This window comes from Aulonocara sp. 'chitande type north' Nkhata Bay, linkage group LG19 (genome assembly GCF_057382095.1).
Source record: "Aulonocara sp. 'chitande type north' Nkhata Bay isolate Kocher_YH1m ecotype deep benthic linkage group LG19, A_spYH_male_GT1.1, whole genome shotgun sequence".
NCBI lineage: Eukaryota > Metazoa > Chordata > Actinopteri > Cichliformes > Cichlidae > Aulonocara > Aulonocara sp. 'chitande type north' Nkhata Bay.
The window spans coordinates 17,732,815-17,804,903 of NC_141362.1; the positions used below are offsets into that span (position 1 = coordinate 17,732,815).

The following is a 72,089-nucleotide window of genomic DNA, read 5'->3' on the forward strand; positions in this document are numbered from 1 at the left end:
AGCGTTTAAAGCGTGGAAGTACTGACCTTACTTTGAGTTTGATTCCATAAAAAGTGACAAAAACATTAGTGTCCGCTGTGCGTGGGAAGAAAACTTCTTTTTACAGCGAAAAAAACCCCTAAACTTCCAAGGAAGCACCAAGAGCGCAACGACGTAATGGGAAACTCACAGAGACACTGCCGTATCCTTCCACTGACCGCTGCACACCTGCACCAGGGTAAACCTCCGCCTACTGCAGTCCTGCTTTACAGGTGAAAATAGAGCAACAGGACCGCTGAGTCTTTGACTTTATTTATGTTCTGCTGTGTTTTACTTGCATCTATTTGAAAGAGTGAGTGTAAACACAAAAAATTATTTTATTTTATGTGCTGGAATGTGCAGAAAATAGGTTTAAATGTTAAACTCATTTATTCAAGTCAGAGAATGTTGCATATAATTAAATTTTTGCTTGATGCATAAAGTTAAAAGATTAAAAATGATAAAACAAGTTAAAAAAGAGACTTTTCCATTTGATTACATTTTGTATGATGGATTATGTAGAAAAAGTAGAATTGGGCTGAAAGAGCTATCGCTTTATCACCTATTCAGGTTGTAAATCGTGTTTTTAAAAAGTAACTAAGTAACTAAGTAACTAAGTAATTAATTACTTTTGAAAATAAGTAATCAGTAAAGTAACGGGATTACTTTTTTGGGGAAGTAATCAGTAATTAGTTACTGATTACTTTTTTCAAGTAACTTGACCAACACTGCTCTCTACAGATCTACCTTTGCAGAGTGCTGCAGGGATTTTTCTTTTTTGGGGGCTAAAACTTTGCGTCACAAATCAGAAATCCAGATCCATCTGCTGTGGCAGTGCCTCTGGAACAAGGAAACAGCCAAAAGAAGCTATTGGTTACAAAAAGTTTCATAATCAATTATTGCAGAAAATGACTTTAAGGGAAATAAAGAAAACAAGATATTTTAGTCATAAACCAAGGCCATTTTGAATCTAAAATTTAATCTCAATATATAAAACACAAATTTTAGGCTATAAAGCACCACAATCAGCATCAGTTGTCCACTTAAGGATTTACGACACCATAAACTCTCTCGATGGTCCCCAAATACAAATGATAACATGACATTGTTAAACTATGAAGGGGGCTGCTGCTTCAGAGTATTAACTGAGCACGCTCCTGGTCATACTTCTCACCTGATGTGCTGACTTCAGGCATGGAGACAGTGGACCTTCAAATGAAAAGTGCCCTGTAGCTGCCAGAGACCCAGACCTCATCACCAGCAAGGATCCTTCACACAAGGATAAACAGTCCAGAGAATCCCATGAAGGTGAGCTAGAATTTTCGATCCAACCTTAAATACTCATAATATCACATAAAAAAAAATCACCTCCTAAACAAGAGGCCACAGGGCATTTATTGACTAATTTTTGTGCAACAAGGGACGAAAACATGTCACAATGTTACATTCACTTCAGCAAAATCCTAGTTACAGTGGTGACATTTCGCATTTAATAAGTTCATCAGCTCAGTTCTCGGGGCCGAGATCGACCCCAAGTTTCATTCAACACAACAGGAATGTCATTTCAAGGCATTAAGAGATCTGCAGAAACACTGGGACATCTTAATTACACCAGTGGTCCTCTTCTACCTAGACAGTAATGAGGTACAATATTGGAGAAAAGAAATGGCACACTACAAGTAGGCTATGCAGAACACAGCACCGTGTACACTTGCCGAATGTGCAGCAAACTATTCTCATCCACATACCTCTTTCTGCAAAGCAGTGAAATTCATGCAAGGAAAGAGGATACAAGTACTGAACTTTGACCTGGACTACAAGTGACAAATTCATTAAGAAATGTACATCATCAAAAGGTCAAAGGTCGACTATGTTCAACTACAGCCATACATGTTTGTTATAGCTCAGCCTTACATGACCTGCATATTCAATAATACATCCAGAGAAGCTTTTTTTTATTAACTTAATTTCAAACAGACAAATGTGACCACTGATGTCAGAGGACTCACCTCGCTGTTTTTATGAAGCTATCACATCAAAGGAAGAAACCCTGGAAGCATTTGATTGTCTTACATGCATTATTTCCCTTGAATATTGTGCTGAAAACTTAAGTTCAGGTGGGCCGTGTCCGTTTCCGGAGCGTTCTTCCTCCAATCACAGGATTTCTAAAACCTGAAGCATCCTCAGATGGGTTGTGCTGGGCCCGCTGTTGATTTCAGGCAGAGAGCGACGCTCAAAGTGACAGGGTGGGATTACCTGAGTGTGCAAGAATTCGACCTTCAAACAAACGCTTTCATACCAGCTGCTCGTTGGTCTAAGAAGGGCAGACACCACAAAAAAAAGCAGCCGTCTGGGAATGAAGAGAGGAGTGGGGAGGATTATCTGGTGTGAGGATGTTTCCTTATGAGCAGGGAGGATCCTCGGACGGACTCAGAGGGCTGCAGGGGGGGACTGTGCTCAGGGAGCGGAAGGCGAAGATGGAGGGGTCGTAGGTGTACCTGGGCGGGGGACGACTGCCCGTCAGATTCTGAAAGACAGATAGAGAGAGCATGTGTTTGGGTGACTGCAGCCTTTGGTAACGATTACCTGCTGACCTTAAGAATTTTTAACATGTAGTTTTGTTAAACTTTAAATATACAAGGCCATCAGATAGAGTTAGACCCAAACTGAGCTGGTGTTTCTGACCAAAAAAGCCATCCAAGGGCAAACGCCAGCCCCTGCCACTTCACTGCCTCCACTGTGGGGTATGTGTTGTTCCAAATACAAGCAAGAAGAGGCCCAAGCAGCAGGGGATGTGAATACCTCAAGACAGCAGTCATTCTCATGTTACGCAAAAGGAGGTTGGGTAAGAGACCCTTGTTGATCCGTAGACAAAGGCAACCGTTAGTGAACCTTACACAGGTTCACCTACAGAAACATTTCACTACTTTTAATCTTGTTGGCTTTAAGCCCTCTTAGAGTCATATTGGTTTGAGATTAACTAAAGAGCAAATGCACCAGTGGCTCACGATCCATCACAGGTCATTGCACATAAAATGACAAATGTGATGCTGAGGTTGAGCACAGTTTGGGTGAAGACACAATAGGTTGCTAGTTTAGCTCATGGGTTTAGGAGGCGACCACACGCCGCAGTGACCCGAGTTTGATTTTGACCCAAGGCCCCCCACTGTGCATCTTCTCTTTTCATCTTCACTGTACTATCTGGCAAGGGCAAAAAAGCACCAAAAACTCACTGACCAATGCTGAAGGAGGAGTAGTGATCCCTGTGAATTATGGATGTATCACAATGGGATGAGATAATGAGAAGTTCACAACACAAACAAATTCAAATAATAAATAAAAATCAGAATTTTCTTGATTTCATGTTTGTTGAAAACAAAATCTGTGAGCAAAACTAGGACTTGCATCAGTTAATCACACGACTTGAGTGTCAACAGTGGCCTTTTTGGCAACGGTCACAATGCATCTCCTCACTTTCAGCGAGCAATGAACTTCTTGTGTCTGCTCCTAGATTTCAAACAATAACCCAAACAATAATCCATAACCCAATCCTATCTGGACTGAGTTAAGGCACTGAGGTAATGCTTTCCACCCTCAGTGATGCATTTTGTGTTGCCCAAGTGCAAAAAAGCACAACATAACCCTCCCTTGAAGGTTGAATTCCCTTTTCTAGAATGATGGAGGAGAAAAGGGTGACTCTACCAGTAGTTCAAATACAAAGAATGATTCAGCCTGACAGCTCAACAGTTATGTAGTGTAAATTAGTAGTAGTATATACGTAGTTGCAGATGAGGTCACTCAGAGAGACATCGGGTGATCCTATTATAGTCATTACAAGTCCATGTAAATTCTGCACAAAGGATTTGTTTTCACATGTGCAGTCACTAGCATTATAAAAAGCACAGGCGCTACGAACCTACTCAAAATGACAACAAGGAAGAAGAGGAGCTGCTGTGTCTCTTGTGTTGTTTTAATGAAGAATTGCAAAGATGTGGGTAGTGAAAAATGTCTTCACACAAAACAGCTCTTTGAATTCAGTGCACACTGGTCCCCTTATAATGACTACACGGACTCACAAAAAACTGGCAGGCACAAAGACATCCACACTCTCATCACTCATCACTCTCCCTGTTTGATGACAAAAATCACTGACCATAGTGGGCCCGAGGCTTCAATTGTAAGCAGTTATGTATTGTAATCTATTACTTATTTACTTTGGTGTAGTATGACTGGTCATGGGGGAAGTCTGTATCTGTGCCATCTTGTGGGCCAGATTGGAGTCTTGGGCTGGGCTGATTCTGGACCCCAAGCTTTATGTTTGACAGCCCTGGTTTAGAGGCTGGATGTTTCTGGTTTGCATAAAGTAGTCTTGACGACTTGATACCTGGGCGCTCGATACGTGCGACAGAGTGCAGCACACATCAAGTTAAATTGACAGTCTGTGGAGAAGTGTGGAAATGCTGGATCCTCAGGACACATCAGAGCAAAGTGAAAACTCAACTGGCACTGTTGGAAAGTTACTGCACCTAATTAGAACATTTTCACGCTAATTATTTATTTATTTATTTATGCACACTGCAGGTTCAGTGACATAAATGATTTTCCACTTGCAGAGACCCCTCTCTGAGCTTCTCATGGCTCTAGAAGGCCTCCGTCTAAATTTAGCCCTCGTCATTCTCCTCCCTACAGGAAACAACAGGAAATGACTTTGTTGGATTTGGCAGTGAGGCGGCACTTTCTCCCTCAGAGCCAAATCCAAGGAGGGAGCACATTTCTTCAGAGACAGACTTGTTGCAGCGAGCTGATACCATGGAAAGACTGGAGCGTGTGCTTATACAGAGAGCTGTAAATTGGGAGACCGATGCATTAGAGTAACTAAGTGGATCCCCTGAGATGCAGGGAGAACACCCGCCGCTGCTAGAAAAATCACCCAATAACATCAGTGCATGTGAAGCTACAGGTGTTGCTATGACTTCAACCGACATCTTCAGGGGTTCAGCTCTACAACAGTAACTCAGCAACAATTCCCATCACCACTTAGAGCCGCTCTGTGTACTCATGTTTGAATAAAGAGCCGAAAAAAAAGAGAGAGAGAGACATGGAAAATCTCACTCTGAGACTGAGCCACAGTAAACTTGATGGATGTGAACTCTGCTGAGATGTTCTCCATATGGTAGCTGTGAGCTACTCCAACAGCAGAGAAAAGTCATACATCAGGACAACTCCCTGTCCACATTAACAATCCTCCTCACAGAGTTTACATCTGCGGCATTCAGGGTCAGACCGAGTACAGATCTCTGCAGTAGGAACGATGGCATGAAAGATCAGTTAAACCAGCGGTCCCCAACCCCCGGGCCTCGGACCGGTACGTGAGTCGTTTGGTACCGGGTCGCAAGAGTTGAGGCTCAGGTGTGAAATGTATGGTTTTCAGGGTTTTTATCAGTTTTCAGCGTTATTTTGTTATCGTTTTTATCGTTAACTCTGTTTTCCTGGGTCTTTTCACGTGCTTTATGAATAAATCTTCTTTTTTCGGTGCCGGTACTAGTTTTATTTTGTTGTATTTTTCCGCGACACCTTAAAGGCCGGTCCGTGAAAATATTGTCGGGCATAAACCGGTCCATGGCACAAAAAAGGTTGGGGACCGCTGAGTTAAACATCTAAAAGAATCTTAAACTCTAAAGATTTAACAGCCGCTATTGGCATCGAAAAGCCACTGACGGGATTTACTTAAGAGCTTACTGTGCCAATCATGTGACTTCAAAGCACGGAAAAAGTTTGTTGCATATTTATTTTAGGAGTCTCTCTTTCAGAGTTGCAACATTTGCTATATTTAAATAAATGATACAAACGATACTGAGGTCTGCAGTAAGCAACTGCGCCCTATTTAACACAATCGCGCCTAGCGGAATGTGATAGCTTCTCAGAGTGTTAATTTATTTGCAATGCCAGGGGGAGATGTTATCAGGACAAGAGCATAACTGGTGCTGGTCGATGGCTCAAAGCTGTGAGCATGGATTGTAGCTCTTCACTGAGCCCTCACCTCGAGTCCATTTCAGTCTTGCTGTAATACAAAAGTCAGATTTACCTCAACCAGAAACCAAAGGGTCATGCACCACTTTTTCCTTACATTTAGCTCCCTCAATTCTGCCTATATCTGCACCACTTCCCTCAGCTCAATCAATTTTTTCCCTCCTCCATTCTTTACAGTGGCTGAAACCAGACGCCATCACTCTTGCCTGCTACAGCCGGGGAAGCTCTCATCAATAAACTCTCCTATTCACCTCCAGGCCCTGAGGGGGAGGCCTCAGCAGCAGCTACAGGGTCCAAAGCTGTGTTTTCATTCTTTCCTACACAAAACCCCCACCGCCACCACCATCAACCTCCTCAACCCCTGTAACAACTCCCATGCTTGAAAAATTGAGTCCAGTTTCAACCCCCTCCTGCACCCACCCAGCGAGATCCAGTGCCTTGGTGCTGGATCTTGGCCAGGAAACCGTGGGTCGACAGAAGGAGATGGAAGGGGGAAAAAGTGCACAAAGAGTGGACACAAGCTTCCAAATGGCTCATCAATCCACTGTGCACTCACTTTGAGACAAAAATCTCTGAACTGGAACAAACACAGTGCCCACAGACGTCACTGACGGGGACATCAGCAACACTACCAGCTTCACCAGTGAGAACACGGGATAATGAGCAATATCTCCACGTATCAGTGGAACTAAACAGATAGCAGCCGGCCAGGCTATAAATGGAAAATGACTCCATCCCTGGAAATACACCACAAGGGAACCGCACACACTCTACCTCCTCCTCCTCAGCTCCATCTCTCATCGCCACCTCGGTTTTTTACATTTTCACTCATCATCATGCAGGACTGAGGTATACTCGATGCTGTTACAGTCGCTGTGTGTACGTGTGCACGCACATGTGTGCGCTCATAAACAAGTGTGTGATAAGGTTCCACTGACACTATCCCACACGACGTGATAATAACGTCACTTTTCTCACCACACTGTGCCTCCTTCTGGAGCGCCCTCCTCCGTGCCAAGACGACAAAGCTTGTTCCAGCCTCCAGCTCTCCGTCCTTCTAAGCAAAAATCACCATGTACACAGTCGCATCGCTGATGATTAATTGTTGGCCGTTGCGTTTGGACTTCTTTGGGAAATTCCTGTTGTATTTACAGAAGTATTCAGGCTGGTAAATGTGCACTAATGGGACAAGCGGAAAGCACAGCTATTAAAGGCTGTTGAGTGAAATCAAGAGATCAAACAAACGTGAAAAGGAGGGCATTTTTTCATTCTTAGGCTAATGTATCACTGCAGTAAAGTTTGCAAAAGGAATCCAATGGCGCTATCAGATTTTCCACAGTCTCTATAGCTCAGTAGCTAGTGGGGCATGGGAACAAACGCTGCAGCCAGATGCTGTCCCAGTATGCAGTTGGATGGAGATCAAGGTGCTGGCAATAAGGCAGGCCGGTCTGTTCACAGGGGCTGAGCAACCTCGCAACCTTATCGCGACTGTAATGGATACCCTGATCTGGACTGCCCATCAGCCAGCATTAAAGGAAAGGCTCTGCATGCAAAGTCGTGTTTAAATTGATTTCAATTAATTTACGTGTAAGACACACTTGATAATGATAATCTGCTTTGACTGGTTTTCTTCACTTTATTTTTAGACTCTGTTACAGTAGCTTTGTGTGATTCACAGTTCAAAATAATTCTTATTTATCTTATACTGCAGCCTGTTGGTGCATCCTCTGTAAGAGCTGACTATATCAGGAATTAGACCGGTCATGATTTTAGATTTTCATATACCAGGCATTTCTAAAGACTGCCGAGACCCATCTGGAAATCTGAAAATCGTCTGCGGCTCGCCCAAAACTATAATTACAGCTGTGATAATGACATGAGCCTAAGTAGTATTTCCTTCTTGGTGTTTTCACTGCTTCTTTTTTTCCAGATAATTTGCAAGATGGAGTTGATTCATTAACAGCTTTACGTCTGCTACCTGATAGCCATCTGCTACTGATGAGATACAAGTTCACGATCAAAAATAGGTCCAAAAATAAACCATAATGTCTAGTTTATTATAAGAATTTATTCTCATGTCCCAATATCCAGTTCAGATAGAGGGGGAGGAGGTGGAGGTGGAGGTGGTCAACAAGTACAAGTACCTCGGGCTGTGGGTGGACAATAAACTGGACTGGTCATGCAACACAGAGCACCTGTATAAAAAAGCCCAAAGCCGACTGTACTTCCTCAGGAGGCTGAGGTCTTTTAACATCTGCAGGAAGCTCCTGAGGATGTTTTACCAGTCAGTGGTTGCTGGAGTACTTTTCTATGCTGTGGTGTGCTGGGGGAGCAGCACAGCAAAGAGGGACTCATCCAGGCTGGAGAAACTGATCAGGAGGGCTAGCTCTGTGGTCGGCATGAAGCTGGACACTCTGGTGACAGTGGCAGAGAAAAGGACACTAAAGAAACTGATGGACATTATGGACAATGCTGGGCATCCTCTGCACACGGCCATAAACAATCAGAAGAGTCTGTTCAGTGACAGGTTGCTTCTCCCCAAGACAAGAACTAACAGACTTAAAAACTCCTTTGTCCCACACGCCATCAGACTGTTTAACTCCTCTCTGGAGGGGAGAGGGAGGGGAAACAGGAGGACAAAGGAGGGGGGAACAACTAAGCTGCAGTGCCTCTGCACCTCACTGTACAATACCTTGTGCAATACTTTTTGTAAATAGTCAACAGTGCAATAGACTCAATACTTGAAATGTGCAATTCACTTGTATTTTTATTTTTTATTCCTATATATTCTATTTATCCCCTTTGTATATTTTATTTATATTTGTCTCTGTATTTATATATGTGTGTGTGTGTGTGTGTGTGTGTGTGTGTGTGTGTGTGTGTGTGTGTGTGTGTGTGTGTGTGTGTGTGTGTGTATATATATATAACAGTTCTGTAACTGTAACTTCGGTCGTTGCTGTGCTTTTTTTGGAAGTCGAATTTCCCAGAGGAACCCACCCGAGGGATTAATAAAGTTCTATCTTATCTTATCTTATCTTATCTTATCTTATCTTATCTTATATCCACCCTCAGCAGTTGGGTATAGGACCACCAGGGCCTCCGCCCTTGACCACAGCCCAACACATTTCCTCAGTGGCGGAAATGAGCTTTCCTCGAAGGGTGACTGATCTCTCCTTTTGAGTTGGGGTGAGAAGTTCAGTCATAGAGGAGGAAGTAGGAGTAGAGCTACTACTTCTCCCCTTCAAAAGGAGCCAGTTGAGGTAGTTTGAACATCTGTCTGACCATGATGCCTCCTGGGCACCTCCTCTGTGAGGCGTTGCAGGCATGTCCTACCAGATGAAGAACTGGAGGTAGACCAAGGACATGCTGAAGAGATTGGATCTCTCGCGTGGCCTTGTAACGCCTCAGGGTCCCCCTGGATGACGTAGAGGAGGTGGCTGGGTAGATGGAGGTCTGGACTCTGCTTAGACTACTGCTTCCGTGACCCAGCACGGATAAGCAGCAGATGATGGGAGGATGGATGGATGGATGGATCTTAATTTCAAACTAAATTTTCAAGTTAACTAGAACTTTAACCCGTTCATAGTTGGTTAACGTTCTAATCTACCGTGAGTTGGACGACCTTCAGCACCGTTTTGAGTGAAGACCCATTGTTGAGTACAAGTTTCATTATAATCTGACGAATACTCAAGGAAAGAATAAGAAGAATGGTGTGAACTGTGAAGGAACAGACGTCTCATCATTGGATAAGCTCACTGGTTCTTCAGCTAAAGAAGCTAAATATATATAACTATTGTAAATGACGTCATGTAACCATTGAAAATTATCATTGAAAATCATGCTTAGATGTATTTATTTTGTTAACATGACTCTCTTAAGTCACTCTTATCTCAATAAGGCTAAACCAGTATGAGCACTGGTTCAAAGTGATACACGGGGAACTCGGTTTGTTCAAGTCTCGTAAAGTAAAAATAGTGCAACTCACTGCAGTGACTCAAGGCCAGCAACAAATTGAGCAGACACCTCTGAGTCAGTGTGTAGCTAGTGTTAGCTCAAATGAGAGAAGAAAGGAGAAGACAAAAAGGCAATTAAACTAAGAGTGAACTCAGCCTAGTGAGTCTCTCGGTGTGCAAGAGGAAAGTGAACTCTGTTAGCAGTTGTCACATTGCTCTAATTAGGCATTAAGTGTGTAGATGCTGTCTGCAGTGAGAGAGCTGTGATAAACTGCAAAGTGAATCTGTGGCTTTAACTGATAGCACTGGGGTTTTTTTATATCACTTTTATCTTCAAGTTAGCAGCATCTGTATATCATGATGATGCCCCTGTTAAAGATATTACAACCCATAAATGGAACGCTTCAGCCTGAGCAGAAAAAAATTTTTTTTACCCAGCAATAAAAGTTCAAAACGAAGCTTTTATTTTGCCCTCATTTAAATATGGGATCCTGTTTATTATCTTACATGGATGGTTTTTAAACATGGCTACAGGCACTCACTGTTGGACCGCTCTACATACAGATTAACAACACCGCCAACCAAAAAAAATTTGGATTCATTACTCCATAAGACTTGTTGTCACTGATCTTCAGGCCAGTTCTTGAGTAATTTGGCGTACCTTAGTCCTTTCAACCTGGTTCCCTTTCTAAAGAATAGCTTCTTGACAGCCACCTTCCTCTGAGACCATTTCTGATGACGGACATTACCTTCAAATACTTTTCATCTTCTGCAAATACTTATTTAAGCCCGCAACTTCTTCCTGTGTCCTCCACTTGTCCAGTTTCCTCACATTTATTAAGGACAAACTGCACAACCTGCCAAGTTTTCAGCTATTAGTTCTTAGGGAATCACCTTGTTGGCGTCAAAATACTTTTATATGCCCATCAAATTGTGTTATCTTTGGAGTTTTTCATAGATCCTATTAAAACATGGGGGACAGATTTTTGCTTTCTTCTCTTTTGTGTAGACACAACACTCACTGGGTTGTGTGTCTTGGCTCCTTGGAAGCAAAATATATGGAAATGAGGCTTGGCTCAAGACTTTTGCACAATACTGTCCACTTCAAGGGTTTACAGATGGACTGACTGATGTGGGAAAGCTAAAAAAATATATTATCATCTGTTATACCAAAAACCTCTATATGTTGCAGTCAAAACTACTAACTTTGCTAACAAATGCCATTAGAGGAACATTATGAGCGCTTTGTCCCTTCAGAGCTCATAACAGCCTGAAAACATCGCCAGCTGTTGTGTTGACAATTTGTTTTATTTCTTTTTTTTACTGCTATCAGCTGTAGGAATGTTGCGTACAGCTGATAGCAGTAAACTTCATAACCTTCACCGTGACAATATTCTCAAAACATCTCGAGTGTTGCAGTCAAAATGTTATGTCTTAGCTGAGCTTTGAAGCTTACAGGAATACTATTCCAATGTTCGCCAGTGTTGTGGGAGCGTTTCCTGCCAGCAGGGTATTCGTGTGGCAATGAAAGTGAACTCACCCGAATCTTTATGGTCCGTGTTTTCCCTCCGCAGTTCTTTTTCAGCAGCATCTTCTGTGAAGACAAGAAGAAAGCACAGTGACTTTTCTATCGATATTAAAACTTCAGCAGCAGCTCCTCTGTGACAGGAAGAGTAAAAGCTCCACACCTTTTCTTGTAGACTGAACTTTTTATGAGAGAAAATGACTGGTTAAAGCTAGTGTCGGTGCATGTGAGTATTTTTCTATAATCAGCCATATCAAAAACAGCAAAACACCAACACATGAAAACAAAGTAGGCACCGGCTTAATGTTTAATTCGGGATGATCGAGGAAGTCAGCAAATCCAGCTGTCTCACTCAAGTATAAACAGTTGGTCAATGAAGCTTATGCAATATCCTGTCTCCCACTCCCCTCCATGACCACGCAGCTCCACTGTTTTCAGAAAAAAAGAAAAAAGAAAGAAAACACAGTGGGGGTGGAGGGACCACACAATCATCGAATTGTCTGGAGTCGCGCAGGTAGCTTCCAAAGGGGAAGGGAGCGCAGGAGAGAATGGAAGCACCACAAGACTCCTGCTGCTGTGATGTGGGAGACAGTCAACGTGCACTTGCCCTCATGCTCACCTCCTGCCAGCCCTCATCTTTCTTTTTTTTCCCCTCTTCCCATCGGTGACTCTACAGTCTACAGTATTTGAGTGCAAAATGCTTGAAGAAGAATTTAAAAACAAACCAAATCCAATGTTTATTTTAGATGCTACATGTTTGAGCTGGCCTCGTGCAAACTTTCAAAGAACCCATCTTAGAGAAAAATCAAAGTGATAATTTTATCCACCCCTGCACACCACCCTCACCTTAAACAGGTCACAGCTTGCCAACGAGCTGTAGAAACGTGGGTACAGAACTTGTCTTCTATGCAACATGCTACAAAAATAGCCTTGACTTATCTAGGCTAATCCTTGGTGAAAGCTATAACCACTGTTTACATCCATGGGCCGCCTAGTTAAGATGGATGTAGACTCCAGGTTCTGAAAAGTGAATCCAGGGCATAAGTACTACCTTAACACTGCACTCTTATAATGGATGGTAGTGTGAGGCCATCGTTTGCACCTCTCTCCGGGCTAAAAAATTTGGGGGTCTTGTTCATGACCTGAGGACGAGTGAAGTCGACACGAAGGGTTTGGTACCAGCCTGTTGTGCTGAATAGATATCAGACCAGAAAGCAAGCCTGTTGATTTACTGCTCAATCTACATTCCTTCCTCACCTACACCCACCAGCTGTGAGCAGTGATGAAAACAATAAGTGGACAGAAGCAGCTGAAACTAGCTTCCTCCTAAGGGGAGTTACGGATGGAACAGGTAACTCTGAGCGCTCCCTCTGAACGGCAATTGGCTTGGTACTGGGGGCTTCCCAGGATGCAGTGGGTTATCTTCATTGACCTCTTTTCATGATATATGCCTATACACCCCTCTGCATTTAATCATTAGTTATTTTTAATCTCTCACTCTCTTTCACAGTGTGTCTTCCTCCCACCACCCCCAACTGGTCCCAGCAGAAGGCTGCCCCTCCCTAAGCCTGGGTCTGTCCTGTTAGAAGTTATTCCTTCCCACTGTCACCAAGTGCTTGCTCAATCCGAGCTGCTTTATTGTTGGGGTTTTCTCTATTCTATGCTCTTTACCTTACAATAGAAGTGCATTAAGGCAACTATTGTTGTGATTTAGTGCTATGTAAATAATATTGAATTGAAGTGAATTTAATTGAATCTTTGCTTTTTAGTTCTACTTAGCTTTCACAGTGGTGTTATTCATTTCAGTTTAACACTTAGTGTTTGGATGACAGTGCAGAGAGCTAACAGGTCAGACCAGAATCTCTCATAGATAACTGGCTGGGTTGAGACCTGGTGGGTGTGAATGTTATAGTATATGTAGCAATCAAAACCATTTTCACTTACATCGGCATATAGTCGATCACTTAGAACAACATCTGTGCAGTTTGTGGGAATGGACACGGACAAGCAAGCATAAGGAGTTATCAGAGACTAAATGAACGAACCCATAAATAAATAAAGGCATGACTCTAATTATTTACGGTCACACTGGGGAATCATAGACCTGCACGTTAGCCCCTGGTCTTAGAGAGGGAGCACCGGAGCCAAAACTAAGTGCACTGTCAATATCCTTCAGCATTTAAGGACCATTTCAATCTGAAGAATTAATATTTTTTTCCATGCACTCTTATGGTAGTCTGAGGCCATTGTTTTCACCTAGAAGAAAGTGGAGTGCCCACTCAGTGTTTGGGGAGTTGCTCAAACATTTTGGGGTTTGTTCATGAGCTGAGTGAAGACAGAGACCAATAGATCAGTTTGGTACCAGCCCGTTGTGCCGAATAGAGCGTGAAAGCAAGCCAGATGACTTACTGCTCAATCTACATTCCTTCCTCACCTACGCCCACCAGTTATGAGAAGTACTCAAAACAATAAGATTGTAGATGCAAGTGACCGAAATTAGCTTCCTCCTAAAGGAAGTAGGGCTGGAACAGGTAACTCAGAATGCTCCCTTAGCTATGCTGCAATAGTCTTGGGCTGCTGTGGGTGCAGTTATCTTCACTCATGTCTTTTCACTCTATGTGTTTATACACCACTCAGCATTTAATCATTATTATTATCATTAGGGAGGCTGTCCCTCCCTAAGCCTGTTAAAAGAGAGTTCTTCCTTCCCGCTGTCACCAAGTGCTTGCTCATAACAGGTTTATTTTTTTGTTTGTTTTTTTAAATTGTTGGTTGGTTTTCTCACTATTCTCGGCTTTTTACCTTATGATATAAAGTGCTTTGAAGTGAATTTAATTCAATCTTTTGCTATTTTCACTCACATCAGGATACAGTCGATCACTTGGAACAACTTTGACCAAGTCACTGTACAGTTCAGGTGTTTCCTTTAAATTGTCATCCAGTTTTTTGTTTTGCTCAAATGACCAGCATCTGCCACACTAACTAAATTGAATTTATATTGGAGTATGCTACTGAACATAACCCGGGATTTAGTTCTATGCAGTATCTGCAAGCCTCATTTTGAACTAAAGGAACAGTCTTGTTGTTCTTCTTCTTCTTTTATTGTGTTCAGATTTGCTGTACAAATATCTTCCTGTAAGATGAAGCTGTGTAAGCCCACCCACTCTGCATGTACAGAGTTATGGCTCTTGTTTTTTTTATAGCTGTCTCTTCGAAATGAAAAAAAATAGACTATGAGTCAATCTAACTGAAAATAAGCCTGGGAGGCTATATTTTGGGCCAAATATACTTATTTCTTACTCTTCTCGTTTCTGGCCTTGAAAATGCTTTTCCTTTGCTTGCATGTCCATTTGTATGGTTTCAGGATGTAGTTAAGAATATGTTTCAGGTGTTCCCTGCACCTTTGGCACAGAATCCCCATATTTGACACCTTTAAATTACATTTTTAACAAGAACCGCATCTCTTTCCCTTTCTTGCTCCCCTGGGGGCCAGATTCATAAAACTCATGACTGAAGCTGCGTGTACGAGCACAGGCAGAAATGCATCCTTTTCATTAGATTTATAAAGCCGTGCATTGGCATGGTCGTCTTTTATAGAGCTCAGTCTTCTTGGCTTGTGCTCCTTAATTAGTCATTTGCATATAAAACACTGTTTGCACCAAATTGCTTCTGGAACTCCGAACAGAATAAAAACCAGAGGATAAAAAAGGTTGTCAACTTTATGTTCATAGAAAAAGAGAGAAGTGGTTGTACTACAAATGCGTGGGCGAGGTCCTCCACTAAATGTCTGACCGCGGCATTCTTATGGTGTACTCAGACCAAACATAATGTGAAGCTTTGCCATATATATCTTTCTAACACACATTTAAGATCGCTTTTGGGGGTAATAAGAAATTCAAGGGTTATAAGCTAACTTTTTCCTGTACAAACACCAGTGAACATGTGCTATTTGTTGTACATCAGACCCTGGATGAGGTGTAGAAGTCGAGGCTGATTTCATGACTGGGAGATGTCCAGCTAAAGGGTTAATGTGTCTGCTGGCTACCTCTGTAGGCCCCCTTTTGTATTCCCTGCAGCACCTCCCATTCCACTTCACTGAGCGTGCACACACACACACAGTGACACAGACAGGAGGATGTACACATGCAGACACAGACAGACAGGCAGGATGATGGATGCACACACATATACACATCGACACACTACTTCTCTTTTTACACTTCACCCCTCTCGAAGTTGCCCGCTGTCTCTTATCATCTGTTCGTTCCCTCTAAAAACCCCACGGACATATGGACCCCTGAAACCTGCAGTTTCTCTCTTTGCAAAGACACACACACACACACACACCCTTCCCCATCCACAGTGTGGGCCAACAAGTCTATTGGATTTTAATGATTAGCGGACCAGCTTCGCCGTGACTCATTAGTGGCTGTCGTTTTTCTGTTTATTTAATCCGCTCCTTCTGCCTCCACCCCTCCATCGTTTCCCCTCACTCGCCAGCCTTTGTGAAAAACGAGGGCGGACATCTGCCGTCCGTGGCTCCCTCTCCTTCATCCCTCTCCAGCCAGACCACCGTGGAGGCGAGCGTCCGGCTATGGAAAGGGAGGACTTTGTTTGCGTGTGTGCATGTGTATTTGAAGAGTATTCACGATTGAATTTTTGGACCAAATGTGCGACCCAAGATCGCTGTTTGATTTGCTCAGGGGGGTGGAGACGGGGGGGTTAAGGCTCATCTGCCATTTGGCACACATACTGCTATAGTGTCAGAATTAAATATGATATTACATAAATAGGTACAGAGAATCTATTTCAGCATACAGTGAAACGGGTTGTTGGACATGAAAAGACTGCATTCTGTGAATGCATCCAAATATTTGAGGGAAGAAAATCTGGCTCCTAATACAACATCCCCACATAAACTCACTGATTATCCAAAATTATGGCATTCCAAGCTCCAAGTTAAACATCCTACTGAGAGAGAAATGGTCTGTCAGTGATCTGTTTCAATTACAGCAATAACGACTGATAGCAATTAAAAATTGATTATTATTAATCAGTTATACAGTGCCCTGGGGACTAAACCGCAGAGCCATTAAGTAAATGTAGATTAGAGTGCTGTACTGAAGCATAATTTGGAAGTACTTAGTATTTTTACTGTGCTAAAAGCTAGAAGTGCATTCACATTTTAGGAAAATTTCAGTGTTATAAAATATATAATGCACTGTAATTCTTTAAACTAACCAAAAGTATTTAATCAGTTCCACCCGAACCATTTACAACAACAAAATATTGCTTACATGTTAATCCACAAGTAAAAATAGGGATTCATACTGTTATGCAATTTCATGTATGTGTTACTTTTAAGCAAGGTGACCGGATATCCTTCTTTATGTGGGATTGTGAAGCATTTTTTTATCCCGTGTTCCCTTGTCTAACATCTTGAGATATTGTCCCAAATATTAACTGGCTCTGCAGGACATACCCTTTTTCTATAGTGTGTGCATGTGCAGTGAAGGCTATAAATGTTAGCCTATCTAATACTAAACTCCCTATGGAAATTTACAAGTCACCCAAAAAAAAAAAAAAAAAAAAAAAAAAAAAAATCAAAAATAGAAATCACAAGCTTTGCAGAATTTTGGTGAATATGATGGAAACTACCATCAAAAAATGAAGAGGAAGTGAGTGCTGCATACACTGCCGTAATTGCTGGAGTTTCAGTTTTGCACAGAAGAAAACATGGCCTGATGTGATGCAGTATCTGTGTCATAAGTTAGCAAGAGAGTTTGAAACACTGCATTTGACCTTTACATGCTAAAGGACAATACCTCCTAACAACAGAATCTGGTCACTGATTTTTTAAGTCTTTACCTGTCCTTGTAGCCAACTCTGTGTGTGGGTGCTAGGCCGCCAGCACATATTACTTACCTGTAAGTGCCAACAGCCAAACTATGAGCTAGTCAGATGTGAACTCTAAGTTTTCTGTGATGCACTTTTACTAAATGTTTCCATAGACTGCTTGGATTTATGTCCTTATACACTGACGACTTGATACACTTAACGTAATGAGCCTCCACTGAAGTGTAGCCAATGTGGTACACGGTGCTGCAGGATATATGTGAAAGGCAAGTGCCCCGGGCCCTCACAAGTTGCCTCAAAAAGAGAGTTCCCTGTTATGGTCAAGGAAGTATAAAAACGCATGCCATTTTCTCCAATATGGACAACAAAACCATTTCCTTCAGGGCCCATTGATACTACGATCGTTAACAGGGTTTTTACGGACTCAAAATTGGCTGTTGGGGGCTGACTGAACATAACATAATAAGTCTACATGAAAACAACAAGTTTTACCTTAAATTGCAAAATTGTAGGCATTTTCTTGTCATTTAAGGCAACATAACAAACAAGATTGCTCAGAGGGCGCAAGTCCTCCCGAAGGCAAGAGCTATACTACAGTAAAACTTTGTTTTTATTACAATATGATGACTTCGACGTGTTATTGGTAACACAGACGTCGTAGGACATCAGATGGAAAAAATTAAAAGTGTGTTGAAGAGTTCTTTCCACAACCTTTCAGAGGATGTATTACTCAGTACGGTTTCTTGCGATTTTTTCCAAGGTCAAAATTGACCTTGGGCTCAATGAAGGTCAAAGTCAAATGCTTGGCCAACCTAGATACTCGTGTCTCCTGAGGCCTAGTATATTGTTGAGAAGTTTGAAGGCGATAAAAAAAAAACAAATTGTGGGTAATACAAAAGGGTTTTTTTTTTTACATTTAGTGTGACCTTGACCCAGATTTTACCCAAATTTAATCTGTTTGAGCTGTTTTTTTGCATCTACCATCACAAAAAATATGACATCTTGAAAACTGTAAATCTTAGACTGCTAAGAAACAGACAGACAAACAAAATGAACTAATTACATACTGCCTTCTTTCAGGGGAGAATAAAAAGGGTGCATTATACTAGCTGCAGGAAAAACCCTGCTTTAATAATTTAGCGCTAACATATACATGCTCCTCGTATTTAACTCACGGACCTGTTGCATTTTCTCCAAGTCCAGACTGGGTCTCCCTGGTTCCCCCCCGTAGCTGTGCCGATACTTTCTGTAAGGTGCTGATTGGTCAAAGTGGGTCAAGATGATGGGTCGTGCAACCGGCGGAACCACCTGCAGCTGAAATCGCATGGGGGGTGGCTTGAGGCTACGTGGTGGGCTGGAGCTGAAAAGTACAGGGCTGGGGGAGGCAGCCAGGCAAGCACCGGGCTCCCCCAGCGACCTGGCGGAGGCGGCAGGCGACCTGCAGCCACAGAGGTCCCGCACCTCCTCATCACTGGAGGCACTGCTGTGGTGATCGCCATGGCGCTGGGAGAGTGAAGATACCCACTTCCTGTTATCGCCGCAGCTGATTCGCTCGAGTTCTTCCTCTGAAGAGTGGCGATCCAGATTGGCATCTAAAAGGAGGCGCAGGCGTCGCAGCCGTGCAGGAGAGAGGGGACCCTGGTTGTGCTGCTGGCTGGTGGCCAGAGGGGTGAGGGCACAATTTCTCCGCCTCTCTAGGAGAATTAAAAACTCATAAGTCAAATTTTAAAAAATGTAGAAGATTATAATTTAATACCGAACAGACCAGTTACACTGAAACAAGGTACCCCTCTGCTCTCATCTGTTTCCTACTTTTAAGCTAACCACTAGTCAGATTTATCTCTCTCTCCCTCCTCTAAAGGACTAGGAACAAAAGTCACCAGGAATCCTAATAAAGGCTAAGTAATCATTCCAGATTACCCCAACTCTACGCTATCAAAATATATATTTATTTTCTATTGTTCTCCCAGTTCTTGGAAATCAGGGGACAAAGACAATCACTGTAGCTGACACGCATCAAAAACTACTTGGATTTGTTATATAAATCTGTTGCATTTGCTTTTTTTTTGTAAGGTAAAACATGTCCGGTAAAAGTGGGCATTCGGCAACTTATTTTTTTTTAATCATTTGCACCTCCTTCCAGTAGCAGAGCACTTTATTTTCATCTTGTTTAAGTGAGAGAAGATCCTGTAGCTTTGTGCAAACTATAAAGTCAAAATTGTGAAGTTTACCAATTTATTTTACTATGAAAATCTAATTTTACATTGAGGAAAAGTTTAAATTGTTTGTACGCTCTGTCAGTTATAATTCGGTATCGGCAGGTCACATTTAGAATTTAAAAGAAAGACAAAATCTGAATCAGTCAAGAAAAGTGCAATGAATACATCTACTTTTTAAGGTGTCTGAGAGATAATGAGATCCCAGACGACGTAGCTACTTTAAAAACTAGAAGCTTTATAAATGACCTCAGTGCAGCTGCTACACTCAACAAAAATATAAACGCAACACCTTTGTTACTGCTCCCATTCCCCATGGGATGGACGTAGAGACCTAAAATTCATTCCAGATACACAATATAACCATCCCTCCCAAACAGTGGTCACAAATCAGTCCAAATGTGTGGTAGTGGGCACATCTGCTATATTGAGATAATCCATCCCACCTCACAGGTGTGCCACATCAGGATGCTGATCTGACATGAGTAGTGCACAGGTGTACCTCAGACTGCCCACAACAAAAGGCCACCCTGGAATGTGCAGTTTTTTGCGCTATTGGGGGTCTGGGGACCCAGAACCGGTCAGTATCTGGTGTGACCACCATTTGCCTCATGCAGTGCAACACATCGTCGCATGGAGTCTATCAGATTGTCAATTGTGGCCTGTGGAATGTTGGTCCACTCCACTTCAATGGCTGTGCGAGGTTGTTGGATATTCGTGGGAACTGGTACACGCTGTCGTATACGCCGGTCAAGCACATCCCGAACATGCTCAATGGGTGACATGTCCGGTGAGTATGCTGGCCATGCAAGAACTGGGACATTCTCAGCTGCCATCTGCCCTGAACAATGTGAACCATGATTCATCCGTGAAGCGCACACCTCTCCAACGTGCCAGACGCCATCGAATGTGAGCATTTGCCCACACAAGTCTGTTACGGCGACGAGCTGGAGTCAGGTCAAGACCCCGATGAGGACGACGGGCATGCAGTTGAGTGTCCCTGAGACGGTTTCTGACAGTTTGTGCAGAAATTGTTTGGTTGTGCAAACCAATTGTTCCAGCAGCTGTCTGGGTGGCTGGTCTCAGACGATCTTGGAGGTGAACCTGCTGGATGTGGAGGTCCTGGGCTGGTGTGGTTACACGAGGTCTGCGGTTGTGAGGCCGGTTGGATGTGCTGCCATATTCTCTGAAACGCCTGTGGAGACGGCTTATGGTTGAGAAATGAACATTCAATGCACGGGCGACAGATCTGGTTGACATTCCTGCTGTCAGCATGCCAATTGCACGCTCCCTCATTGCTTGTGGCATCTGTGGCATTTTGCTGTGAGACAAAACTGCACATTCCAGGGTGGCCTTTTGTTGTGGGCAGTCTGAGGTACACCTGTGCACTACTCATGATGTCAGATCAGCATCCTGATGTGGCACACCTGTGAGGTGGGATGGATTATCTCAATATAGCAGATGTGCCCACTACCACACATTTGGACTGATTTGTGACCACTGTTTGGGAGGGATGGTTATATTGTGTATCTGGAATGAATTTTAGGTCTCTACGTCCATCCCATGGGGAATGGGAGCAAAAACAAAGGTTTCTTAAGTAGCTGAAGTTGATTGAAGTGAAACGCTTTTCAAGTTTCCTGGAAGCAATCTGTTACGGCCAACAACAAGTATAAGTATCAATGGCTCTTTCAGCATCCTCTTTTCACCTTTACTGCATTTCTTAGGTGATTAAAACTTTTTTCGTTTCCCAGAAAACACTGTAATAATTTGAAGGACATTTCCAGAGTCAAAATTCTCCTCCAGTAATCAGTGTTCCCCTCTAATCTTTATTTTTGACCCAAAACAGAAAATCATCGTCTATTTTCAATTAAAGGTGATTTGCCTGGCAGTGGGAACATACCTCTGTCAATCTGTGCAAGCTCCTGGTTCTCCCCTTCTGAGTCATCGCTCTCCCCTCCCTCTCCGCTGCCATGGTAGGAAATCTGGAAAAAGCATCAGCTTGTACTGTAGGTCAAACATGCAATGCTAAATTAACCCCTCATATCCCCTGCTGATATGAATCTTAATATTACACACACATACACAAAAAAAACAAAGTTTATCATACAAGGATATATAAGGGTCCTTCTCTTTCAAGCCAAAGAAAAGGAAGATTTTGGTCTTAGATCGTGACACTTGGCATGGGTGTAAAACTGATTTGTTTGCCGTTTTAACAGGGCTTAAAAGTGTTTTTTTTAGCCCTGAATATTTCATGTGTATATCTCTTTTAGGTCACAGGCTTTGACAGCAATAATGCAAACTAAAAATCACAAAACTTTAACTCACTTTTATATAATTCCAGAGCCTTTACGTTAGAAAATATTCATACCTTGAGAGTAAATTTTTGCCTGGCTTCAGTAAACATACACAAGTTGCTGTACAGAAAAACATTCAACCTAAACCAGACTGTCTCTTTAAAAATCGTTTCCTCCTCTACAGCAGCAACAACAATACAGATACCCTGCAGACTGCAAAGCTAACAGTTAAGTAATGCGCCTCACACTCAGTAATTACCACTCCGAGGCTTCGCTGAGCAGCTGCCATCTGTGCTTGAGCTTGTGTGTACGATGACACACATACATCCACACAAACATACAGTGTCCTCCCTTCTAGTGTGTAACACACACCACCTCCTCCTCCTCCTCCTCTTTCTGAAGGCCTTCAAAAAAATACAGTGAAAAAGGGGGAAATGAGCCAGGGTTTCAAAGACAAATACAGGGAGGACAGTATTCAATTCATATTAAGTGGAAGTTCCAGAGTATGCTGTTATGCAACAACATCAAGGCCGTTGAAATCACATTATTCACATCTTATATCAGCAGTAATGAATAACAGGAGTTTTGGCCGACTTTCTGTCAGCCAAAACTCCTATTAATCATAAATGTAGTTTCCTTAAATTGCTACAGGCTAAACTGACTGAAAACATGTCATACTTACAGTCCAATGTGTCATATCAGTGCAGACCAAAGAATAGGCCAAACCAAGTCTGATGATGTAACACTGCAAACACTCTTTCCACACTTTATGTTGCTAGCTCAATGATTTTTGTCTTTCACAAAGTAGGACAGTGTCTAAATGACCCTTGAAAACAATGTTAATTTATAGATGATATTTTAGACTAGACCAAAAAACTTTATGACCATCTAATAACAGGTTTTTTACCTCCTTGTGATTGGCCATTTACAAATGTTTAACTGGAGTTCCCCCTTCATTTAATGCTTCCTTTAAAAACTTCAGTTGCTTATACTCTCCAAGAGCAAGTCTGATAACAATCCAAGCTGGGTGCAAAAGATGGACATTTTTTTCCCAAATGCCTATTATCAAAGGCTTAGCTTTCTATTATTTTTTTAATCAATTTGAATCCTTAAACAAAGATTTGCAGAACAAAAGAGAAATTTTGGTCCCAGAAGACAGCTGACTACATCAGTAGTGCATTCAAAATTTGCACCCGGAGGCTAAGTCAGCAGAGAAGCCCAGATAACGTTTCTGGTGGTAGGTTTGTGAAATGAACGTAACCTGTCCCAGTTTACTTCCACCAAGAGCTGAGGTGCTCCACAGACAAGTCCCTAATCTATTCCAGATTCTATATGGTCTAACACAGAGAAACAGATAATCATACATGTCATTTGCCAATTTAGAATCACCGGTTAAATAAACATGTGTGTATCCGGAGTATCTAGAGGGAATGCAAGCAGGTTTTAACAGAATATGCACAACTCCACACAGAAAGGCAAAGTAGATTTGAAGCAGGAACCTTCTTGGTGCGAGGTGACAGTGCTAGCAGTAGGTAGTAAGCACTACATGCCAAAGTGTCCAATTTGACCAAGTGCTATGTGCTAAATTAATATGACTTATTCCCCGAGTATATAGCATACTACCAGCAATGACATGGCTCATCAACTAAAGGCCATTCGGGGTCGCTATAGCTCAGGAGCTACAGGTCTTCTGTTAATCAGGAAGTTGATTGTTTAATCCCTTGCTACTCCAGTCTGGATGCCAATCTATCCTTGAGCAAGATACCAAACCCCAAGGTTGGTCCCAGATATCAGCTGACTACATGAGTAGTGCATTTAAAATTTGCACCCAGAGGCTAAGTCAGTAGAGAAGCCCAGCTAATGTTTCCCCAAGTTTTTCTCTGATGCATCCATTGTAGTATGAATGTTAGACACCAAGCACTCATGTAGGAAAAAGCATGGAAAAGTGTACAAAACAGTCCATTTCCTATGAATGCAATTACTACATTTATTGACAATCTAACAACAAGAGTTTAAGGAGTTTAGGGAACAACATGGCGATGCTTAAAAATGAAAGGCAACAATTAACAGAACTTTTTAACCCTACAGGAACATTAACTGAAGCAATAAATATCCTACAAATACTGAAACGAACTGAAAACGAGCTACAGCTGAAAATGCTAAATCAGAAGCTCCACTTGCTCAAAGTAATTTATTCATTTTAAAAAACATGCCACCTTCAGGAATCTCAAGGCAAGATGTTCTAACAATGTTACCACTAAAGATTTTTAAAAAGTTATCACCAACCATTTTCTAAAACATATACAGAGGATGCTATCCTATCTTAATGAAGACATCTAGAAGTCACCATGCAATAAAAGAGTGTAGCCTTCATGCTTTTCACTGGTGCATGAGCTGTGGGAAGGATACTCAATGAACAGACCCAGAGCCAGTTCACAAGACAAAACCCCTTGGCTGAGGGAGTCTCGAGTTAAACAGCTTCACTTCATGAACTCCATATGAAAAAGACGTTGAGGAATAACTGTGAGGAGGAAATGTGTTTTGGCAAGTGGTTGGCTTGGGCTTCAACTCCACTGTATACTACAGAGAGTTATTGTTGGGCAGCATCCATAAAGCAGTCGAAATCCTGTTAACATTACTGTTGTAGGATACCAAGAGCGAACTGGTACTAGTTGCGGATTATAAACATTTTAATTGTACTCAGAAGAGACAGGAATTTAGTCTGAGTCACTTAAATCTGTTTTCACTCGCAGTGAGATCACCACTGAGATCAAGTTAGCAGCTTTTGCTTCTCTGCTTCTTTGGAATTCTGAAAGCTTCTTCACAGACAAATCTCTGTCAGTCGGAAAAATGAATGATTCTGATAAATTCTGGCATGTTTACATTTGACATTTTCATGCCAATGTCCATGAACATGCTCTGACTGCATCTTGACCCCCCACGCCCCCTCCAAAAAATGTCAGCTTAAAAAAAAAAAAAAAAATCCAACACTTACAATTTTGTCCATCAAAAAAGGAGTCTGCTAATGCATGCTAATTGGTTGGCTAAGGATATATGGTAGGAAGTCCTCCCTCGATGACAACCGTTTCCAAATGATAACAAACATTAGTAAAGTGGTTGAACCACAACAGAAACCCCATGTGTGTGAGAAGCATGTGGTTGTGGTGGCTGAAGGTGACTCGTGTCTGGAAAAAGACAAATCAAAATGGCAGATGGTGGAGTGGCTCATGGTACTTTGACTGTGACAGAAAGATACTTTAATGCAATCAAAATCTGAAAATAGAGCAACAGCTATTCTCTTGACCCCGGCTGCGGTCAAACAGACCAAAAAAATGACTTCCTTTTCCTAATCACTTTACCCTTGATCTCAATGGAAAACATGTCAGGGAAATTTGTAAAGGAGAATTTCTAAGGACTTAGGAAAAGTGAACCACGGTGCTCAGGGAATTCAACTATACTTACATAAGACTACTTAACAATGTGAATGTTGTTGACATGGAACTAGCCGGAGATGACAATGACATCCACATCTTAAATACTTCATCTCATGGAGGTCACAGTGATTGTGATTAGTTGCTTATCAAGTCCACTCATATTTTCTCGTCCTACTGGAGAGACGATCTTATTCTGACTTTCTGGGACTGAAGTCAAGACAGTCCTAAAGACTGCAATACAATAATGGACATAACTAATGCAAACTAAATTATAGTGAACCTTAAAATGACTTTGATCACTTTGATAAAGCTCATAATCTTAATTGTTTAATCATAGAAAATCTATTCTCAGAGTTCATTTTTGGGTTTAACAACACTGTGTTAAAGAATCATACATATTAGCAGGTTAGGTCACAAAATGGAAAATGCACTGTTAATATTTACATGACTTCTATTACTTGTTATTTATGTTTATTTGTTTTCACAAACTGATGGTTGCTATGAATTGTGGGACTTTCCTTTCATAAAGGATGCTCCAAAGTACCCTTTGCTAAAGGATGCAATAAATGTAGCATTGAGCACTGATATAGTGGTATCGTTCATTCACTTGGAAATCTTCCTAAGCAAAAATGACTTTAACTGGAGACCTCTTCAGTTAAAAATGTGATAAAAATTGACAGAAGAATAACTTTTACCACATGAAAGTTTTTTGAGGGAGAGGATATGGCTCTTTAGGGCTAGACTATCTAAGCTATGAGACTTTAGAAGTTCTTTGCTTCTAGTTTCTCACCAGAAGGGGTTAAAAGACCAACAACAGCTCAAGCATGAACAGAACGAGACCCCTTCCCATGAACTCAAAAGCTACTACAGCATCTGATGAATTTCTCTTAATGCAAAACAAGTACATGTCAACAGATGATAAAAAATAAGCTATGCAAAATCTCCTCTGGGAGTGTGAAGCAAAGCCGTGGTGCATGTATGAGTATTTGAATAAGTTTCACTTTGTTTTTCTAGACAGCAAAAACTTGGCGTGTGACAGTTATCTGATATCAGGTATTACTATGAAAGAGAGAAAAACTTTGCATGTGTTCTCAGTGAACCACATCTGATACGGGTACTCCTTTGGCACAGCTAGCTACAACAAACTCTAGCTATTGCTTAACTGACATTCACCATCACACTGTGCTGTAGCACCAGCTGTTCAGCTCCAGGATATGGTGCTAATGGTTGCTCCCTTGCTACTGTAAAGTGAGCAGTATTTCACTTAGTAGTCTGCATAAGATAATGAGTTCAGTTCATGCATAATGCTCTAGTCAAGCCTGGACTGCATAACTCCAACTTAAAAAGGCTGCATCATATTACGATTTTTTTTTCCTGGATAAAAATGAGCGATTGGAAGCATGTAATTAATTTAAAGATTCTGAGTTGGTTAACTTGACAGAAATGTATGTATTTTCTTAGCATTTTTATCCGTCTGATAAGAAAAAGCGTAGAGCTTATGGTTTACCTTATATCCAACCCAGTATTAGCAAAATGTGCCTAACAAAGTATCTGGTATGGACTTCCAATTTAAACTTTTGAGCATACTACAATATCACTCACTAAAAAATGAAGCCCAGACTCTCTTGGATGCTACGAAAACAAAAACAAAAACAAAAAACAAACAAACAATGATAGAGATAACTGCATTAAAATGCTCTCAGTCCAGAGCTCTGGTTCAGTAAATCCAATCAGCTGACAGCAAGCCTAGCAGACAGGTAGCAGCTACAGTTGCCCAAGTCTGACCTGTGACTCAAACAGGTTCTAATAACATGATTAAAATACAAAAGTTTGCTTTACTTAAAAAATGAAACTATATACAGTTAATATAAATATGGAAATGAGAAATATAGACTAAAGCAGTTTTTCCGTAGCAGGCAGTAAACATGTTCATTTCTGCTGTAAAGTTGGGCATTTTAACATGGTAGTCTATGGGAACTGCCTCATTTTTTATCCAGCCTCAAGTGGCTATTAGAGGAATTGCAACTCTTTAGAGAATATGTAATAACCACGTTTGACTTGTCACAGCATCACACCAGAGTAGGTATGGATTACAGAAAAGTGGGTGGTGCCTTGCAAACAGTATTTCTGCAAAAGTATTTGCATGTGCACTAGCAATAATATATACACAATACAATATCGCTACATTTTTGTCCATTTAAATATTGCAAACTTAGACACTTTCTAGTTCTTTCAGGCTGCCAGTTTTTATCCAGTTTCAAACAATCAGTTTCAAGACAATCCCAACTATTTACAGACTTTGTTTATCTTAATACATTTGCTAAAAATAGCATATAAAGCAGTAGTGCCCCACTTGTAAGCACATTCTTCAAAAATTCTTTCAGCTCTCATAAATTAATGTTTTAAGATTAGGTTTAACATTGCAATAAAAAGGATTTACAAGGTTCATCGAAATTAGAAGTGAGCAGAAGCTTACCTAGCTACTCTATATCTAAAGATTATATATTATGTTGTGACTGAAGTACACATTGAGAGCCAAGAATGAAACACAATTAGACAAAAAAAGACAAGAACCTAATCCAATGAAGGTTATGTTTGGATATGTCAATATTTAGAAAATAAGGCAACTTATTCTTGGGCCTCTTAATAAATGTTATCATATGTCTTATGATGAGTTTATGATCTCCTCCATTCACTTTGGAAGTAGGTGAAAGCTGTGCGAGAAACATCTGCTTGGCAAGTTTAACCTCTCACCCAGCCTTCAGTCCACCAAGAAAAGCTGGCCAAGAACTATATTTGTTCTTTAACTGATATAGAGAACTATATGCAAAGAAAAAAAAAAAACACAAACACAACCTAATCAGGAGTTCAGTCGGCACAACCTTCCACATTAGCATTGCACTAATATTTAAGGTCCCAATCGCGTTGAATCTGAAAACAGGTGTGAAAAAAATATTTGAAAAGCTTAATGACCCTCCACAGTCATTCTCACATTGTTAGGAGGTAGCTCTGCAGTGACAGCATTCAAATATCATTTTGATGTTAATCACTGGTGGTGATTTTCATCTTCCGGTCCAACTACTACCCAGGTCTGTGCTGCTACTTTGCATGACAAATATTCAAATTAAGTTTGAGGTGAGGGCTTGGACTGCTGTGAGCTGTGGGTCTGCACTACACCTGAGAATAACTCCACCAAACTAACTACAAAGCTCAGTAAGAGTAAAGTTATATAGTACTTAAAAAACATTTAGAGAGTTGAAGTATGACAGAAGAACTTTAAAATAGAAAAGGTGACCTTTATGAACCAATATATCAGCAAATAAGATAGCATTTACAGATGTCAGTGGCCAATATGTTGTTTGAGTTTAGAAAGCCTACAATGGAGAGCTAAAAGTTATCCATTTCCCTGGAATCAACATAGGAATAACTACCCACAAAATCAACATGATTTCATTTAACTCATTTAACTGTTGGAAGTGACTACAAGTTACATTATACAAAGTTATTATGACACACAATAAATCACAGCTACAGGATGAGCCTGGAATCAATGTAGGCACATGCTGCTTTGACTAGCCACTTATCCCACATAGTATTAAGGCCTTTGGAAGTTTACCCAAATTGCACTTTTCACTTTTTCCTTTCAGTGAATTGTGGAAAAGGAAATTAAACATTTGGGGTACCAATGCCTGCTTCTGCTACTCTGTATCACAGACAATAAACTGCTACTGTGTTGCTATTTAAATATGATACACATTTCACCATACTGATGTTCCTGAAACATGCTGCGGAGAAAAAAAAAAAATCTCACATGAATTAAAATCTACCAAATTTCAGCCCAATCTGATGTACTTCGAGGGCCTGTAACTTGGAAAAATTCTCATATTTTGAAGGTAAAATTTTGCAGGGCTTCATTAAATGTGGTATACTTATTAAACCAAACAAATCAGCTGATTCTGAAGCGGTCAGGTAAGAATTGTGTTCAGATTTGGTTGACCCATACATTTCCTCACCTGGTAATTTGCTGATATTTTGAGAAAAGTTTGAGTCATACTTTTGTTTTATTCACAGTACAGTTTTACATTAGTCCTGAATAAAAAGACAGAAGACAAGAAAAAAGAAAGAAAGAAGAGAGTGCTTGAAGTTCATTTGGACAAATAAGCAAAAATGAAAATGAGCCTGCAGGAATAAAGCATAGAAACTGCTATTGTGTACGCATGCAAACACATACAAAGACTTGTGTGTTTGTGTGTCAAGAACAGTTGAATGAAATCCTTGTCAGTGCCTTGCATCACTGAGCAGCTTGCTAAGCTGGATCAATGGCAATGTCACAGCGTGCGCGCACACAAATACACACCACCCAGTTCACACACATATCAGCTTTGCTCTGCCCTTCCACACTGTCATGGACACTGTCACACTCCATTCCCCCTCTCATAAAGACACACAGCATAGGGACAGACATGCTTGCCTGTCTTCAGCTCACACTCAGCTGGTGGATCTTCCTCACAGTAGTGTAGCTCTAAGTGGTTTTAATCTGTCGAAGCTCCAGGACCTTGAGAGACCGTTTAGCCTCTTTTAAACTATCCCGAAGCCAATACATCGGCTTCTTTGAGTCTGTAAAGGGCCAACACAGCAAGGGGAGGAGTCAAAGTGTACAAGAAAAATCTGCTGCAAAAATTTAAATCTGGACCATAATTTCCAAAATTTTACTAGGTATAAAATATCAGCAGCGTCACACAGAGTTCAATAGTGAGGTTCATGTCCTTCGTATGGGTTTATGGATTATGCGTCATAGTGATGTTACTGACATCTAAAGTAGATGAGCTACAACACTGTGAAACAATGGTGCATGCTCTTGTAGAAACTAGAAATCTTTAAGATATCAACTTTAACAAAAACTGTGTTGTTTCCAATGTTGTGGAAAAGATCTACTCTATCCACAATCCGCAATTGAAACTGTGATGTCTGTGATTGCTGGTGGTCATTGTTACCATGGAAATATGAATGTTTAATATTCACAAATACTACTATAAAACATTACATGGATTAAACTCAAAAGGTTTGAAGGTTGCTGTGGATTTTGCATATGCTGTGCATGCACTGTGTGATAAGTAGTTCCTGTGGCTCCACAGTGTAGTGGTTTACACACTCCCTTAACAAATAAAATATTCCCTTTAGAGCTCGGGAAAAGGCACAAATCCTACTAAGGGTGTATCAGGAAGGGCATCTGACATAAAAATCTGCTAAAACATATAATTAGAGCCTACTGACCCCTTATACATTCAAATTAAATCTTTTTATGGTCATGATTAATTTCAAAGCTGGTTGGCTTGGTTTGAGGATTAAAACTCTTTGTACAAGGATTTTCTGGAACGTCAATGGACAGAATGAATAGGAATTTCAATTCCGGAACTGGGGCCCTTAAAAAGTGGGCAGTTATTGTTAAGCTCTATTTAGACAAGAGGCTAGATAGCAAAGTTATGAGCTAATGGTAGCTAGCTTGGTTAGGTCTCAATTACACAGGGCTAAGGACTTGTCACAAAACCCGGGAATCACCGGTCACTAAGGAAACGTGTTTTCCCCAGATGGTTAGGAGGTGGTTGCCAGACGGTACTTCAACAAATGAAATCAGCGCAAAGATGATGCTGCACCAAAATCATCCTTGTGATTATTTCAGTCGCTAGCAGATTTCAGATAGAAACTTACATGGAAGACACTGACTTGGATGTGGACACTCACCGTTTACCCTTCGAGCTGCAGTGCTACTTGAAAAAATGTGACACGAACTAGAAACATTCATCTATAGAAAAAATGTGGGGCTTTAACACTCCAACCAGCACATTAACAACTGTTGCCTCGAGGCGCTTTATATTGAAAACATGCAACAATAATACAAAGAAAACAGAAAACGCCAAAAATCAGATGACCCCCTTTGTCGCTTTGAACTTTTACTTCAAAGTAAAAGCTGTAAAAGGCACTTTTACTCTGAAGGTGGGAGTTCTTCATTTTCAGTTTGCGTTGTACTTTTCAATTTAATGGCCACTTGGCAATTAGTTTGCAAATTTGTGCAGACAGTTAATGTCTTCCATGCACACTATTAGTGACAGCGACAACATGCAAGCGACCAAAACAATTGCAAGGAAGTATTGCCACTGCATACTTCTTTGCAACCTCCACCAACCACTTTCAAAGTGGTGGGAGTATTCCCAAGAAGCTAGTGATTACAGAAGCTCAATGTCTGGTCTCTAGGGCTGCATCAGTAGGACATTAATAATTGTTTTCCACAGCAACTGCCAGCAACCGCTCACAATAAGATCAAAGAATAAACATTTTTCCCTCATGACTCAAGGTTGCCAGATGGTTGCCAACCAGTCTCTAGGCCTCAGCGAGCTTCATCCCTCCAACTGAGTGATAAAATACTAAATACTATCTTAGTGACAACAAAAAGCAGGACCAGAAGAAAAATAAATAAATAAATAAAATAAAATAAAAAAAATCAGCCATGATGGAAAAAAAAAAAAAAACAATCAAAAAACAATTTTTTTTCCTGTTTGTGGCTTTGTGTCGCAATAATCGACATGAGTACACTTTCTATCACTAACTAAGATTCTAAGATCGTACTAAACCTTGATTATCATTTAAAATTCCTTCAGTGAAAGGTGCTCCATTGGCTGCCTCTTCTTGAATCATTACACTGCATTAGTGCAGGTCCTGGAGCAGGGGTCATACCAGCAGAAATTCCTTATAAATCACCATTGTACTGGTTTAAGAGTGCTGTGTAGCGGCTTTCACAGGCCATCCTGTGTCAGTCCAGCATGAAGGCAACCAGCCTTGTCACAACTCACTTTTCCCATCACTACGACAGGCAGAACGTTTCCACCAGTGAGCAGATCAACAAACACAAACAATAGCAGACAATAGGGATGGCACACTTTCCCCCATATCCACCTCCAGGCCTTTGAATGGGCACACTTTGGCACAAAATGGCTGCCATGCGACTATACAGTTGGTTGACGCACAATAGTGTTGTAGATGGAGCAAGTCAGTGACCCGTGCAAGATACAATTCACCGTTCAACTCCCCAAAAAGAGGCATTATGCAAGCTGAACAGCCAGCAACAACTGAGGAGCACTTACATGGATTCTGTGGTGGATAATTGGAGGGTAAAGATGTAGATGTGGGGGCAGCTTGCAGTAATAAGGTTTTTACTGAAATGTTTGTTTGTGTACATCCTAAATGAGCTTCAATTTGTACCCCCACACTCACCCCAAACACACATATGCACACTCTGAACTACTTCCACCAGCCTTTCTCTTACACACAGAAGGCCAATGTTTCTCAGTGTTTCTCCTTTCTTATATGACAGCGAGGCAAACATGTTTAGCTCAAGAGGGATTTTTAAGACTTTAACTTGTAAACACCAGAGAAAGTCCTGTAGTATCCATGAAGAGTAAATTGCTTGATAATGAATGAGGCTGAGAGTACCTCCAAAAACACGCACAGCAGTGATGAAGCTCTAGCCTGTCCCACAGAAAGAAAACGCTATTTAGGAATTGGTCAAACAGTAATAAACAAGAAGTCAAAGTAGCTCCTAGAAGGACTTTACCTCAAAATTATGAATAGTAGATAACAACTATTCGTTAAGATAAAGGATACATTGTTCAAACAGGTAGCTTGATGTAATAAATAACTTATAATTCAATTTGTAACTAAAAGTAATGGACTAATGGTTAAAATAGCGTCCAAGAGTCATGGGTAAACAGCTGAGACAATTTACTAACCAAAACTGATAAATGGTCAGCAGAATGTAATCACTAAGAGTAAACAGTAAGCTGAAAGTGGTCCAGATTCCATTTAAATAAGTCCAAATGAACTCGTTTGACCACCAGAGGTGGTGCAGATGGAGGAGTCCATCTGATAGGGCTTGTGGCCACTCGGGGTGTATAAGGCTGGGAATGACTGCTGCTCTGTGCGTGTGAAAGAGAAATAGTGTTAATAAAGGTTCATAAGCGAGTCACGAGACAAAAGTAAAGCCACGCTGCGCTCACACACGCATACACACAGACACGAGTCACTTTCTTTCTCAGCTGTTTGTGCTGCGAGTTTCATGACAACCATTTCACGGTGTGTAATGAACTTACCTTCACTTGGAAAGGATGGATCTCATTGAGTGAATGTCTTCTCAGCTTCTTCGTCAGCGTCTTCAGCATTTTGTCTTATTTTCTCGTGAATGGCTTATCCCCGCTTTACTGCCTCCTATAGCGTGACGGTTACAACAACTTCACCAGCGACTTTGAAAGAAGGCACACAACAAAGCAGCTGCACTGACTCTCTCCGGTGTCGATAAAAACACCGACACACCGAGATTCCTCAAACTGCGTAGATGCGGCTTCTTTTCAAAGGCAGTGCGCAGCAAACTTATTTTCGAGTTCATCGGAGTCACTCTGCCTTTGCTGTATGTTTAACTACTTTTATCTCTCCCGGAGTTTAACTCAAATATGTTTATGATGAGGGAGGAGGGGGTAATAAAAATTTAAATGAATATCAACTTGTTCGCATTCACACACGCACACTCACACACATACACACAGCCGAATGCACACCAGCTTCACCAATACATAGGAGATCTCCTCTAGCTAGAGCGTATCGCTCTCGGATTGGCTGCCGGGCCCGGTGACGTCGTGTTACTCTCTCTAGGAGGAGGCGGGCTAAGAGTTAAAGCCGTACGTTCTCCTATGTTTATTTCCTCAACAGGGGCGTATCCAGGATTTTCATTATGCAGCTTGGGGCCCATCTGATGTGAGCCAGCTTAGAAAAGCCAGGACAGGAAACAAGATTATGTTTACATTTATAGATAAATATGATATGTACATTTACATTTACATTACACACACACACACACACACACACACACACACACACACACACACATATATATAGACTGAGAAATGTTTTTTATCCTATACAACTGACCATATACATTTTTACATTTTACGTTTGCTGCTAATTTTAGTTGTTTTTTTTATCTGTAAGTACTTACCTATTTTATATATTCTGTTTATTTGTTAATTGTATATATTTATTGTTATTTTAAGTTCTATCCTAAGAGAAAGGCAAACTGAATTATATTGTACTATTTATGATGACAATAAAGATCATTCCTTCAATCATAATAAGGTCCTTGTCATATTATATTTATTTTTATCTTTCAATTTCAGTGTAGTCAATATAAAAAAAATTGAATACTCCAATTCTCACTTCGTATCCCGAAGCTGTTAAATGAGAGATAACAAGCACATATGAGGCTGATTTAATTTTCCTTCATTTCTGATTGTTGAATCAGGGATAGGTGTTACATAACCTTTAGCTTCAGCCTGCACCTTTCAGTTGGTCATTTACTTCTTTTTTTTCCTTTTAAATGAACCAAAGAAAGGAAATTATACTTACATATTTATTTAGTACACTATTTACATGACAGCTTTATAAATACTTATTTTATCTAAGCAAAATAAATACAATGAAGAAAACAAGTGTAGAAAATATTTTGAAGAATAAGGTTTTGCACATAAGTTATTCATAAGGCTTTTCTCAGTTCGGTACTTTTCCGTGTCCTCCTGCCTGTGACCTGGAAACCAACATTAGTGTTGTATTCTCAGTGTTAAAGGATGTCTCACGGAAATGCATTTGGAAAACTTAGGTAAGAGGAGGCTGGTAAAAGGAACTACAGTAGAGATGTAGTGCATCCTTTTACCTTCAGTGTATAAAACAAGCATAAGACTATATGTTGACCAGACAGTATTTTCGTTCTATGTCTGTCTGTCCCACATCTTGAGATGATGCCCCACATTCTGACAGGTTCTACAGGAAATGCACTTTTCTAGTCTGGCTTTTACCCAATGTATACAGCGGGTTTTTTTGTTTTGTTTGTTTGTTTGTTTGTTTTAATTAGAGTAAGGATGCCATAGTCATCTGAGAAAGTTAGATGGCACTAAAGAGTAACAAGCTTTGAATTTTGTTGACATTGAATGAAACTACTACAAAGAAAAGGAAGCGGCAGTATGTTCTTCGAATTGTAAGAAACTATATTTGTAATTGTAGAAACTATGACAAGAAGAGTATTCTTTAGACACAGAAACACAGCTCATTAGCTGTTTCAGTTACTTAAGATGTGCAACTGCCCTTCACCGTTTGTGTCTGTGTGATCAAAATATGGTCTGAATTCTTAGGGTGGCTGTAGCTCAGGTGGTAGAGCAGGTTACCTACTCACCGGAAGGTTGGTGGTTTGATCCCAGTATCCTTGGGCAAGATATTAACCCCATGTTGCTCTCTGATGCATCCATCGGAGTATGTGTGGATGTTTGTTAGGAGGCACTTAGAAAAAGGTGCTGGGTGAATGTACAAGTTGTGTAAAGCGCTTTGAATGCTATATAAGAACCATTCCATTTACCATATGTCATTCAACCATGTGACTTTAATTAAATCACTGTGACATTGTGATTAAAAGTGTAAGATGAACATGAGCTCTGTGGCACGTCTCACGGTCGTCGGACCAGAGGATGGATGCTATACAAAAAGCAGACCTCTGTTGTGGCTGGTTAAAAATCCAAAACAAAGAGAAAATGGTACAAACAGTAATGCTAAAGGTGAAGGGAAAAAATGAAAAGGAGCACAAGAAGACAGGAAGTATACCCAAAGAACATAACATAAGAGATATTTTGACTAAGGCTAAGGTGAAGACTGAACTGTAGGGTTTAGAAAACAGGTAGTGAAGAAGACATAGATGAATGCAATCAGAAAACAGGAAGCACAGCTCAGAGCAAGACATAAAAGAATTCCAGCTATCAAAGTAAAACGAGAAACAACCGAAAACAGAGAAAGGGAGGCACTGGAGAAACCAGAAACTTAAAATAATCACAAAAACCCACTGACAGTATGCAGTCGAAAGTGAATGAAAACATTTTAAAACATGCATCGTTTTAAAACATAAATCAAAGTGTACCCCACAATAGATAATAGTAATAGCCAGTAGTGCATGTTTTCTAATTGGGGCTGCTTTTTGTTAAGGTTCAACAAAACGCAGAGGACTGTTTTAAAGCCTGGGCAGCATGATACAATCATACAATCCTTCTTTTCAGCGATAATTCAGGTTTGAGGATGAAGGTGAAACAGTTGCAGTTGCTGCAGATATAAAGCAAACAAATACAGTGTATCAGACCATTTCATGACATTTTCCCATAAAGACAGAGAGAGAATTCAGCAGAGTGGGAGAGCATGGCAGGTATAATTGGTGTAAGTGAGGCATCCAGTTTCAATGATGTCATTCTTTGCAAGTGTGTTGCACATGCACAGATAGTCCACACATGTCCTGCTCTGCAGCATACTGCAAGCATTGCTAAATCTTCTAATGCATTGCAATTCAGAAGATTATTGATTTGAATTTTTGGAGAGTTTCTGCAGGTCTAGCTCTCTTTTTTTGTCCATTCAGCCATGACACCAGTTACTTTTCATGCCACATCAGTCCACCTCCTTATGAGGTTATTCCTAAATGGACAATAGATTAGTGCACCATAACTTTTCTTCTGATTGTTCAACACCTTTCCACACACGCTGTATCTGCTGCACCTTTAAAGGCTTCAGGCTTTGCTTATTTGTGTGCATGTGTGTGTGTGAGAGGGAGAAAGAGAGAGATAGAGGCTTTCTTTTTATGGAGTAACACATCCGGTCAATGACCTGTTCAACTTTCTAAACAACCTGTGTGGCTTGGCTCTCGGTCAAGCTCAATGAAAATCCTATTTGCGGCTGAATATAGGTAAGCTGTTAACAACACAGTACTCAAGACCTGAGAAACGTCCGTGACACACTTACTGTGTTTTTAGTCAAGTATAAAAAAATTAGATAATTTTTACCAAAGAAAAAGAACATCACTGTTATTGTAATGCCTTAACAGAAAGTCTAATGCTACTTTTGGTGTTCTTGCTTGACATTTTCCCCCACATGAGGGCAGTATTTGTATGCAAGACAAGACTAAGAGAATCATGTCAAAGAAAATATCCAGAATGTAAAAGAAAAAGCATGTGTGTGAGTGCTGGGAGTGGTTTAAGTTTGAAGTGCTTAAAATGGTCTGTTACATTTTATAGGATGATAATTTGATTGCTGGTTTTAACTGATTTATTGTACCAATTTGAAAAGACACAATAAAAAATTTACAATGTAACAAGAGATCTTTATGTCACCTCTTTGAAACCTTTCAGGCGTGTTTGGGCTTCATCATTGTGCTGCAGGGTGAACTGTTCTCCACACAGATGCAGTTCAGAAGGTCAAGCATGTCTCTGAAACCCCCAGCAAGCCTTTAAGAAACCATGTTTCACTCTGAGTTTGATCCACGTCAGTCTTGTCTTATCATTCACGTGTTCTTACTGACACTAATCTCTTTACCTGTGAATTATGAACTGTGATTCAAAGTATATTTGACTTTTTATCATTCTTTTTTATCAACTATGAAATGCTAGTTTGTCTGAAATCAGTATTTACACCTGTTTCCCCTTCTGAGAATTGGTTCTGAGAATACTACTATACACACTCCCTTCGACAGGACTTTTCACTTTACTTTTACTTTTATTTAATTAACTGGGTTCTGTATCCCACAAATTTGTTGTCATTTATTTCAATCAACTCACCTTCACATTGATTGGTACTAATTTGGGATTGGTTTTGTTTTTGTGGATTGAGTTTCGCATTTGCTCAGAGCCAGCGCTTGTGCTTGGGAGTTAATTGAAGGCAGGTGTGTTTGAGTGTGCCTCCACACTCCACGTCCCTATTTATAACACACACTCCAAACACTGTCTCTCACTTTCTGTCTGCAGGTATGCCATGGAGTTCAGATTTAGGTGGTTAACATTCTTGGGGGTTTTCATTGGGTATTTTAATTAAGATTCAGCTGAATACGTATGTTTTATCCTCTTGTTTCTGTCTGCAGGCCATGGTCTGCTAAGTTCTGCAGCCTAAATAAAAAGGTCAGTTTATTAAGGGTAAAGTGGCTGATGGCCAACTTCATGCAAGGTGATAAGTGTGAAAGGATGAGTGTGTTTACAATTTTATGCAGTCTATTTTCTATCTATATTGGTTTTAATTAGATAATTGATTATACTTTGGGTTTATAAAACTGTATTTTTACATTGATCATTTAAGCTAGTTTTTTTCGAGCTAATTAGCCAGTGGCCTGTATTTCTATTTTTAGCAAATAATTGTGTTAATATATTTTTTTAATTGCTATATTTTTAGCTAATACTACTTATTTGTAATGGTAGGCAGTTTTGCTAATTAAATTTATGAATTAATACTAAATTTTCTAGCTATTAGCATGTATTTAGATTTTAATTTTTATTCAGAATTTTTCCAAATTATTTGAACTTTGCCAGTAGTTGAAATAATTCTTCCAAAAAAAACTTTGCCAGTAGCCTATGGTTCCCTATCATTTATTTAGTCTACTAGCATTTAAGGAAGTTTGTTTGCCATTTCTCAAATTTTCAGCTCTCTAAATATCTCAAAGTTATAAGACATAAATATAGATTATGAATTATGACTCTTATAACTTAAAATTTAAAAAATACTGGCTTGAAGTTTTAAATAGTAACCTAATTTTTTAGCTTACAGGTGGCACAAAAAGTAGTGAAAACTTCCATAATGATTTTTTTAAGCAATTTATTTTCATATTTTTATTTATAAAAACTGTTTACCCAATGTAAATTATTTAGATAATTTCATAAAGCAATTTTTTTTAATTTAGTTTTTTTTTTCTTTTTTAACCTTTTAGATGACTTAATTTATACTTTTTGGGGGCTGTCTATTTTCAGATTTTTTTTTCTGCAGTTTTTTTTGAGGTCCATTCAATTTAATAGAAATTTTCACTGTGTGGTCTCCAGTGCCTGCAGCTGCTAACAGCCACAGTTTCAGCAGCGCTCTCTGCTGGCAGCTCAGTCATACTTCATGCATGAGTTTAGGTTGGCCAGGTTCTTATTTGGAGTGTGGAAGACATTTGTTCATTCTTCTGTGACATCCAAACACAGCACAGGAATCATTTACTGTTAAAGTGAAGAGGTCAAAGTTTCTCTTTCTCCTTTTACCGTATTATGTGTGTGTGTCAGTAATTCCACTGCAGGATGTTAAGATAAAGTTCACCACAGGATTTATCAGTGATTGCAAAAGATTTTGTGCAATTCCTAACTGACAGTGACACAGGGCACCCAAAGGTGATGGTGTGACTCCTTTTGTCAGCCACTTTGGCCTCGTTGTTACCAAATAAGGCATGATATTAAATCCAGGAAACTGGTTTTTCTGCCTTCATGATTACACAATCAGCGGAACGTGGGGGGGAAAGAAGTGATGTGAGCATTCACGGTGATGTCAACGTTTTTCCCTCTCTATTATCACTTGTTTAACATTGCTGAAATAGCTGATGACACATCAGCCAGCTGACCCGTGAGCGTCATTGTGTCTGTTTTTAGCAGCGTACACTGTAAAAACCTCGGCCCACTTGGCCTCAGAAGCCCTTGTCTTTCTCTTTCCTGCTGCCCATGTCGCCCACACTCTCCCCTGGATAGCGGCATACGGCCACAGCCTCTTCTTTCGCCCCCACTCCCCTCCACTCTTCCCTCACCCACTGACCCACTGGCGGAAAGCGTGGGTGCCATCTGTGGTGGAGAGGCTACTTTTAGCCTCCCAGGCTGCTATTTTTCTCTTCACTGATTTTTTCTTCTTCTTAAATATAAACACAAAGCACGGGCTTACTTACGCAATACTTGTCTCCCTCACTGGTTCTCTCTCCTATTGCTTCACAAGTCCTGTTTACATAACATTGCACATGGATCATGGCAGCACACTCTTACAGGAAGAGTAAACTGTAAAATTTAAACATGATTAATTCTTTTATGCAACTGAATAAATTGCTTGTAATTGCAATCAGTCTGGAGGTATGCTGAGCTGAGCTCTAATCCCCTACATATCTCGAATAATGATATGGTGTCAGAGGTACATTAGAAACACTACCAAGTGTCATGTGTTACTTCACGCTGCAACACAATATGACAAAGGGAATTACAAAAGCACATGACGGTAATCATATGACAATGTGAAGTAATCTCACTTACTGGGATTTCTGACGACTATTGGGGGAAAAAAGAGGGCATGATCTCAGTTATAGGTCAAACCACTGATGCTGACACTGCAGCTAAAGATAACTGCTCTTAACCACAACTCAGCCTTGTGGCCTCCACCACTGAGTCCATACCTTTTTCATCAAAACACCCCAAAGCTCTGTTGATCACCCTATTCATTAGCATCATGTCATATTAGACTAAACTGTCATGCTGCTTTAAGTTTTCTGTTTAGTGACCAATTAGGCCTCCGTTGTTAACTTTTTATCCTTAGTTTGAGTCATTAGTTTTGATCTTTTTAATGGTTGCTAATGGCTGCTGACTATATCAAGACTCTATTTATTATGTTTCTTTAACAGTTTCAACATTTTGATTGTTGGGGCTTCTTTCTATTATTGTAGGGTGAAGGCAACTGAACATTTAGCTAACAGTTTAACATTTAAGTTTGGATTTGAACCATTATCCATATTTTAAGTAACAATTTCCAGTTTTATTTAAAGGTTTATGTAAGTGTAGTATATTTTACGTTTTTTTTTAAATATCCAGACATAACTTATCCTTAGCAGATGTAAAAAAAAAAAAAAAATTAAACATAGCCTTAGATGAACAATAATGCATGATATATTACATAGTTTTAATATTTATTTAACAAAAACTAAGGTGAGAAGGTGACTGGAAAACTAAGTACGCCCCATGACTCAATAGTTTGTATTGTAGAACCGCTTTTAGCAGCAGTAACTTGATGTAATCGTTTTCTGTATGACTTTATCAGTCTCTCACTTCATTGTGGGGGAGTTTTGGCCGATTTGTCTTTGCAATGTTGCTTCGTTTCATTAAAGTCTGAGGGCACTTGTTTACGCACTTAAGGTCATACCACAGCATTTCAGTCAGGTTGAGGTCTACATCTAGGTCGCACTTGACTCTAGAATACTTTGATACTGAGAGGAGTTCATAGCTGACTGGCTGCAAAATAAGGTCAAACCCTCACCCCTCCACCACCATGTCGACAGTTGGTGTGAGATGGTTGTGCTGATATATTGTGTTTAGCTCCACTTTGCTGTCATCTTTCCAAATGTTATTAAACCATAAGTCTTGTAGTTTATTCAGATTCAACCAGGAAAACCGAAGCTGTGAGACCAAGTTAATTCAGAGCATGTATAAAGTATTTAAGAGTCAAAAGTTGTTCAGTCTTTTTCTAATTGTGTGTTTTGAATTTTAGCAAGTGCTAACAAAGACCTCTAATCATTTCCATCTTATCGTTGCTAATTTTATGTTTATCCTGCTTCTTTTATCAATAAAATCACCTACATTTTGACTTTAGTCCCAGTTTGAACAAGATATTTCAACAGTATGTTATATTCATATTCTCTATTTAAGTCATGCATGTGTCCACATACCCTTCAATATACCCCAGTTAGAAATCAGTGAGGAAGGAGACATTTCTCCTCTCTTTCTCTAATGTTAAAATGATAGTTCCCTAAATTGTTCAGTTCCAGTTTAATTTGAGCATTAAAACTGAATGTTGGCACAGTGAGATCTCCTTAGGAAGGTCTTTGGAGGGTTGGGGATTTATACACACATGTGCAACCTTTTCCACACTGTGTTGGCTAAGAAAAGGTCACCATGCTGACCTTTAAAAACCATTCCCCTGTGCAGCATGCTTCTATTTAAGTTTTATTCTAGTTATTATTGTCTTTTCTTTTTCTAGTGAGGCTGGAAAATACAGAATAGCTTTCTGGGAACACAGCCTTTATTTATGTTCCAGCAGTCAAATGAATGTGCACTTGTGTGTGTGTTCCACTCAACAGGTCATGGTGGCCTGAAAGGGCACATTTAATTTTCGCTTTTTGGAGTCTCTGTTGCAGGATATTCTATTTATTGGAACAGATTATTTTACCTGTGGTGACAAATTCAACAACAAACCCATTCAGTCATTTATTTGCTGAATGTTCTGTGAAATGCTGCATTTTTCCACAGAATGTCAATGAAATCAGCCTTTTTATTATCTCATTAGCTGCAAGAGGCTGTTTGCTTTGTGACTGGCAGATTTGCAATGTAACTACAGCTCTGTGCAAAAGTTTCTTATTTTTATATATTTTGGTAGGAAAATAGGAACTAGAGACTGAAATATATTGAGACGTCTGCAAATGTACACAGAACAACAACACATAAGGCAAAAAATAGAGTTTGTACTGTTCAAACAAACATGAAAGTCAACATTTGGTGTGACCACCTGTATTAGTTAACACCGCCTGAACTCTCTTTGGCAGATTTCTTGTAATTTATTTAATTAGTCTTCAGAAATAGTTCTCCAGGCTTCTTCATTGGTATTCAAAGCTCTTCTTTGGATGTTGGCTGCCTTTTATTCTCTTGTCTGCTAAGATGATTCCACAATGCCTCAGCAATGTTGAGGTCTGCACTCTATGGAGGCCAACTGCATGTTCTTCTATCCAGGTACGCTTTTACTGCATCTTTTTGGGATCATTGCACTGAAAATGAAGCTTTTCCAGATAAAAATCTGACATTATTTCCTAATTCCTTTAATTTTGACAAGATCTCCAACACCACTGGCTGAAAATTAGCCCAAACCATGACAGAGCCTCCACCTTGTTTTATAGATGCCTGTACACACAGACTATTGTACCGCTCCCCTTGTTTCCTGCTTACACATTTCCAGTTCTTGTGTGATTTGGCATATCTCAGCATTTCCTTAAGAAGACCATTTCTGGTAGAGGAGTGACTGACATTTCAGTGTTCCAGAAACATTTCACTGATGTTTCTGGATAATTTCAGGCCTCATACTTTCCTTCAATTTCCTCCCTTTTGTTCAGGACACAGTGCACACCATACCAAAACCAAGAAGTTTGTAGCTAGTGGGAATCATCTTGTTGGTGCAAAAAAAATACAGTTTTATCCCTGTCAGACAGTTTTTTTGACATTTTTCATAGATTCAGCAAAAGAAATTGCAACAAACTGCATATATGTGTGTGTGTGTGTGTGTGTATGTGTGTGTGTGTGTGTGTGTGTGTGTGTGTGTGTGTGTGTGTGTGTGTGTGTGTGTGTGTGAGAGAGATGTTGCTAATAACAGTGTCCAAAGAGAGAATTTGAAATAGATTCTTTATTTCAAATTCTTTCTTATTTTAAGAAAGAAGATATAAGGTTCATCTCTTGAGTTAATTGGATTTTTTATATTCTTTAAGAATTCAAGTGATTTAATGACTAAAACAAAAGCATTCTTTAAATGGTCAGTTTTACTTTCTTTTTCTTTTTTTATTATTGTAACAACAGTGCTCGTCTGCTATTGTTGCCACCTAACCTTGGCTCAGGTCAGTCTGAAGAAGAACAGGCCTTGAGAGGTTTGCTTGCTTTCTTTTTTCTATATTAAGTGACCCATATGAGCAAACATAAGCATTTCCATTTTGAAAACAGTGACAAAGTCCATGTCAGGTGGTAGTGGGGGTGACAGTTGCACAAACAATCCTGACTAAGGAGGAGACTCTACGAGTTGCCTCATCATAGCTGTGCACCAGGAAACTTCTATTATGCATATGTACAGTTTTACTACATTACAGCTTAATTTACCATCTCAATCTGGAGCGCTGACATGTATGTAAGTGTATGTATCTGGGAGTGTTTACTTATTCTGCTTGGATGTTTCTTAACATTTATTTTTGCTGAATGTAGTTTTATTCGTGAAGAACACTGAAAATATTTCAGTTCAGCATCAAGAGAGGGCAGCAGAGTGTTTTGGTGCAGTCGCTGAGCTCCTCTTTTATGCGTCCTTGTGGTGCAGGAAGCAGAGCTGATTTAATGAGAGCAGTAGGAAGCGCAGCGTGCTGCAGCGGACCTCGTCACTGGCCTGGTATGGAAGCACTGCTCTTAGATGACGGATGACGCCGGGCCGGCCGTGGCCAAGACGAACAAAGGTGGGGGGGCCTCGGGGTGCTACTTCCTCCATCGCTCTCTTGGCAGTGGCATAAATTGCTGAGGTTGCCTAGCGACCGGAAGCATGGAAACAGAAGGTGTCACTTGTTACCTCAGAGCTGGATTTAGCCAAATTGTAAAATAGCCATCCATAGATCATGAGGGGGATGGAGTTACTAAAGATAAGCAGGAGAAGGCAGCAGGATCAGAAAATAGACAGAGGTCACTGCGAGGTCCACTGATGCATCACTGCTGCACTGGAGACATTTAAAGCAGCATTTAATTGAAAAGAAGGCAGTGGACAAATCCATATGTACAAAATGAGACTAATATGCGAATGTATGTTTAAAATAAATTTACCTCCTGTATCTAAAGTAGAATCACTATGGCGATCAATTTTAAGTCTGTTGAAGGCTTTGTGTTCATACCTAAATACTAAGAGAATGATCATACGCGTGCCCTTACTAGGATTTGTGTTGGTGTGTGGGGCTGTAGCCTCATGTTTATAATGTTAAATGGTTATTATGAGACAGTAAGATAACGAGTAGTATAATGAATTAATGTACTACATTAATTTTAAGTAAAGTGTTTTGTGTAATATGTGAAATCATTTTTTTAGTAACAATTCCAACACTAGGACAAAGAGTGGAAATGCCTCCAACATGCACAAACATTTCACCCACAGCATTCAATTAATTTGCATGAATATAATGTCTTTGATATGGTGCTTAGCAATGATATTGACTCTCAAAGTGGAGCCAGTGAGAACCCAATGAGAACCGATAAGGAATTGAATTGATAAGTGACAAGTAAAGTAAGTAAATTCTTATCAGTTCCCATCCCTAGGTCTGGCACAGGCTGTTAGAGCAACTGTAGCTTTCAGGACTTCCACACTGGCTTTATTTTTTAGACTCTGATTTTTCCACTTGTCAGGGCCCCGTTGGTAAATGGACTGGTTTTTATACAGCGCTTGTCTATTCTGCCTGAGGGCTCAAAGCCTTTATACAACAGGCCTCATTCACCCATTCATTTGCTCAACGTAGTGGTCAGCGCAGTGCTACTTCCTATGGGAAAGGGCCCCACTGACAGGCATTTTAGTTGCATTTCGCTAGCTGATGACTGCTTTACCTATTCCAGGCTAATTCATGCAGAAATGTCAAACAACATGAACTAAATTCATCTAAATATATTTTTGCATGACTGTTTTAAGATGGACACATACAATCACATACAGTAGCCACACGGGTATTACACTTATCAACTAACATTAGTGTTACGTAATGTAATGCTACATAATATTATGTTAATTAATAATTTAATTTGAGTGAAATGAGATTAAGTAAAAGTACTTGTCCATTAGCATTTTTTAAGTTTTTTTGTTACAGTGTCAGTCCAAATATATACACATGGATTGATCACTGGGCAGATAAGCCTTCTAATGCATGTTTGTCTATGGAGGCGTCCGTGAATTTCCAATGGATTTTCAGCCAGTTTCAGTTTGTTACAATTGCTAAAACTGGTTTCATAATATGGGATACTTAGTTACTTTCTATAATGTCATACTAAAAATACAGATTTTAAAATATGACAGTTCTGTAGGTGCTTTTTTGCAGTGTTCTGTGTAACAAACCCACAGCAGACCCGGTGACATTCCAATGCTCTTCAGCATGCTTTATTAATACGGTTGCTTGTATACACACAGCGGCCCCTGCTCTCCCACTGCCAACCGCACTCACATCAACAAGAACAACAATACTGCAGAACCCAGTACCATATTTAAGTCGGCGGGGCATGATTGCGGATGCTGTGCAGGTGCACATTCTGCTTTAAAAGTTGACCATGAAATATAAAAACTGAAGGGGCTACTCAGTTATTTTAAAGAGCTGTCTAGTCCTGTGAAGGTCTGACTTGAAATGAGAGCTGCAGACAAGTCAATAAGTCTCTCTGGCTTCGTAAATCACAAGTCTTAACTTTATCTTCAGGCAATCTACACACAACAACGTAAATCTTTGTAAAACTGTGCAGCTCTGCATGTCTCTGTATCTACAACTTGGGTATATACAAAAAATAGCAGTTATTTAACCCTCAGTATTATAAATGTAATGTTTTGTGTTTTTCTTTCTTTTCTCTAAATACACCTGCATTAGTTAAATTAAGTGCCAGAACAGTCACAGTAATCCTTTTAAACTGACTTAATATTGAGACCTATCAAATTTAACATGTTTGTAAGAGTAAAATATTGTAAATACAACCTCCCACCAGGGGAGTGTTATTTGCTTTGCTTGTTTTGGCATTTCTTTCATTACAGCATCTGAAAACAACTCAAGTTTGGTATTTTATTCAGGATTGAGTCAAAGCCCACAGTCAGAACCCCTGAGCAAGATGTTAGCAGCAGAGATGCATCTCCTGGATGCGCCTTATAGCAGCATAAAAAACAGAGTGGACATTAAGTTTAAGTTAAAGGCCCTTAAACTTGGATTATAATAGCCACCAGGGGAAAACCACCAGGCTTGACCTCTGTAAACACTTTCCTGATGAGTTTATGCGCTCAGTTGTGTTTAAGGTTTTTTTTTCTACGTTTTTGAAAAGGATTTTCCAGATTATTCATGGTATGCTCTGTGGTATGCTAGCTACTTACTTGGTTTCACAGTTAGAGTCAGTTAGAGAGGAGTGGCTCTAAAGTAAAGTGTCAAAAACTGCAGTTCTTCTAATGACCACTAGAGGCTGACTACAAAGGTGGGTTAAACCAACAGACTCTCATGTAAACAGACCAAACCTTACAGCAGAAATAAAAATGTTTACAGTATGGAACTGTTTGTTTGTTTTTTTGTTTTTTTAATCATTCATCCATCTGGATGCTGGATTTAGGGAGGCAGATTGCAAGGTGTACCCACAATGTCTTCCAGGGCTCACATAATTGCTATGACAGAAAGGGTACTCTCTGTCATTCTTTGTGTCGTCGATGCCTTCTGGGGTATTTTTAATGGAATTAGTATAACTTGCTACGCACTTAATTGTGCTAAAAAAATTCCAAGAATTCTACAGCTGGAGGATGAGGGAGATCACCACAACGGACAAATACGGACAATAAATACACAAGTGGGAGCCAGAGCACAGAGGAAACACCTGGGGAACATGACTGACCATAGTCTGACTGACGAGAAGAGGGAAGCAGAACCAAACATAACACACACAGGAATAGAGACTATCACATTAAAACAGGAAACAGAGAAACACACACACAGAAACTCAGTACACTGACTAAATACCAAGGATGGGAGCGAGGGACGAGAGAGAGAGACATGCAGACACTTTGGCTTGATACTGAGACCATGGCTAACTCATGCGAGCTTGACACAGTGATAAAAAAAATAAACACACATGACTGACTCCTAATATTTTACTAATGTACTTATCACAAATCATCAGGTATCTTTGTTTTTTTTGTATTGTACCTTTAACAGTTTATGAATCCACCTTGCTAACTGAGCTTGCCATCTTTATCACACAATTTGGGAATCCACCACCTTGTCTTAATATTGTAACTTTTGGCTCTTAAAAAACAACATGACAGTATCCAAAATGCTAAATTGGAAGCTTCAAAATGCAGTGTCCAAAACTAATGGGTGACATCATTCTGTATTTTATATAAAGTCTATGGTATATGCATTTTTTAACCTTCTATTTGCAGACACTCTGAGCTCCACAGGTGTTTTGGCAATTACATTGCATTACAGTGTGAACTGAACAGACACCACAGCTAAAATTTTATGATTTAAACAGTCACTTTATTTAAAAATAACTTGTTCTCACAATGATTTCTCAGCAACGTGTCAGTTTAAGGCCTGTCCTCCTAAATCCTGATTTCTTCTTTCTGACCAGTCCTCTCTCATTGTCATTGCCTTCCGCTTGTTTCCGCTCATCTCTCCTTGTCGCCCTGTTATTAGGCTCACATCTCATCTCTGCATTTTCTCACTAATCCACGTGTCATTCCTCCCTCCAAAAACCACTCGTTCCCTCTCTGCCTTCCTGTTCCTCCCTGTTATTTACTTTTTCTCTATCGATCACCGTCACTTTCTCTCAAGCCTTCACTCACTTTTGTTCAAAAGCTTTCCCTTCTCTCCCCTCCCCTCTCCTCTACCATATACCTCCATCTCTGCCTCCATCTCTGGTGCGTGCACAGCGGATGGTGGCGGCCCACTCAGTCCTCTCAGGGAGCAGAAGGTTTGTCCACTCCCACTCAGGCTTTGCGTCATGGAACACAGAGAAATAGAGACAGAGGAGAGAGAACAGATGGGAGGAGGACACACTGGCTGCCTGTTTTATAACATTACTCCTGACAACACTGTGGTCATCAGTACGACTATGTAAAGTACCAGGCTATTGTAGACTCATCAAGCACGCCTATATATAGCAGAAAGCCGAATATAGAGGGGCAGGAAATGACATGTTTGGTGTGAAAAGGAAATGTTGTACAACACTTTTTCAATTCAATTAATACAGAATCTTATTTGAGTAAATCTAAACAAGCATCAGGATTTTCTTTTTTCTTTTTCAGGCCATTAACTCACCCTGTAAAGACCTGTTGCCTGTGTGGAAATCCAATCTGATGGCTCCATTATCAAGAGATTGGTGTAACCATAGCGACCTGATGCACATCAGTGCATGACATCATAACTGACACAATCGTTCCCATTTACGCAAGTGGAAAGACAATTCAGATCCTTCTGCTGTTTTTGTTTTTGCCTGTTCCTGTTCCTGCTTCTGACTTTAAACCAGCATTGCATAAGATGCCGTCTGCAAAATGACAATTAAAAAAAAAGAGAGAGAGATTTTACAATTCTAAATGACACAGAGAATACTAATAATATAGAAAATGCAAATGTTGTTAGCTGGATTTACACAAGAACAAAACAAAAATGAGATTTGGGTAAACAAGAGATTAGATCTTCTCACTGCAAAGCTGAACACGAACAGTCAAATCTGGGTCACACTGAAAGCAACAATCCACCCTGGGATACATTTCCCACATTTTTTCCCATTGATTTTGGACAGCTGGATTTAGATATATAGACACAGACAAGTTGCTTCAAAAGCTCCAGAAAGAGCCGAGACCAGTGTGTGATGTGATCATGCAGCATTTTCTGGAACAGCCTCACTGGTAATGAATTAGAGGCTGAATGTGAGGACACGCTGACAGTACCCAGGGTGGTTTTGTGGGTAAGTGAGAATGTGAGAATGTCTTTTGGTTTAGAGCTGCAGTGCAAGTAAAAAAAAAAAAAGATGTGGGTGTAAAAGCATAATGAAATATTCTAAAAGTCCACAAAATCAGCCACCTACAAATTGTCAGAGGTGTAGATCTGCTGTTTAGCTTGATTTCAGTATTATGTGAGCTGCTCATTTAATTATGAGCTTCAGCATGAAATGTATAATTGTACTGAGCTGTGTCTAAATTACTTACAGTGAAAAAGGTTTTTAAAAAATAAATCCATCCTAATACCAGCTTGCACAGAAGGTGTTTGATATAGGAAGGAAGATATGGGGTCACTACTCTCACCCAAGAGGAATAAGTAAACCAAACCAGGATCACATAACGAATGGTTATCCCTATAAAGGGATACAGTTATGATAAGAGAGTACACATTCCTTTAATTCAAGGACATAACAAAAATAATATAATCCCTAGCAGGTCTTAAAATGAGGAAATGTGACTAAAGATAAAGAACAACACATGACATATCGCACTGTCATCATTTATCAAACAAAAACTAGGAATCAGTAGTTTGTTAAGCCACCTTCAGTAGTGGCTTGAATCAATCGTTTTCTGTATGACTTTCTCAGTCTCTCACATCATCGTCAAGGAAATTTGGCCCAGTCTTCTTTCCAAAAATGCTTCAGCTCTTTGAAGTTTGTGGGCATTAGTTTATGCACAGCTCTTTTAAGGTCCTCCCACAGTATTTCAGTCTTGTGCTGATATGCTGTGTTTGGTTTCTGCCAAACATGGTGCTGTGCATTGTGGCCAAACATCTCTGCTCTGGTCTTGTCTATCCAGAGGATATTGTTCCAAAAGCAACCTGAGCTGTGCTACCATTTTCCTTTTAGAGAGAACAGGATTTTTCCTGGCAGCCCTTGAAAACTGTTCATACTTGTTCAGTCTGTTTCTAATTATATTGTAATGAACTTTAACATTTAACTGAGGCCTGTAGAGTCTGATGTGAAGCTCTGGGTTTTTGGCAGTTTCTTTCATCATTGCACACTCTGACCCTGGGTTAGAATTGCTGCGACATCCACTCCTGGGAAGATTGGCAACTGTCTTTAATGTTTTCCACTTGCAAATAATCTTTGTCCTTGCAGAATGTTGGACTTCATGTTGTTTGGAAACGACCTAATAGCCTTTCCCAGATTGATAGGCAGCAGCTGTTGCTTCTCTATCATCGTTGCTGATGTCTTTCCTCCTTGGCACTGTGTTAACACATACCTGAATGCTCCACATGAGCAAACTGCCAAAATCTCTGCTTTTATAGAGCGCTCACATTTGCTGATGATCAGTTAAACCTTTGATTATCACCACCTGGCTGCTACTTACCTTGGTATTTCCTATGGAAGGAAGAAGGGTGACTTAGTTTTGGCTTAGTGTTGGCTTAGTGTTTGTTAAATAAATAATAACACCATGTCATCGTGCTTTACTCATCTAAGGCTTCATTTACCTCATTTAAGACCTGCTAACAAACATATTAATTTTTTATCACGTCATGAGACATAAAACCTTAGAAATCAAAGAAGACATACTTTCTTTTTTTCCTTGACTGTATCTGTTCATTAATCTGTAAATTCTACAGAACAGAAACTTATTGACCCATCTTTTTAGATAGTACCATACTTTGTATTTTATAGCACATATGTCTGTCTGGATATGTCTATCCAGCCCTTTGTTATACTTCCATAAGCTGAAGCTGCTGAGGAACTTCCCATGATCCAATGAGCACTTCTTCTCAACTGCTCATAATATTACATTTTTATGCAATAAATGCTTTAACATTTGTCTTTTCTCATCTGCAGTTTGTGTTTTGTCCCGTCTGTTGTTAATGGTCTCTCTGTGCTTCTCTTTTCTCTTAAATGTGTTTGTGCTGCTGTTGTGGACTTTCTAGTTTTGAATTCTTTGTTTGCCATAGGTCCTGGGTCATTGGCTCAGTGTTGGTGTCGCATTGTATTCCTGCCTCCCTGTGCTCTCATGTCAATCCTTGCCTCTCTGTATCTTGTCCTGAGTGATGTCTATGTCAGGTTTGTGTGTTGTACTTTCCGGTTGTTTCCGGTTTTGTTGTGATAGTCTGTCCTGTGTGCATGACATTCGATTTGCCTCCCCTTGTGTCATCATGTGTATTCATTTCAACTGTTTCTCCCTTTGTTTATCTGTATTCCTTGTTGTGTGATCCCTCATATGCCTGCTGTGTAACCCTTAGTTTTATGTTTCCTAGTTCAGCTCTCACCTGACTCTGTTTTTTGTCTTCTTTGTAAGTTACCAGTAATAAAAGTTAAAGCGCTTTCACGTCCTGTCTCCTGCACTTCCTTCCCTCGGCACAGAGGTACATGACAGTTGTTGCAGTTTGGAGTATTTTAAAATCAATTATCCGAATAAATGGGAAGCTAAGAGGGAAAACATGAATAAATCCCCACCTTTGCTCCCATTTTAAATACTACAGCAACTGAGGTCACTGTCACAAATGTTACCATGGGTTTTGGATTTACTAAAAAAAAATAAAATAAAATAAAAAAAATCAAGTGTCTAGTGGTTCCACTCAGCGGTGTTAAATAACTCCTAAGAAATTGTTTGTATCTTACTCTAAAACCCTGAACTGCCTCAAGCAAAAACCAGTGAGTTAACCTGCCAAAATACAGTCTTTCATTGAAATAACACAAATGACTCAAGTAAATTAAAAAACAAAGAATCCATAATTTGTTCAGTAACTCCAACAAAAGAGTTACTGACCAAAGGTTCATTTTCTTTTTAGTGTAGTTGTTTCTTGCAAAAAGATCAGCATTTTTTTGACCCAGCAATTCTGTTCTCCAGCAGGGGATCAACTTAATGTGTCTGGAGGCTTCTGAATCACAACAGAGCTACACTGAGCTCAACAGTTTAATCAATTACAACATTTTGTGTCATAATTGTTGTCCATGGTGCTGATCTTTGGACCACCAGGGATGCTGGGACTCTCCAGTCCAATAATCATCATCAAATATCTGTTGACAGACAAAATGAATTAGAGAAGATGGTATTCACAGATCCTAGTGTAGGTTATTGCCTTGTTTCCTTTTTAGTTCTTCTAGGAAATGTTATAATTTGAGGTATTTTTAGAGATAATAATGTCAAGTGGGCCTTCAGCTTTCAAAGCAAAATGCTCATTTGCTACATCATTATGAGTTTCCAATAAAGTCCTCAGTTCAAGATTAGACAGCTTTCACATTTCAGTTTTTAAAAATACATCTTTTACCACATCCATTTACTACGGAGCCCCGCAGGGGACATGGGAGAAAAAAGAAAAAAAATAAAAAATAAAATTTAAGACGGACTTTTGCGAGATCTCGCAAAACTTTTGCAAAAGTTTTATTCCAACAATGGCGGCAGCTACTTAGTTGCAATATTACTCTTTCTGGGTCACAAAATACACTTAAGATATTTTGAGGCGTGAACGTAGTTGTGTAGACATCAGATACCTGCTCGGTTTACAAGACATCACATATTTGCAAAAGTGCGCCGACGTTTTCGGAGATCTGACACCCACCATCTCGAAGCTAACGGGAGGTCGAGACCTACTACAGCCGGGAGGAACACCGCTTTCCCGGCACATCGTGCCTCGACCTCCCGGTCGGCTTCGGGCCTCCGAAAAATGCGGCTAAAACTTTTGCGAGATCTCGCAAAACTTTTGCGGGATCCCGAGTTTGTTTTGCGAGATCTTGCAAAAGTCAGTCTTAATTTTTTTTTTCCTCCCATGTCCCCTGCGGGGCTCCGTAATTTACAGATACCACAAAACAAAAACAAAAAAAGTTTACCAAAGTTTATAATTATTATTTCTTTCAAAGTGGTTATTTTTCTTCTAATAAATGGTTAGACACAAATCTTGTCAATTAACTGATACTTGTACTCTGTCCTAGTTTAAAAAAAATATTTATAAATCCTCTGAATAATTCTGGGGGACTTAGCCAATGAAGAATATTTAGCTCCTTGAAGTTCCATTATTTCCTGACTCTAGACTTTTTGAGAGGCAAAACAATTAATCCAAAATGATTTTGCAGTTTTTCAAATTTAGTGACATAAATTGAACATTTGACAGAATTTGAGTTAAAAATAAAAATGACCAAATGGTTACGAAGATGACAAAATAAGTCATCTAGATTCTTCCCTCATTCATTACCATCTAAAAATGCTTTCCACACAAGAACATTTATAAAACAGACAAAACAAAAAGACGTTACACATACAAGTACCAGAAACTGCAGTTCCTCAAATGGCCATTGAGGCAGGCTCAAGAAGTAAGTCTTTCCCAACAGACTCATGTTTTCCCAGTTGTCACTGGGTGAGAAGTGAGGCCAGTCTGTCACAGAGCTAATATATAGACAGACAACCATTCACACTCACATTCACACCCCACAGCAAAATGAAAGTCACCAATTAACCTAATGTGCATGTTTATGGACTGCAGAGGAGCACCCAAAGAGAACCCACGCAGACACCTCAAGATAATGCAACCTTGACACAACAAAGGGCCTGGACAGGATTTGAACACAGGACCTTCGTACTGTGAGGAGACCACCGTGTTACCCTGTGTTTACAGCCTGGAACCAAAAGTGGGTTTGGTGTCAATCGCTACGTTCCCCTTTCTGCACAGGGGATAGATTTTAAACTACTTAGCACTGATTAGTAAATATATGTGTTGATGTAGCCGCTAGACTGGTGGACCTAAATCTTCACCACCACGTCTGGTATACATACAAGCGAAAAAGGGGAGTGGGTGGGTCAGCGCTCAGGGCACAGAAACTTAGCTGGCTTCAAACACACCATTTATTTTCAGGATAAAACACAGCCAGAGTCATACAAGATAGAATTCCCCATATACATTATAAAAACCCCGCCGGCAGAAATAACTATACACTATTAAAACAAGGCTAAAACATGTTTTCCATACGCTAAAATTACCCTCCCACAGTCCCATAATCCCACAGTCCAGCCACAAATGGGCGAATGGTCCTTATCTGAAAGAGACAGGAGAGGAACTTCTCTTCCGGGATGGGGAAACTCGCCAGCAACAGACCAGGGAGGAGGCTCCTATCGCAGACCTGTCTCCTCCGGACAGCGCGTCGCCGCACAGTCCCGCCCCACTCCACACCTGAACACGGCCTCCCTCGTCTCACCGTCAGATGCAGGCAGAAGGGCATCCCTGCCCTGTTGTGCATTGCGGCCATCGCCACCCACTGTTGCCGTTCCTGCCGTTAGGACTGGATCGCCGAACGACTCGCGGCGCCCCACAGTCAGGCAGCAGTTCGTTCCACACACGTGCGGCCTTGCACGCGTTCCTTTTTCTCCTGCTCACCCTTCGTGCGTCGCTTCTTTCTTCTTTTGTCTCTTCGCTCACCATCCCCTTTAACAGGTCAACCTGGCGGCTAATAGGCCACCTTGGGGAACGCCCCCACCTCACAGGTGCCTACAATTGTCTGTTTAGTCCACAGTGGGTTAAAGGAACATGGTACAACATTAACACAAATATAAATATGAGGATAAAACCATGCAGTATAAATATCAATAAACAAACATGCAATATAAATATCACAATAAAATCATGCAAATAAAATCAACACTGACATTGATACATTTGTAGTTTATGTATGGAGCTAGCTACCTAATTGTGCAAAACCATATGCATATGACAGCAACTACCTTCATCTTCTGTCTATCATCTATATTTATATATATAGCCTACGACTGACTTCCATGAGTAATCAAGGAATAAACTATCAACAGTGTGAGATTCCACCTTATTAATCTTTAAACGACTCTCTGTTTGTTCAAATATGTTACATGCTTCATTTTATGCCTCACAATCACCAAATAGATGGAGGCAGTGGACACACAAAGACTGCTCTCCCTTCTATGACTGATCAAAGTTCCTCTGACGTTAAACTGTAGGCAGTTTTTCCCCCCTCATTTGTTTTAATGGCTGACCCCCTAAACACAACTCTGAAAAGACACAGACTGTACCACACATGGTGGGGTGAAAAAAAACCCAACCCTTTTGTTATTCATTCCTTCCTTTTATATAATACTTAATAGGACACAGTGCTGACGCAGGCTGGGGAGTTGTGAACCAGTGTGTGGTGTTTGGTGCCTCTGACTCTTCATGTGTGTGAGTCATCGTGTCACCTACTGCGATCAGGTTGGTAGGTCAAAACAACAGCAAACCGTTGTTGTGACAGCTAATAATAAGCGAGCTGAGGCTTGTTTGGTGGAGGTGGTCAGTGCGTTTGTGTGTGTGCATGTGTGTTTGTGGAGCCGGGTACATGCTGCTTCAAGTTATTAATAATCATCAGACAGTAGTGGAGGGAGTCAATATCTTTTACAGCCTGTGCTTTGTGCTTATTAAATTAATAAGCCGTTTTATTCAGTTATCAAGCCCAATATGATGTACCCTAACACTAATCCTGCCACTTTTCAAAATAAAAGGACTTAGTCCTAGAGTGTTTCTTAATCTAAACCTGTGTTAACCAATATTTTAATATTAAAAATAGATCAATTTACTATATAATAACATGTCTGTACATTTCTCCTGTTCTGGCTTGTTGTTTTCAGGCTGACTGAACATTATTTCCACATATGCAGACATCTTATAAATTACAAGTTCACACTACTGCCAACAAGGTTAAGTATTTCCTGCTGTTTTCTTGTCTTCCAGTAGCATTATGCAAAAACAGTATAACAATATTTGGTGGTGAAATGGAACATGTGTTTACACAGGCTGGAATTTGAATATCATTGATACGTATCATAAAGCAATTTAATTTGTTTGAAGTCCAGGCTTTGGCTGGGCCACCCAAGGACATACAGAGTTGTTCTTAAGGCACTCCAAGTTTTCTGTCACTGTCAGGCTGGGAGATGAATCATCCACCTAGTGAGGATCTGACCACCCTGAGCAGGTTTTCATTAATGGTACCACCATAGTTATCTCCATTCACCTTTTTCACAGCCCTATAGTCTCTGCTGCTGAAAAACACCCCAACAGTATAAAGTTAATGCCAACGTGCTTCACTGTAGGAAAGGCAAAGGATAGGTGTGCAGTGAAAATAATGCTTAGATTTGAGCCCAAATGGTTCAATACAAGTTTTATAATTTGAGAGTGTTTTTACGGTCATTTGTTTACAATCTCCAAACAGACTTTTTGTGATTGTCCTTCTGGCAGGTTTCCCTACAGTATCTGCAGGAAAGATCGTGACCAAGAGATCATCAGGTTCTTAGTTGGCTTGGCCAGGAAGCAATTTCTGGGAAGAGACCTGGGGGCCACTGTGCTCTTGGGAACCTTTAATGTTGCATGTGTAGATGTTTCTTTGCCTGGACATAATCACAAGCTCTCTAGGGCTCTGCAGGCAGTTTGTTTAACCTTGTGACTTCTTCTTAATCAGGAATAACACAGACTACTTAGAATTTTTTTTAGTCTGATAATTGGCTTTAACATAGACACAAGCTTAGCCACCAACACCCCCCAATTCTCTCTTTTTTCACCTTCCTTCACTTTTGCTCTCAGTTGAAGATATGACTACACTTGCACTAATATCACACAAACAAACGTTTTTCTTCCTGCACACTTGCACTAATATCAGATAATTTCATATGGTGTGAGGAGGAAAATGATGGAGCAGTCTACTGTGGGGATATGGATATTACTTTTATTTATATTGCACCAAAGGATAGAGCGCAATGGTAGAATGCAAACTGATTCTAGGACAGAAACAACTGCATTATACTGCTAAATAAACTATTGTTAGTCGCGAGGAGCAAGAATCCAGATGATAAAGCTGAGTGCATGCAGACCCCAGCTCAGCAGCCAGAGCCTGAACTTTAGCAGATAACAATGGCAGTCATGTAGTCATACTTGCAGCCTCCATTTCCCCAGTACGCCTCTATAGTGGAATCACTGTTGCAGTCTAAATAATGTGATTTAGGTTATCGTAGACCAGGGGTGGGCAATTCCAGGCCCCGAAGGCCGATGTCCTGCAGGTTTTAGATCTCACCTTGGGTCAACACACCTGAATCACATGATTAGTTCGTTACCAGGCCTCTGGAGAACTTCAGGACATGTTGAGGAGCTAATTTAGCCATTTAAATCAGCTGTGTTGGTTCAAGGACACATCTAAAACCTGCAGGGACCCACCCCTGGTCTACGATAACCTAAATCACATTATTTAGACTGCAACAGTGATTCCACTATAGAGGCATACTGGGGAAATGGAGGCTGCCCTCGGGGCCTGGAATTGCCCACCCCTGTCGTAGACTATAGATACAGTGTATATGGAACATTTAAAGATTATACTTTGCAATTGAAATTACATTATATTTTTATTTCAGTTTCACTCTTTCTACAATATTAAACGTGTGGACAAAGAGTAATGGTCTTCAGATTGTTAAGGAGGAGGGGGTTCAGAGGAAGTTGGAGCTTGTTACCATCATGGGCTCATTTGGGCAGAATGAGAATGAACAGTCATCAATCACTTGCATGTTTCTCATTTTATTTGAATAACCAGTATTAAAAAAAAACAAAAGCAAAAAAAAACCACACTGCTAAGTCTCAGCTGCCGCTCCATGCAGGAGTGGAGAAAAAGTGAGCTGCAGGTGAGTGCAGTCCTTATATAACGGGTGACAAGTGAGCGCAATTAAAGGCAAGCACCACACCCAATCAAAGGTGAGAAAAGGAAACAAAGTGAATCTGGTGAAGTGAGTGAGTGAGTGAGTGTGCTGAAAGGTGAGTCTTTACAACAAGATTCTTAATGAAAGAAAATTATTGAATCTTGCTGCCAGTTCTTCTTCTGGACAGTGTGAAGTGGAAAGACAGTACAAGCCGGGCAGACATGCACTGGGTGGAGGGAGTCTTGAACTGCTGACCTGTAGGCCCTGAGGATGAGGGGAAGATGGTAGTTCCACTCCTGCTTGTGTTCTGAGGTAAGGATAGCTAACTGCTGGGCCAGTGTCCTGTTAAACCTCTCTGGAGTGGCGTGGTGTGGGTCTTCTTAATCCCAAGGCATTTGCACATGGCAGACAGCGTGTCAGCGACAGTCTCTGCCTCCTGGTCTGGGATGGCATATGCCTCATACCACTTGGTAAAATAGTCCATGGGCCGCAAGGACATAATGGTTTCCGCTAGCTATACAGGGAAATGTCCCCTTGACATCCACAGCTACTCCACTGGTGCTCCTGCTGATTGTTGCTAAAACTGAGCATGGGACTGGTGAGATGAATATGCATCACAGCTGTGGCAGAAGTCCTCCACATCCCTCTGCTGCTGACTCCAGTAGTAGTCCTGGTGGTACCACAATCAGCCACCTCTCCTCCCCTGTGTCAGGATCACGCTCCTCCTGCTGCCTAAGAGAACTAAACTTGGCAAACAGTCCCTTGGTGGAGTTAAAAATCCCAGTGACCTCACCCCAGTGGGGTCACTGCAGGACTGTTAGCAGGTCTCTGTCTTGCTCCTGCTGTGCCCTCCACTCTACAGCATCCACCACAACAGAGCACCCTGCAAGAGAGCTGTGTTGCGCCGCCTGAGTTCCTGAACCTTCTCTTCTTCCTTCTCACAATAAAGGCAGCCTGCTGCAGCACATGGGCGGCAAAAATGAGCATCGGTGTTGGAATGGTGTGCCTATGCTCTGTGCTCCACAGTGAAATTAATGGCCTGGAGCTACCTGCCCCTCTGGCTCCCTGAAAGACATCAGCCATGGGAGGGCAGCATGGTCAGTTCACCTTTCCATCACCTTGCCTTTCCCATTTTTCATCTAGTAAGTCATTCTCAGTGTTGACTCTGCAGCTCCATGTCTGTCTTGTATTTCCTGTTTTACTTTGACAATCTTGTGTCTTGTGAGATGTATTCAGTTTTACGTTCCCCCCCATCTTATCAGATTATGTTCAGATGTCTCCTTTTGGTTACTCCTTCGTTACTGTCTGGATATAGAGTGTGTTTTCCTTTGTTGCCTGTTGGATCATCTTTGTATCCTCCATGGTGTATTTCCCCCATGTCTCCAGGTTTTCAGGTTTCTTGTTCCAAGTTTATAGGTTTCATATAGTGTTTAGTCTTCCCAGTTTAGGTTTTATTAGCTCCGTGTAGTCGTTCTTTGCATTTGTTTATTGTTCTGTTCAACATTCATCTTCATTTCTGGTGTCTGCATTTTGGTCCTCGTTTTCATCTCCACACTGTCTGCCAGCTCAGACCGTGACAGTATCTCTTCTACTGAATACTTTAGGTCATTTCATTTCCATTAGGGTTTTCCCTTCCCTGTGTCTTGTCTTCAGTGTCTTCTCTCTGTGTTTACTTACTTATCTGTGTCCCTTGCTCTTGCTCTCCTCACATGTAAAGTTGTGTCTTACTCTGTGTCTTGCTGTATTTCCTGCCTTACTTTGACAGTCCGTCATCTCATGTGCATTTTCCCTCTCTCTTTATGGCTGATTTGGTCCTCCTGTGTTCCCACCTGTTGCCCATCCTCTCGTTATCCTGTGTATGCACTTAAGTCCTCATTATCCCTCTGATCATTGTTACATCGTCCCCTTTTGCGGTTTTTCCATTTACGTCATGTTTCCCTCGTTAATTTCTAGTGTGTAGTATGTATGGCTTATTTTGAAAGTGAATAATACTTTACCATTAGGCCCATAGCTCTGGATCTCAAACCTGCGAGCAACTGGCTCTGCAGATGCTTCTCAGTTTTTGCAAATAAATTTCAGTTAAAATGGAATTTAAACTTCCTCTCATGTCGTCTTGAATATATACTTACAAAAGTGTCATAATGTGTCCATGCATACCCATCTTTTATTAATATTAAACAGTTTTTTATACTTGGTCTCGATCTTTTAATGACACAAAGAAATACATTACAATATCTGCCTCTCCTAATGCCTTATATAAAACGACTGTGAATCCTTAAGTTTTAGTCAACATAGTTTGACCATGAAGCAGACATATTATTATCTTTTAGCTATTATCTTCATTTAAGCTCCTCAAAATGTGCTCTTTGGTTACAAAGCTCCAGATTTTTTATTTTAGTTAAAATGATTTGTGCCCCTTCACGTCTTGAAAACACACTATTGAATGTCCAAACACTGACGACATACTAGTTTACCAAGTAAAAGCTTCTCTAGATACCGACCACAGCTCATTTGTTTAAAATATAAAAGTGAAGAAGCGGTGAAATAATAAGTGAATGAAAAGGAAGATGAGGACTATCAGTGCAATGAAGTAGGAGAAGGAAAGCAAACGTCCGGAGTGGCTGTGGAGAGTGCTGAGTGGGCGGGGTGGTGGAGGAGGAGGAAAGCTGAAGCTGGAGCTTGTGGTCTCAGCCTCCTTCTCAGAATTATCCCTCAGTGACGCAAGCTCCTCCACACACATCCTGACAGCTGCTCCCTGCCTGGTTACAGCTTTCCTCAGCCTGTCCAATAACATTCATGTTCATTTCCGCTTTAATGCATGGCTTTCCCTGCCGGTTTTACCAATACAGCTCCACTAGGCCTCATTACAGCTTCATGTAATGTATTGTACTAGTGGGACTGTGATACTGTAGTGCAAATACGGGATCTTCTGTTTTTAAATGCGAGTAAGCTGTGGAGAAAAAGGTGCTAATAATTTTATGCCACTTATATCACGCAGCCAAACCATGGGTGCTCAAGAGGTAGCTGAAGGCCCTTTTGTGACTGCAGACACATCCTACCCCTTGTTTTTATAGTGGCTCTTTCACCATTAAAGTACTGTAGCAATATGGCATAACTCCTATTTGAGGGATTCCCTTAATTTAATGGCTATAAAGCCCAGCGACAACAAATTTCAGTTGCTTGACTGTTTGAGTTTTTAATCTATAATGATAGAGTATTGGCTGATTTATATTAAACAGTTATGGTTTAAATGATAAACATTCAAAATGGATGTAAAAAATTTAGCCAAAAAAAATAAATATCCATTGCCTTAAACACCACCACCATCTCTGTCAGAGGGGACACTGAGGCACTCTGTCAGCCTAGAAATTTAAAGACTATTTTTCATTAGTACCTACTAGAGATGGACCGATCCGATATTACGTATCGGTATCGGTCCGATACTGACCTAAATTACTGGATCGGATATCGGAGAAAAATAAAAAATGTAATCCGATCCATTAAATATCACGAAAGCACCTCACAAAACTTGCAACACGCCGTAACTCACCTCAGAACGTTAGCACGTCGGAGAAGTATGCATCACGTGATAGAGCGGCTGTGGCATGCCGGACCTGTCGATGGTCTGGATAGCATGTGGAGCTTCGCTAGCAACCCGGCATTTCATCTCCGACAAAGTTATCCCCGAGAGAAGTAAAGCAAGTGTGTAAGTCCATCTCTGAATGTAAAGCATTCCTGCGTTAAGCTTAACAAGCGACTGCCTCTCCTGCTGCTACTTCAATCATGAAACTGCTTATAATGATCAACTGATCGGCTTTTCTGTCGCGAGTCCGTCTGTCTTGTTTGTTTTTGGCCCACTTTGCACCAGAAAGAGGAAACCAGCGGCTGAACAACAGCAGCACGTTTAAGCTTGATAAGCTGTTGTTAGAATTTATTTAATATTACTTTCTACTCCAGGATCTTTTTCTACGTAGCTGACGGCTGGTAACTGTGCAGGGGCAGATCTAGCAAAGTTTAGCCAGGGGGGCCGATAGGGCATTAACAGGGAAAAGGGGGCACAAAGACATACTTTTCTTTCTTATTCTCATTTAAAATGTCTAATAAATAAAAGCTGTTAATAAATAATTATCTGACACCCAAAGTTTTAATTTGATGTAAAAGGAATAGAAGTCAATTACTGTATATAGTAACTATTAAGTCTAATATATATACCCTAGTAAGCTATAGCACTTTTTCCTTTGAGAAGGTACCATCTGTGCAGTCTGCAATTTTGTTGAAGAAAGATGTTGAATCTATTTAATATTTCTTGAAAAATAATTGATTTCTGTGCATTTTTTTTTCCACACTGCATCAAATTAAGGTTGATTACGTCGATTAAGCATCATGAGGTGGAGCGTGAGGGGTGGTTCCCTATTTTTTATTTATTTATTTTTGTTGCTGGGAGTTGGAACCCTATTAGTTAGGTTGCTTAATATTTACGCTAAGTACTCTTTAAAATACCAGAATAGGGAGGATGGTGTAGGTTTAAGTTTATTAGATTGATCAGTATTGCTGAACTATGAAATATTTTTTTTTGCATACAGGTATAACAGAATAGCTTTAGTGTAGTTGTTTTAAACTTGAGTATGAACTTATACAAAATGCAGCAAGATATTTAAAAAAAACAGTTTTGTTGATTAAAAAACACTATATCGGATTCATATCGGTATCGGCAGATATCCAAATTTATGGTATCGGTATCGGACATAAAAAAGTGGTATCGTGCCATCTCTAGTACCTACTCCGGGTGGCGATTTGCAGGGGTTTCCAAAAGGTCATAGTACCTGGTACCATGTACCTTTTTAGTGCCTACTCTGCCAGCAAGTTATCCAAGGTGATTAGGGCTGCCACAAACGATTATTTTGATAGTCGACTAGTCACCTATTATTTTTGCGATTAGTCGACTAATCAGATCATCATCCATTGGACGTACAGCGTACAGCTTATTGCACCAGCAGCATCTGCTCTTATATAACTATCATTAGCTTACAGCTTGAAGTGTTTGTGCTAACTAAAAATAAAGACAAGATGGTAGTTTATTAATTTTCAATGAAATTTGCAGATTGTTTCGGTGAAGTTTAATAAACTCCTTGCTTTCTAAAATATAACAGGACACCGGAGTATATTCTCCAGCGTCTCACACTTCTGATAATCAGCTGTCTGCTTGACAGTTTTAGCTGTGCAAAAACTATAACTTTAATCTCAGCCAAACCGATTTACTCAGGAACAAATAAAATACTAAAGAAAGCCAAACAATAACATTTGTAAGTTATCTAAGTGACTTATATATATGTTTAACCTGACTAGCGAAAGACGGCGGTGGGTTTGAAAACGATTTGCCGGGAGTCCGGTGTTCTCACGGCTCTAGTTAGCCTTGCCCCCGCCTAGCTAACGAGCTAGTGGGTAACAGACGTCTCCGAAAACGTCGGAGCGCTTTTGAAAATATGTGGTGTCTTGATAAACTGAGCAGATATTTGAGGTTTACACAGCTACATTCTCACCTGAAAATATGTTAAACGTTTATTTTGTGACCCAGAAAGAATAATAAGAGTAAAGTTAAAACTAACTAGCTGCCGCCATTGTTGACAACTGCGCTGGGCTGCGCTATGAATTCTGGGACACAGCTTCTTCTTCTTCGGGGTTTAACGGCAGCTGGCATCCTTGTACATGCAGTGCTGCCATCTTCTGTTTCAGTCCGTTATTACACTCTTAAATCCTACTACTCATTCCTGCGTCCTTTGTGATCTTACAAAGCTTCAAACGATGCGTCGACTATTAAATTAGTCGTCGACGATTTTAATAGTCGACATAATCGTGACTAGTCGACTAATCGTTGCAGCCCTAAAGGTGATCCAAAACTGTGACATCAACAGGCTGCATGCCACCGATTGGCTAGTCAGTGGGATCATTGGATGAATCATAAGAGTGTCTCCTTTTCAAAACTCAAGCTCGCCATATTTTAAACCTGGCAAGGAGGGGAAACTACAAAAAACAATGCCGTGATCCCCAAGTCTGTCAAAATGCCACAGACCAAGCAGCAGGTATATTGTTGCCTCGGCGTCTACCTTTGTTGTGGTGTTCATGTTGCATACTAATTACGACTCACACATATTAGGTGGTACTAGATTTTAATGGAAAACGAGTCATACCGCCTTGAATCGCGTCAAGCCAATTCGAGTAGATACTAATAGAAAAAAGGGCTCAAAGTTCTCCAGTGTGATCTGTGTCTGCTCCAAAACCTCTTCCTGATATAGGACATAACCAAAACACCTCATCTAGGAGTAACAGCCTTACTCTGAGCCCTCCAAAATCACCAAATTCTCAACCTGTGTAATGATTAGTTTTTGGGTAATGGCCCCAACACTCGTCTCAGCATAGGACAAACATCAGGATACACACTGGACAGGTTGCCAGTCTATTAGAGAGCGGGAAATATAATAGAGTCTTTTCGTTGTATACATTACAGAGCTAAGAGATGAGAGAAAAGGGAAAAAACTCTGAATTTCAGTCATAAACTTCCACCTCGGGTGAGAGTGGAATATTCCATCAGTGACTGTCTACCCACAGGAGTCTTCAAACTTGGACAGTGTGTAGGAGTCTAACATATAAAGAGATCATCATTGATGTTTTTACATGTTGATACCCAGAAGAATGTTTTGTTTCCCCAGGGAACCACATCACTAGACACTTTAACCTCAGAGACTTTTCCTGAGTGTTTTCTGTACTGGAACATTCTTCTTCTTCTGCCTTCTTTATGACATAAAAGATGTTCCTATGAGCTTGTTTTCAGGCCATTCTTCACGCGTGTTGTACATTGTTGTTGCTGTTCACTCAGTTTCTAAATATGCCCATTACAGTATGGAGCTACATCATTGTGTACACATGTGTCAGAGCAGGTGACAAAAACAGGACAATGCAGACTATGAATCTATGATGAAGATGTTTTTTTAAAGGGTGGGAGGATTCCTATCTTTAGTCAAACATTTCCAAGACGATCAGTTAGAAAACACCCTCACACACAAGAGGTGATGCCTGTTAAGGCAGAGACAGTGAAATGTTTCTCTCTTAGAAAAAGATGGACTGCTCTGTGCCTCCATGTAGGTTGGGGGATTTCAGATATATTGAGATCTTATTGAGATCTTGTTCATAAGTACTGGAAGATTAGCAGGCAGATTGGTGCTCCATCCACAGTGATCTGAATGTTATTCCAGCGTCCCTATACAGTACTACATTACTACTATAGTAGTTAGCAGTTTCAGTTAATTTGTTCTGGATAAAGTGCAGATTAACACTGTGTGAAAAATCATTTTTTCTTTACTTCTGACATGATGTGGTATGGATTTTTTTTTTGTATGTGAGGCTGGATGACTCTTGTACTGAAAAAAAAGATCCAGGCAAATCTATCTAAATAACTGATCTTTGGGTACAAACAAAAAGAGTGCTGACAAAATCAACAAAAAAGTATTCTATATCTTAACAATATTTAAATTAAAAATGTCAACTGTTGTTTTTGATCAGACTCCCATCATACAACCTTTAATAACACCAGGTGACAACACTTCCTGTTTACTACTTTTTTTGCATCAAAGTGCATGACGTACATTACAGTGAGATGAAATGAGAGTCATGAGAGTAAAACCAGCGAGTTGTGTTAGTCACGCAGTGAGAAGCAGGTTAGATTCTCACCACACGCTGTTCTCTCATGGCCACATTAAAAAGGCTGTGAAGTAACTACTTTCTGAGGTCTTGAGGGGATTTCCATGACATATCAGAACTATTCATCTGCCTTTGAGAGATAAGCTCTGTCTAAGATTTTGGGACATCCCAGAAAAGCCCTTGGTCTATTTCCTCTGCCTGAGGTCAGAGACATTATGACCACCAACAACTAGTATCTTTGTCAACTTGTTCCATGATGGCCTTCATTTTTATGTGATTTCTTTGAATCACATTTTCATGAATTCCATTTAGGTGAAATGGAATGAAGCAAAGCTAAGTGAATGACTTGGGTCGGAGCAACGAAGCTCAAGTTACAGGTCTGCTAAATAAAATTAACATGTCCTCTGGAGCTAGACTGGGTGTTCCACTGACTGCACAGCATGTTTGTCCCCTGCTTGTTGGCTACATGCAAAGTTCAAACAACAATTGTTAAGGCAAAGAGCCAATCTCAAAACTAAATTCCGAAGGAGCTTAAGACATTAGCAAGGAAGGGGATGAGGGAAATCAGAAGGCAAAAACAGACTCGGGGGGGGGAGTCAGGACTAAGCATAAACTCACTGGATACCTCGCTATGCACACTTTGCTAGTATTGTGCTGGACCCCCCCCCCCCCCCCCCTTTTTTTTTTTTTTTTTTTTTTTTTGGTCTTCAGAGCTGCCTTAAATCTTTGTGGCATCAATGATGTTGATTTGGGTCCAGTTGATGAGATTTGCCTGCTGTACATTCATGATGTTTTTTTTTCTTGTTCCACCACATCTCAAAGGTGCTCTATTAAACTGAGATCTGCTGCCTGTCGAGTTAATTTGAGAGCAGTGAACTCTGTCATGTTCAATAAACCAGTTTGAGATGATTCGAATTTTATGAAATGGCATATTATCCTGCTGGGACCAGCCTATAGCTAGCGTATAAATCATGCTCAGTTGGCACTAAGTGGCACATTGTGCCAGGAAAATATTCCCCAGACCATTATACCACCACCTGCCTGAATCATTGATACAATATAGGGTATTTTTATATTTGTCCAGAGATAAAACTCAAAACTACAAGCCCCACAGAAACCCCATCTAATTGTTTTCTGGGGTTAGCCAATTAGAATAAGATTAACTTAAAATGGAAGGAGCTAAAGTTTTTCTGTTTGTTTGTTTTTTAACAGAGGATGAACTGAGGTGCCACACCAAGTGCAGTATAAAAATAAGGATTATTTTGAATTCTCAGTCAAGCAAAGCTGCCCTATGGGAGTTGAAGAACTAAGTATAAATCATTATTATGCATTGGGATTAAATACCATTGTGTTTTTTTCTCATGCGTACTTGCATTTCTATAGTTTGACAAAGAATAAAACATTTCGAAAGAAGCTCTTGTTTATTCTGCATGGGACAATGTGTTTTTAATTGCAAGAAGAAGGCACATCTTAAATAACCATAAGAGAATTGGAGCAGCACCAACCCAGCATTGCTGCCAGTGAGTGCACAATATGAAATACAATATATGAAATTCACCTGCTCACAATAATAATGTTAGATCCAGAATAGTGGAGGCCAATTACTCTTGTTTGAGAAAATAGCATTTTGTTTTTCATTTTTAAGGGAAAGGGTACCATTAATTCTGGTAACTTAATATTGAAAATAGCCAGGTTCTCAGTCAGACTAGCTGAATGTACTGTGCAAATAAGTGTTGCATATAGTCTGTGAAAAGAGCTTGTTATTTGCAGAGAGGAGGAAACTGGAAACCAAGCAAGCAACACCTGAAAGAAGCAGAAAAGGAAAAAAACAAACCCACAATAAAACCCAAAGGAAGTGGTGTTTTTGTTTTTGTTTTTTAATCTCATTCTCTAGCATTGAAATAAACACTGTTTTGAACATGAGATATACTTTAAGCAGAGTTAGCAAAACACTCTGTACTTAAGTAGAAGTACAAATATTGCTGTTAAAAATACTCCCGTAAAATTAAGCAAAATAAATTGATATTTTCTATTTCCAAAACTGTAGAACATAGGTGTTAAACTCTGGCCCGCAAAGCCATACCAAATTACTATTAGAGCTGGCCTACTGGTATTATACAGCTAATATATATATTGTTTAGTATTAAGCTTTGCTTGTTCCATATTCAGTTTTTCAGCAAAACATGTTTGAGTCCATAAGAAAAGATTCATTCTTGTGTCTGGAGGAAGATTTTTTTTTTTTTTTCAATAAATATTAATGTTAGCCCACGACTTTGTTCCAGTTTTGAATTTTGGCCCACTTTGTATTTGAGTTTGACACCCCTGCTGTAGAGGGTGACTTTGCCTCTAAACAAAACAATGTGTACAGTCAGGAATTCATGAGGTGGGGGAACCCTAAAACTGCTCACTGTGGGGAAAAGACTCATAATTCATAATAATTTCTATTGAGAGCTCCATTAGGTTTTCTTTGTGTACAGGCTGTGATCAGCTGACCTGTTGTTCTTTGTGGATGTACACAAATGAATTCAACAGCATGTCAGTAGTTCTGGCTGATTTCAGGGCTCTACACTGACAGCACACTGTTTATAGTAGACTGTATAAAGTTGGTATGAAGGTGGAATTAGGTCAGTAAGCATCATCAGCTAAAATTCAAATGAATCTCTGCTACACTTCATGTAACCTTACTCTGACCATGAAACCGCAGCCAATGTGCACCAGTCACACACTGTTCTTTAATTTAAACCCATCACACTACAGCAAACTAACCTGTTTATCTTCCATTAACATGCAGAGGATTTTCATGCAACCTTTAAATAACAGTTAGTCTACCTCAGTTTGTTTAGCAGCATGTTTCACAACATGAAAAAATATATAACAATGTCACATGTACAGACCCAATATCTCATTTAAAAACACAAGGACTTACATGTACATTTCCAGTTTATCAGATCCCACTGAGCAGCCCTTACCTTTCAATCTAACCTCTCTTCTTCCTCTACTGTCCTGTCTTTCTTATCTTTCTCCATCTCTGAGTGAAGCTAGCTCTCTTTCATTTCTCTCCCTGTGAAATACAGCAGCTTGACCTTTGGCTGTGACAAATTACACAGGAACAGTTTGCGTGTTTGCTGATGTTTGTTGAGCTGATAAAACGCTGCATTTGATATGACCTGCCACTTAAAAAAAAGTTACTCCCTTTAAGCTCGCTCCTCCAGAATTAAAAAAAACAAAACACCGTCCCACTTTTAACCCCTGACTTTTGCACACGTTATCTTTTTTTATGCGAGAACAGGACTACCTTTCATGTCTTTCTGTTTAGGCTCAAATCGGTTTGATGTTTGAAGGCTCGCAATGATAAAATAATAACTCGACCCAAATGCGTTAAAGCAAAAGTAACGAGGCTGTTTTGAAAATGTCGAAAGTACAGATATTTGTTTAGAAATGTAGGGTGTAAAGGTAATAAGTAGTCAGAAAACAATACTTAAGTACTGATACATGAAAATTGTAGTTAAGTACAGTAACAGAGTATTTGCACTTTGTTTCTTCCCACCTCTGACTTTAAAACAGTAAAAAGGAAAATTCTAGTTATGGGAAAACACATTATTGCCATAATAGGTTTGTTAAATTTTAAACAATGAATAGAAATAAAACAATTAAATTAAATTAAATTAAATTAAATTAAATTAAATTAAATTGGAACATTTGAGCTCAGCATGGTTGAAATATTCTGGAAAAAAACACTCAGAAATATTGGGATTAAAGTTAATATATTCACTGTAAATCAAATCAAAAGGCAAAAGATCAGGTATAAATGCACAATTAATGCCACTTTACATTTTTTATTTATTTAATTTACCCACAAGTAGATAAATTTATATCAGATTTGAATTAGTTAAGACGAATTTGAAACTACTCATTATACCAGAGTAAACATGATATGTCAGATTTTTGTCCGTTTCTGATCATCTGTATCAACTTTATCCTTTGAATTATTATCAGTTTATTACCTGTGGCAAACATTTTTAAGGGAGATTTATGATAGCAAATTAGGAGAATTATATGTTAAATGAATAGACTATCATTATCTAGAGAAATCCTGAGTTTCATGGATTGAAGTTTCTTAAGAAAACACACATTGCCTCAGATAGTATTAAAAATTGTTGTTTCAAATGTACATTTTGATCTTGGATGTTTTTTTCTCTGGTATATATAATAATTAAAAAACACACACGTATGAAAAGAGCACCAGCCTACAGTTCGTTTTTAGTGGAATACGCTTTTAAGGTGACCCGGAAGTGTTTCTATTTACACCGGATATCGAGCTTGTCAATGTGACCTGCCGTTACTCGCACACAGTTATGTTTTAATAGACGCGATTAGATAAACACTTAGAAAATGTTTCTCACCACAGTAAACTGTAAGTATTTTATTCTCTTAAATCTTGTCTTCAAACAGCACGACGCATGCGTACTTAGAGCTCTCCCAATACGCTGTTGTGGGGTTAGCTGATGCTAAAACGTGAGCTGCTCTTAAAATATACGTCTGTTCATGTGGGCAGTCACTGTGAAATATTTTATAATAAATTTATTTCACACGTTTCAGTGGTTTTGGGTTTTAGAGAGATAGATTTAGCTTCTGGATAGTACAGCAATATGTGTTCAGTGTCCATTCACTGGGCTTTGTAAGTGCGGAAATCTCAGAAAGCACCTGTGCTACTCGAGAGGTAGTTTTTCTTTTCATTTAGATGTGTAGGAGAGTCTTTGAGTTTTCAGCAGATACTTGCACACAACCTTAACAGCTTTAAGGACTTTCTGGGGCTGGTGTTGGCGTGCTGTTAGCAAGTTTCCACTAAAATCCCGTTGCTCTGAGTGCTGCTGAACGATATCTGTTGGATTCACCTGCATAAGATTCTTTCTTTTCTTTTCTTTTTACAGTGGCGAAGGCAAAATCCAAGTAAGTGCACTGGCTGATTCTTTGAAAGTCTAGTCAATAGGCCTCATTCACACATGAAGCATAAGGCTGTGCGTAAACCGTGCATACTGAGGATTTACGCGTAAATTTCTGTTTCATTAAAATAATCTTAACTGAATTTGCACTTCGGAGTACAGATGTACCTTTCCTTTACGTCATGGAAACGAACACGTGATGAAAGCCGGGCTGTCTTAGAGCATTTAAACAAACATCTTTACACTTAATGCTATTACTTATCCACATGTTGGATCCCATCCCTAATCCAACTCTAACCATTTGTCCAAGTCGAGGTCAGGCAGGAGTCTCGTGGGATGTGATGTTTGTAGACGGCATTGTAATCTGTACTGGGAGTAGAAAGCAGATGGAAGAACGTCTGGACAGTTGGAGGTATGCTCTGGAGAAAAGAGGAATGAAAGTCAGTAGAACACGTGTAAGTGAGAGCAAGACAGGTGTAACAGTGAAACTACAAAGAGAAGAGGTGGTGAAGGCGGATGAGTTTAAATACTTGGGCTCAGCCATCCTAAGTAATGGGCAGTGCAGAAGAGAGTGCAGGCAGGGTGCAGTGTCAGGGATAATTTCTTATATATCATTTTTTTAGCCACAGGGACCGGAAAGTTTACAAGATGATAGGTTCGATGTATGGTTTGGAGACAGTGGCACTAACGAACAAAATAGAAGGCTGAGCAGGAGGTGGCATTATTTAAGATGGGAGTGGCCATGATGGACAAGATTAGACATGAGTACATCAGAGGGACAGCTCAAGTTAAGTGGTTTGAAGACAAGGTTAAAGAAGCAAGCCTGAGATGGTTTGAATGGGCAGAGGAAAGCTGGCAAATACACTGGATAAAGGATGTAAAGTATGGAGTTGCCAGGCAGGAAGAAAAAGAGGACTACTACAGAGAAAATTCATAGATGTAATGATGGTGGACCCTAAAGGGAGCAACCAAAAGAAGAAGAGCACTACTAATATGAATTTTTATTATTATTAGTCATTTCATCTTGGTCATTAGTTACAGGTATCCAGAATAAGATAAGCAAAAAGTTTCTCAGAATTGAATAACGAACTGTAAGGAATTCAGGGTTTGACATGAGCACAGGGCCGGTATAACTGTACGTCAGGCAAGTTGCTTCTC

General features: G+C 40.1%; 2 protein-coding genes across 4 annotated transcripts in view; one reads left to right on the forward strand and one right to left on the reverse strand.

Moving 5' to 3' along the window:
- Positions 1-1,390: 1,390 nt before the first annotated feature.
- On the reverse strand, positions 1,391-33,948 carry LOC147306771 (uncharacterized). 2 transcript variants are annotated; one of them, XM_086273831.1, is made up of 5 exons: positions 33,471-33,947; positions 21,499-21,580; positions 18,562-19,076; positions 11,542-11,595; positions 1,391-2,545 (listed from the first exon to the last, which is right to left on the reverse strand). In XM_086273831.1, the coding sequence occupies exons 1-5, from the start codon at positions 33,537-33,539 to the stop codon at positions 2,420-2,422; spliced, it is 846 nt and encodes a 281-aa protein (XP_086129957.1). In that variant the 5' UTR covers positions 33,540-33,947; the 3' UTR covers positions 1,391-2,419. The 2 variants fall into 2 exon arrangements, with proteins under 2 accessions (XP_086129957.1, XP_086129956.1); XM_086273830.1 differs by lacking the exon at positions 1,391-2,545 and having other exon boundaries at positions 8,973-11,595; positions 33,471-33,948.
- A 36,321-nt stretch (positions 33,949-70,269) lies between these two features.
- Positions 70,270-72,089, forward strand: part of mrpl33 (mitochondrial ribosomal protein L33) — a 3,381-nt gene continuing 1,561 nt past the window's right edge. Inside the window, exons 1-2 of one of the 2 annotated variants that reach the window (XM_086276039.1) lie at positions 70,270-70,402; positions 70,920-70,938. In XM_086276039.1, the coding sequence (XP_086132165.1) occupies positions 70,381-70,402; positions 70,920-70,938 (41 nt within the window). In that variant the 5' untranslated portion in view covers positions 70,270-70,380. Of the gene's footprint in view, positions 70,403-70,919; positions 70,939-70,967; positions 71,344-72,089 lie in introns of those variants that run through there. The other variant, XM_086276038.1, reaches the window with a different exon arrangement.

What these genes read in the sequence shown, in the direction of transcription:
- LOC147306771 (XM_086273830.1), bottom strand. Translation starts at nt 33,539, where the DNA reads ATGCTGAAGACGCTGACGAAGAAGCTGAGAAGACATTCACTCAATGAG. An exon ending in TCCATCCTTTCCAAGTGAAG is followed by an intron (nt 21,581 to 33,470) that starts GTAAGTTCATTA and finishes TGCTTTTTCCAG; the next exon opens with ATTTCCTACCATGGCAGCGG. An exon ending in GCTTGCACAGATTGACAGAG is followed by an intron (nt 19,077 to 21,498) that starts GTATGTTCCCAC and finishes TAATTCTCCTAG; the next exon opens with AGAGGCGGAGAAATTGTGCC.